The sequence below is a fragment of the Zingiber officinale genome, chromosome 6B, assembly GCF_018446385.1.
Source record: "Zingiber officinale cultivar Zhangliang chromosome 6B, Zo_v1.1, whole genome shotgun sequence".
In the NCBI taxonomy this organism is placed as follows: Eukaryota; Viridiplantae; Streptophyta; class Magnoliopsida; order Zingiberales; family Zingiberaceae; genus Zingiber; species Zingiber officinale.
This window is the reverse complement of record NC_055996.1, coordinates 20,777,584-20,849,672: the sequence shown is the minus strand read 5'-3', so window position 1 is coordinate 20,849,672 and position 72,089 is coordinate 20,777,584. Positions and strand designations below refer to the sequence as shown.

At 37.4% G+C, this 72,089-nt stretch overlaps 2 protein-coding genes across 3 annotated transcripts; both read left to right on the top strand.

Annotated features, from left to right (window-relative positions):
* Positions 1–36,960: 36,960 nt before the first annotated feature.
* LOC121992210 lies at positions 36,961–38,595 on the top strand. The gene is made up of 3 exons (XM_042546420.1): positions 36,961–37,701; positions 37,853–38,038; positions 38,152–38,595. The coding sequence occupies exons 1-3, from the start codon at positions 37,198–37,200 to the stop codon at positions 38,440–38,442; spliced, it is 981 nt and encodes a 326-aa protein (XP_042402354.1). The 5' UTR covers positions 36,961–37,197; the 3' UTR covers positions 38,443–38,595.
* A 461-nt stretch (positions 38,596–39,056) lies between these two features.
* LOC121992208 lies at positions 39,057–52,586 on the top strand. 2 transcript variants are annotated; one of them, XR_006114825.1, is made up of 2 exons: positions 39,057–39,145; positions 51,666–52,586. XR_006114825.1 is itself a non-coding variant. In XM_042546419.1 (2 exons), the coding sequence occupies exons 1-2, from the start codon at positions 50,533–50,535 to the stop codon at positions 51,681–51,683; spliced, it is 705 nt and encodes a 234-aa protein (XP_042402353.1). In that variant the 5' UTR covers positions 50,522–50,532; the 3' UTR covers positions 51,684–52,586. The 2 variants fall into 2 exon arrangements, 1 of the variants encoding a protein (XP_042402353.1); XM_042546419.1 differs by lacking the exon at positions 39,057–39,145 and adding an exon at positions 50,522–51,219.
* Positions 52,587–72,089: the final 19,503 nt, after the last annotated feature.

Sequence of the window (72,089 nt, the reverse complement as noted above, 5' to 3'; positions counted from 1 at the left end):
GGATTTTGGAAAGAAGGATTATAGTGCTTTGCCCATCGGTGCAGTCAAGGACCGTGGGCCTTCGAGTAGGAGTCGAGCTAGGCTCCCAACGAAGTAACCGAATTGTGTCTCTTTCTTATTTCCGCTGCATGACTTTGGTTTCAAAATACGAAAAGAATAGTTTTAAAAAGCGCGATATTCACCCCCCCTATCGCTTCAAACGATCTATCACTAACAACCGAACTCGTCAATCATGTAAAGAAATTGTACAAGAAGAAGAAAGGGTTCAACAAGAAGGACCTTAAGAAGGCAGTTCAGTCCAAGGAAGTTCAATCAAAGGTGAAGTTAGAGGTAACATGCTACGGATGCAATCAGAAGGGGCACATCAAGGCGAACTACCCAAATCAGAAAGATCCAAAGAAATCAAGGAAGAAAAAGGCCCTAAAGGTGACATGAGACGAATCTTCAGAAGAGGATACTGACGACGAGCTCGAACAGACGAGCTTTCTTGCACTGATGGCCTGTAACGACCCAAATTTCCTCATTCTGAGTTCTAATAGTGCTTAAAAATATTTAGAAATACTTTATAAAAATTCTAGAAATTTTTAGAAATTTTTAGAGTATTTTTATGTAATTTTTGGAGTTCGTTTGGTATTTTTACCAAAAGGAAGAAGTTGCAAAAATTAAAGAGGTTCGGCTGAGGTTCGAACCCGCGACCTCCGACCCGATCCAAGCCTTAAGCGAATCCGGCTAACCAAGTGCCCAAGCGGGCGATGCTAATCAAATAAGGGATGGAATTTATTTAAGCAGTAGTTAGAAAACAGAGAATAAATAGGAATAAAAAGGGATGCAGCCGAGATTCGAACCCGCGACCTCCGACCCGAACCTTAAGCAAATTCGGCTAACCTGTTGGTTGCTACTCGGAAAACCTAACGGTTCCACTGTACAAAATTTTGTACAAAGGTCTGAACCTTTTCCTAGCTACCATGTGTTCTTTTAAATTAAACTTGGATCGCCTGCGGAACTTAACACATTTGATCCTAAGTTTAATTTATTTGTTCTTTTAGGTTTAGACTTGGATCTCCTGCAGAACTTAACACGTTTGATCCAAATCACCTAGGTCACGAAGACAATTAAATATCTATTTCCAAAATCGGCTTCCAGTACTGCATGGTGAGTCACATGGCCTTCTTGGATATGGGAGCAACCACCACCGACTAGACAAAGCCTTTTAAGGAAATTAAATATTTAACCTTCCCATAGTAACCCTAGGTTAACCTCTAAGAACAATCAAATCACAAGGAAAAGAAAAAACAAAAGAACACAATTTCGAAAACTAATTCGAAAAACTAGAATCACATGCCTCCTGTATTTGGTATTTTACATGGAGATAAAACTAACATGATGCGGAAAACAATATTAGTTATACCTTTCTTAGTAGATAATGACCTCTTGATCTTCTACCGTATTCCTCTTCTAATCTCGGACGTTGTGTGGGCAACGATCTTTCGAGACGAGTACCACCTAGCACCTTCTTCTCCTTCCTTCAAGTTTCGGCCAAGCACAAAGCTTCCAAAGGATGAAGATCTTTTTCCACCAACCAAGCTCCAAGGGATGCAAGCTTTCTCTTCTTCTTCTCCAAGCTAAAATCCGCCCACCACTTGATCTCCAAGAAGGATGAGTGTAACAGCCACTCTCCTTACTACTACTATGAAGGCGACCGTTACTATACTACTTATACTACTAAACTGGATTTCCCTTAACTTAAAGAAAATAAACTTGTCATGATATCTGTTGTTGTTGTTTGTTTTTTTTTTTTTTTTTTTTTTAGCATGCTATATTACTACTAATTATTTATTAATCAGTACTGCCAACAACCAAGTCTATCAATCATACTAAAATGTATTAGCATGTTTCCATAATAGCATTTAAAACTTGTATGCATGTATATACTTGTGCATATTTCGGTCATGGCTGTACCTAAAAAAAAAAACTGCATGCATAACAATTTATTACCAGCTCAACCTTTAAATGTTAATACTCTACAGTGTGCATAAGGAGAACTTCTGAGCATTTTAAAACCAAGCATTTTATCAAGCATCATCTATGCATTTAACCTTCCGAATGGTTCCCGAACCTACCAGCAGAAGACATCTGCCGACCAGTGATACCAGCAAATTATACCAAGCAAAGTAATTCCAGCAGAAAGAATACATGCATTTCTTTCAACTCATATATTGCATTTCCAGTTTAACACATGAATACCCAGCAATGTAGAAAAAGGGAAACTAAACTATGTAATTCCCACGGCCTCACGAAAACTGACAGCAATATAGATACCAAGCAGGAAAATTTTGAGTATTTCACAACAGGTTAAATCTTCCAGCAGTATCAAAAAGGCAATGCAATCAAGCGAAAAAAAAGGAAAAGAACTCTATGGTTTTAACTCCCACGGCAACACTAGGAAATTTCCAGATTTAAGCAATGCACCAAAACCGAATTTCATATAACTCAAACAATTCATATTGTACTCAACAGAACCAACATAATTAATCAACTTCAAAACAGTAAAACAGGGAGAGCATAAAGAATCTAATTTTTATTAATTCTCCTAGTTATTTAAGAAGAAACCTAAATAATTTAACTTGCAGAAATTTAAAAAAAACAAGGTCCCCAAATCTTCCATCACCGCCATCCACACACACATCACCAGTGTCTCCTTGTCGCCTTCTTCTATGCCATTTTAGCCTTTCCTTTATTTTTATCCATATCTGCAGTAGGAGGAAAAGTAGCATCTATAAGCTAAAAGCTTAGTGAGTGCTTTCTACTCACAAAATCCGATAAGAAATGCATATACGTAAAAGAAAACAGGAGGTACATGCTCAACATGAAATAGAAGTGAAACTACATCATGCATCTCTAAAGGAAACAACAATTTATCTTGTTAGAATCTTTCAATTTAGATAAAAGAAACTTGTTCTATTTGTTTCCAAAATTTAATACTTTTATACTTTAAAATAATACTCAACTTTACTTGGGCCCGGTACCACTTTGCGCGCCTTTCTTAATGAGAATTGAGGTAGCTAATCCCAAAACCATTAAGACACTTCTAGACTTTATGTCTAGGGGCAACTTGGAGCCCATCCCTTGGACCTTGTGTCCGATACATGCCCTTTTTAAAAATAAAATACTTTTCTTTATATCTTACTTTAAATACTTCTTCTGATAAAATGCCTTGGCATATCTTTGAGCACTTGATATGCTACTAATCCCAATTCTTAAAAAGATTAGGGATTCTATTAAAAACTTTGGTCTCTTTTTTTTTTTTTTTAAACTTCTAACAGCAATACGGAAAACTAACTACAAACTCAAAATTTAATCAATCTATCTCATATTCATTGCTTATTAAAATCAAGCCAAAACTAATAAAACTTGTAAAGGAATATGAGCATTCTGATTAAGACTTTAATGTAGTTATCAACTAAAAGAATGCTGCTGTTATCATACTTTTAATCATGCACATTAAGCATATAAGGAACCAAAACCTAGCTCATTGCAAAATATTTCCTTAACTACTCTTCTAACTTCAAACTGTTCTAACATGGTTCTAAACTTAAGGAAATAAATTAAGCCATTAAAAGAAACCAACAGGACTCTCTCAAATAGGGTTGATCTACACCCATTGCATGGCACAAACTCAAATCTGACTTACTCAACCATAAAATGATCCCATAATCCACCTAGCATATTCGGATTTAACAATTATGGCAGCAACCATTATAAACCAACCCGAAACCACAGAAACTATAGTTGGTTCTTCATAGATTAGAGATCAAAAATCTTGTATTAAGCCTTTGTTAAGTCTAATCGAAGAATTCTTTACAGATCAAACTTCACAAAAGGATTTTGTCTAACTTCTTAGAGTACACGGCAGTAAAACAGCAACCCTAGCATGCTTCACAGACACTCAAACAACCAGAAAACGAAAACAAATCGGAACTACTCCTACTGCAGGTGAGAAGCAACTCACCTTGCTTCTTTAACTTACAACCGAAGAAGATGAAGTATTCTAGGGTTCGGATGATGTGAAGATCTCTGCGATCCCTTCCTATCCGCGTGTTCTCCTTGACGAGGAGACCACGAATCCGTGAACGGCTTCTGGAAAGAAGCCCTTGCCGGCCGCCGGAAACGAACCCTAGCGCCGTCGCCCCTTTTTCGCCCGAGAAAGAAAATCGCCCGAAAGAGTCGGCGCCGTCGCGAGAGAGAAGAGGAGTTTAGGTTTTTTTGTCCGAAAATCACTAAAGTCCTCTCTTTATAACCTAGGTAATTTGTTCTCTGTTAACCCTTAAATATTGTCCGTTCTCTCCTTAATTAACAATAGCCGCTGGCACAATTGGTTGGCTGCGTTCTGCTTAATACGCGGCTCGCGGGTTCGAGTCTCAGCTGCAACTATTTTTCTTCCTATTTATTCTCTATTCATTTACTACTGCTTAGATATTATTCGCTCCATATAAGGTTAACAAAAATCGTGTAGCTCAGTTGGTTGGTTGGGCCGATTACAACTTGGGCCCGAGAAGCTGGGTTCGAATCCTAGCTCTTGCACTTTTTTTTTTTTAAACTTTCTCCACTCGGTAATAATACCAAACGGACTCCAAAAATTGCATAAAAATACTCTAAAAATTTCTAAAAATCTCTAGAATATTTTAAAAGCATTTTCAAATATTTTTAAAGATATTCAGAATTCAAAATAGGGAAAATTGGGTCGTTACAATTCCCCATACCTTATAAAAAGTTCGTCCACGAACTTAGAATAATTCTGGATATTTTTGTCTCATGCTATCCTCTCGTTCCCAAGTGACTTCCTCGTGCTTCTGGTTCTGCCATACGACCTTCACTAGTGGCACTTCTTTGTTCCTTAGTCTCTTGACTGCTCTGTCCACTATCTGACTAAGATCCTCTTGGATCTGCACTGACTGAGGTTCAATCACTTGGCTAGGGTCATGAAGACACTTCTTTAACATGGAGACATGAAACACATTGTGTATTGCTGACATGTCTTGTGGTAAGTCCAGTCTGTAAGCTACACTCCCAATCCTCTCTATGATCAGGTAAGGTCCTACATAACGAGGACTTAATTTGCCCTTCTTGCCAAATCTCATCACTCCCTTCATAGGAGCAACTTTGAGAAAGACTAAATCTCCTACTTGGAATTCCAGTGGCCTTCGGCGTGTGTCAGCATAGCTTTTCTGTCTACTCTGGGCAGTCTCAATCCTCTGTCTGATCTTCTGAATAACCTGAGTGGTTTCTTCTATCATCTCAGTCTGAATGCCCAGCTCTACTTCCATTTCTCTTCTTTCTCCAGCTTCTTGCCAGCATATAGGTGATCTGCACTTCCTGCCATACAATGCTTCATATGGTGCCATCCTGATGGTGGCTTGGTAGCTGTTGTTGTAGGCAAACTCAGCTAAACACAGATACTTGCACCAACTGCCTTTAAAATCTAATGCACAAGCCCTAAGCATATCTTCTAGGATCTGATTTACTCGCTCTGTCTGTCCATCAGTCTGAGGATGGAAGGCTGTGCTGAACTTGAGCTTGGTGCCTAGTGCAGTCTGTACACACTCCCAAAAGTGAGAGGTGAAGCGCCCATCTCTATCAGAAATAATAGATTTGGGAACTCCGTGAAGTCTGATCACCTCTTTAACGTATAGCTGTGCTAACTGCTCTATAGAGTGTGACACCTTGATGGCTAGAAAATGAGCAGACTTGGTCAATCTGTCCACTATCACCCATATCGCATCGTATCCATTTGTGGTTCTTGGGAGACCTGTTATGAAATCCATGGATATGTCTTCCCACTTCCACTCTGGTATAGGAAGAGGCTGTAGAACTCCTCCTGGTCTCTGGTGTTCTGCTTTGACTCTCTGACATGTCAGGCAGGTACTGACATATTTAGCCACATCTCTTTTGAGTCCAGACCACCAGAATTTCTGTTTCACGTCTTGGTACATCTTGGTAGAACCAGGATGCATAGAGTATGGCGTACTATGGGCCTCTTCTAAAATTCTCTTTCTCAGCTCTTCATCATTGGGAACACAAAGGCGATTTCCCTGATAAAGAATTCCACTGTCTGATACTCGAAATTCTGAATTTCCTTCTTCTTGTATTCCTTGCTTGATCTTTTGGATATCTGGATCTTCACTTTGCTTTTTCTGTATATCCTCAAGCAGGGTTGACTCTAGGGTCAATGCAGAAAGTTGCCCATAAATAATTTCAAGTCCGAAATCTGACAACTCCTTCTGTAGTGGCAGGGCTAATGATGATAAGGACATCAAGGATGCACTGGACTTTCTGCTTAGTGCATCTGCCACTTTATTAGCTTTACCTGGGTGGTAGAGGATTTCACAGTCATAATCTTTGACCAACTCTAGCCACCTGCGCTGTCTCATGTTTAAGTCCTTCTGAGTGAAGAAGTACTTAAGACTCTGATGGTCTGTGAAGATTCTGCACTGGACTCCATACAAGTAGTGTCGCCAGAGTTTCAGTGCAAAGACTACAGCTGCCAGCTCTAGATCATGAGTGGGGTAATTCTTCTCGTAGTCTTTGAGTTGTCTGGAAGCATAAGCTATAACTTTTCCTTCCTGCATGAGTACAGCTCCTAATCCCATCTTGGAAGCATCACTATAAATGTCGAAACTCTTGTCGCCCTCTGGAACAGTCAGTATAGGAGCACTGGTCAGTCTCTTCTTGAGTTCTTGAAAACTCTGCTCACATTTATCTGACCATTCAAACTTCTTATCTTTCCTGGTGAGGGCTGTAAGTGGAGAGGCTATTCTGGAAAAGTCCTCCACAAATTTCCTGTAGTATCCAGCTAAACCAAGGAAGCTTCTGATCTCCCTGGCATTCTTGGGTCTCTTCCAGTTGCTGACCGCTTCTACTTTGGCTGGATCCACTTGAATGCCTTCTTTTGAAACAATGTGACCTAGAAATGCCACCTGTTCCAACCAAAATTCGCACTTTGAGAATTTAGCATAGAGCTGTCTCTGCTGGACTATTCTCAAATGCGCATCATGCTCCTCTGGGGTTCTGGAATAGATTAGAATGTCGTCGATGAACACAATGACAAACTTGTCAAGGTATTCACTGAACACTCTATTCATCAAGTCCATGAAGACTGCAGGTGCATTAGTCACACCAAAAGGCATGACCACGAATTCATAGTGTCCATATCTGGTCCTGAAAGCAGTTCTGGGTATATCACTCTCCTTTACTTTCAACTGATGGTACCCAGAGCGCAGATCTATCTTGGAGAACACTGTTGCCCCTTTCAATTGATCAAATAAATCATCGATCCTGGGCAGTGGATACCTGTTCTTGATGGTCACTTGATTCAGAGCTCTATAATCTATGCACATCCGCATAGATCCATCCTTCTTCTTGACAAACAACACAGGAGCTCCCCATGGTGAGTGACTAGGGCGGATGAAGCCTTTGTCAAGCAGCTCCTGAAGTTGTTCTTGTAGCTCTTTCAACTCTGCTGGGGACATACGGTATGGAGCTTTTGAAATTGGACCGGTACCAGGAACCAGTTCAATCTCAAACTCCACCTCTCTATTGGGAGGTAGTCCAGGTAGCTCTTCTGGGAATACCTCTGGATACTCACAGACTACCCGAACTTCCTCCTGCTTAGGTCTTTCTTCTTCCTCTGTACTCACAACGAATGCAAGAAAACCAGCACACCCTTTAGCTAACATCTGGTGAGCTGTGAGAGAAGAGAGGAATTTCTGGGTCTTCCTCCTTGGTACTCCTGTAAATTCAAAGGATGGTTCACCTTCTGAACTAAATATCACTTTTCTTCTGCGGCAAGCACTGTACTTGCCGAGGAAATCCATACCCAAAATGATATCGAAATCCTGCATAGCGAGGACTACCAGATTAACACATAACTCTCGGTCTGAAATTCTGTCGAAGCCACTGACTAGATTCCATGACTTCCCCAGAAGGTAGGGTTGTCAGGAACTTGGAATTCATGCTTTCTGTAGGTACCTGTAATTCTTTGGCAAAAGGTATGGATACAAAAGAATGGGTCGCCCCAGTATCAAATAGTGCAGTAGCTATATGCTGAAAAATAACTACTTGACCTGTTACGACCGTGGAGGCACTAGCAGCTTCCTCTTTGGTAAGGGAGAATACTCTGGCATTGTCAAAGGCTGAAACTGGTGGAGCTTCCAACCTTCCTTGGCTGATCTGAGGTCCTTCCAGAGTTGCAGGCATATAATGTAGTTGAGGCTTGGCTCCATATTGTATTGGCTGTGGCTGGGGTGCTTTGAACTTGTTAGGACACTGCTTGGCCATGTGTCCTTCTTGACCACAAGAATAACATCCAGTCTTGCCCAAGAGACAGGCTCCTGGATGTGTTCTCCCACATTTAGGGCAGGGAAGGAGCTTAGTCTGTTTGATTTCTGGTCCTCCCTTCTGGTTACTTCCTGAATTCCACTGCTTTCTTTTAGTGCCCTTGCCTTTCCAGTTCTGATTATTTGACTGGGGTTTCTGATTTCCCCCAGTCTTGGTCTCCATCTTGATTGGCTTGTGTTGCTCTCTTTGTGCCTTCATGCTGCTCAGGTAGTGCTCAGCTACTAAGGCTCTACTGACCAACTCTTCTCCAGTCAGGGGCTGATGGGTTCCACTGCTCACATTGAGTGATATCACAGGCTTCAGCATTCTGAGCATTAGTCTGACTCGCTCCTTCTCTGTACTCACTAGTTCTGGGCAGAGACGGGCTAGCCTGTTGAATCTCTTAACTGCTTCCTCCACTGTCAGATCCCCCTGTCTGAACTCCATAAACTCCTCGTAGTGCTTGTTGGTGATCTTTTGGCGAAAGAACTCGTCGTAGAATTCTGTCTCAAAATCAATCCATTTCATCTGATTGATTGCCCTCTTGCTCTTTACTCTCTCCCACCACATGCGTGCATCTCCAGTCAGGCAGAAGGAGGCACACTTGACTTTCTCGACTTCTGGCCAGTCAAGAAGCTCCATGGTGCTCTCCAGTGTTTTGAACCAAGCCTGGGCATCCCAGGGCTCAGTCGTGCCTGAGAAGCTCTCTGGTTTCAGTTTCAGCCACTGTATGAGGTAGGCTTCTTGTCTCTGGGGTGCTGTGACGACTCCTTGGGCAGCTGGTGGAACCTCAGTTACCACTGGAGTCTCCACAGTTACTGTTTGAGGAGTAGGAGGGACTGGTTGCTGATTTGCCATCAGATTGGCAATTACTTGCTGCTGTTCAGCTACTTGTTTATGAAGTTGGGCAACAACTTCAGAAAGATTGGGCTCAGTTGAGCCTGGCACCTCATTCTCCTGAACATGATCCTCAACACGAGCGGTACGGGGACGTCCTCTTCTCGACATCTAGTTAAACAAATAAGAAAATTTGATGATTTCTCTACCCTTTCTAAACATACCCATTTATATATTAAGAAAGGAAATAGCTAAAAAAATAAAATTCTTATCTTACTCATTCACTTATAACTATCCATCCATACTGCAAATAATAATGTAAATAAAGGAAAGCAATAAAGAAAGAACTTAAATACTTTCTTACTTGAAAGCGGCAAGGATGATGCTGATGTGTGTGTGCTGCGGGAAAATGGACCTGCTCTGATACCAACTGTAACGACCACTCTCCTTACTACTACTATGAAGGCGACCGTTACTATACTACTTATACTACTAAACTGGATTTCCCTTAACTTAAAGAAAATAAACTTGTCATGATATCTGTTGTTGTTGTTTGTTTTTTTTTTTTTTTTTTTTTAGCATGCTATATTACTACTAATTATTTATTAATCAGTACTGCCAACAACCAAGTCTATCAATCATACTAAAATGTATTAGCATGTTTCCATAATAGCATTTAAAACTTGTATGCATGTATATACTTGTGCATATTTCGGTCATGGCTGTACCTAAAAAAAAACTGCATGCATAACAATTTATTACCAGCTCAACCTTTAAATGTTAATACTCTACAGTGTGCATAAGGAGAACTTCTGAGCATTTTAAAACCAAGCATTTTATCAAGCATCATCTATGCATTTAACCTTCCGAATGGTTCCCGAACCTACCAGCAGAAGACATCTGCCGACCAGTGATACCAGCAAATTATACCAAGCAAAGTAATTCCAGCAGAAAGAATACATGCATTTCTTTCAACTCATATATTGCATTTCCAGTTTAACACATGAATACCCAGCAATGTAGAAAAAGGGAAACTAAACTATGTAATTCCCACGGCCTCACGAAAACTGACAGCAATATAGATACCAAGCAGGAAAATTTTGAGTATTTCACAACAGGTTAAATCTTCCAGCAGTATCAAAAAGGCAATGCAATCAAGCGAAAAAAAAGGAAAAGAACTCTATGGTTTTAACTCCCACGGCAACACTAGGAAATTTCCAGATTTAAGCAATGCACCAAAACCGAATTTCATATAACTCAAACAATTCATATTGTACTCAACAGAACCAACATAATTAATCAACTTCAAAACAGTAAAACAGGGAGAGCATAAAGAATCTAATTTTTATTAATTCTCCTAGTTATTTAAGAAGAAACCTAAATAATTTAACTTGCAGAAATTTAAAAACAAGGTCCCCAAATCTTCCATCACCGCCATCCACACACACATCACCAGTGTCTCCTTGTCGCCTTCTTCTATGCCATTTTAGCCTTTCCTTTATTTTTATCCATATCTGCAGTAGGAGGAAAAGTAGCATCTATAAGCTAAAAGCTTAGTGAGTGCTTTCTACTCACAAAATCCGATAAGAAATGCATATACGTAAAAGAAAACAGGAGGTACATGCTCAACATGAAATAGAAGTGAAACTACATCATGCATCTCTAAAGGAAACAACAATTTATCTTGTTAGAATCTTTCAATTTAGATAAAAGAAACTTGTTCTATTTGTTTCCAAAATTTAATACTTTTATACTTTAAAATAATACTCAACTTTACTTGGGCCCGGCATTGTACCACTTTGCGCGCCTTTCTTAATGAGAATTGAGGTAGCTAATCCCAAAACCATTAAGACACTTCTAGACTTTATGTCTAGGGGCAACTTGGAGCCCATCCCTTGGACCTTGTGTCCGGTACATGCCCTTTTTAAAAATAAAATACTTTTCTTTATATCTTACTTTAAATACTTCTTCTGATAAAATGCCTTGGCATATCTTTGAGCACTTGATATGCTACTAATCCCAATTCTTAAAAAGATTAGGGATTCTATTAAAAACTTTGGTCTCTTTTTTTTTTTTTTTAAACTTCTAACAGCAATACGGAAAACTAACTACAAACTCAAAATTTAATCAATCTATCTCATATTCATTGCTTATTAAAATCAAGCCAAAACTAATAAAACTTGTAAAGGAATATGAGCATTCTGATTAAGACTTTAATGTAGTTATCAACTAAAAGAATGCTGCTGTTATCATACTTTTAATCATGCACATTAAGCATATAAGGAACCAAAACCTAGCTCATTGCAAAATATTTCCTTAACTACTCTTCTAACTTCAAACTGTTCTAACATGGTTCTAAACTTAAGGAAATAAATTAAGCCATTAAAAGAAACCAACAGGACTCTCTCAAATAGGGTTGATCTACACCCATTGCATGGCACAAACTCAAATCTGACTTACTCAACCATAAAATGATCCCATAATCCACCTAGCATATTCGGATTTAACAATTATGGCAGCAACCATTATAAACCAACCCGAAACCACAGAAACTATAGTTGGTTCTTCATAGATTAGAGATCAAAAATCTTGTATTAAGCCTTTGTTAAGTCTAATCGAAGAATTCTTTACAGATCAAACTTCACAAAAGGATTTTGTCTAACTTCTTAGAGTACACGGCAGTAAAACAGCAACCCTAGCATGCTTCACAGAAACTCAAACAACCAGAAAACAAAAACAAATCGGAACTACTCCTACTGCAGGTGAGAAGCAACTCACCTTGTGTTCTTGAACTTACAACCGAAGGGGAAGTGCTCTACGGTTTGGATGAAGTGAAGATCTCGGCGATCCCTTCCTATCCGCGTGTTCTCCTTGACGAGGAGACCACGAATCCGCGAACAACTCCCGGAAAGAAGTCCTCGCCGGCCGCCGGAGACGAGCCCTAGCGCCGTCGCCCCTTTTTCGCCCGAGAAAGAAAATCGCCCGAAAGAGTCGGCGCCGTCGCGAGAGAGAAGAGGAGTTTAGGTTTTTGTCCGAAAATCACTAAAGTCCTCTCTTTATAACCTAGGTAATTTGTTCTCTGTTAACCCTTAAATATTGTCCGTTCTCTCCTTAATTAACAATAGCCGCTGGCACAATTGGTTGGCTGCGTTCTGCTTAATACGCGGCTCGCGGGTTCGAGTCTCAGCTGCAACTATTTTTCTTCCTATTTATTCTCTATTCATTTACTACTGCTTAGATATTATTCGCTCCATATAAGGTTAACAAAAATCGTGTAGCTCAGTTGGTTGGTTGGGCCGATTACAACTTGGGCCCGAGAAGCTGGGTTCGAATCCTAGCTCTTGCACTTTTTTTTTTTTAAACTTTCTCCACTCGGTAATAATACCAAACGGACTCCAAAAATTGCATAAAAATACTCTAAAAATTTCTAAAAATCTCTAGAATATTTTAAAAGCATTTTCAAATATTTTTAAAGATATTCAGAATTCAAAATAGGGAAAATTGGGTCGTTACAATGAGAGGTTCGGCCACACCAAGGAGAGAAGAGAATTTGAAGGGGCCGGCCACACCAAGGAAGAAAACAGGGAGAAAATAGAATAGAGGTTGTTCACCTTGAAGGCACCCAAACCCCCTCTTTTATAATCCTTAGCTTTGGCAAATAAGGAAATTTAATTACAATAAAATTTCCTTAAATTTCCTTGACATGAATTAATTAAGAAAAATTAAATAAAATTTCCTAATCATCCATGTCATGGCCGACCACCTCATGCAAGCAAACAAGGAAATTTTTCGCTAGAAAAATTAAAGCTTCCTAATTTGCTCCCAGAAAAATTTTAAAATAAAATTTCTCTTTAATAATCCCTTCATGATTGATGCTATAAAAGGAAATTTATATAATTTTAAAATTTAACTTTTCAACATGTGGATGATAAATAAGTAAAGTTTTTACCAAAATTAAATTCAACCTTTTAATCTACAAATAAGGAAAGAGATTTAACTCTTCTCTTAATCTTCTGTAGAATCTTATAAAAGGAAATATTTTAATTTTTAAACTCTCTTTTAAATCATGTATTCCACATAAGAGAAAATTTAAAATTAAAATTCCTTTTTGTATTTTTAATGGCCGGCCACCTAGACTTGGGTTCAAGCTAGGGCCGACCACCCATGGACCAAGGCTTGGCCGGCCCTAGCTTGGTCCCCAAGCTAGCTTGGCCGACCCCTATAACATGGGTATGAAGGTGGGTATAGGTGGGTATAGTACTCTATAAATAAGAGGCTACGATAGGGACCGAGAGGAGGAATTGGTTTTGGTCTCCCGATAAAATTAAAGATCCCGTGTTCGCCCCGAACACACAACTTAATTTTATCAATAATAATTCATTCCACTAGAGAACTATTATTGAACTACCGCACAAATCCCAAATTACATTTTGGGCTCCTTATTATGAGTGTGTTAGTCTCCATGTGTTTAAAATGTCGAATGTCCACTAATTAAGTGAGTTACTGATAACTCATTTAATTAATATCTTAGTCCAAGAGTAGTACCACTCAACCTTATCGTCATGTCGGACTAAGTCCACTTGCAGGGTTTAACATGACAATCCTTATGAGCTCCTCTTGGGGACATTATCAACCTAGATCACTAGGACACAGTTTCCTTCTATAATCAACAACACACACTATAAGTGATATCATTTCCCAACTTATCGGGCTTATTAATTTATCGAACTAAATCTCACCCATTGATAAATTAAAGAAATAAATATCAAATATATGTGCTTGTTATTATATTAGGATTAAGAGCACACACTTCCATAATAACTGAGGTCTTTGTTCCTTTATAAAGTCAGTATAAAAGAAACGACATCTGATGGTCCTACTCAATACACTCTAAGTGTACTAGTGTAATTATATAGTTAAGATAAACTAATACCTAATTACACTATGACCTTCCAATGGTTTGTTCCTTTCCATCTTGGTCGTGAGCTACTGTTTATAATTTATAAGGTACTGATAACATTATCTTCTGTATGTGACACAACATACTATGTTATCTACAATATAAATTAATTGAACAACTACAAATAAATGTAGATAATTTGACCAAATGTGATTCTTTATTCAAAATAAATGTCTACAAAAGCTTAGACTTTCAGTATACACTCTAACACATCTCTCCTGCAAAAATTAAAGAGGTTCGGCCGAGGTTCGAACCCGCGACCTCCGACCCGATCCAAGCCTTAAGCGAATCCGGCTGACCAAGTGCCCAAGCGGGCGATGCTAATCAAATAAGGGATGGATTTTATTTAAGCAATAGTTAGAAAACAGAGAATAAATAGGAATAAAAAGGGATGCAGCCGAGATTCGAACCCGCGACCTCTGACCCGAACCTTAAGCAAATTCGGCTAACCAAGTGCCCAAGCGGGCTGTGCTATTTAGAAAGGATAGCGAAATTTATTTAAGAAGTTAACAGAATATGTGAGTTATAAAGAGAGGAACTTAGGGCTTGATTTCTACCGTGACCTAAATCCTTTCTCCTTCTTCCTCTCGCGTCCGCGGCGTTTTCCTCTCGGGCGGAATTGAAGAACGAAGCTAGGGCTTCGTCTCAGTGGCCGGCCAAGGGTTCAATCCGAGAAGTTCTTCCCGTCTTCACGATTCCCTCGTTGAGGAGAGCACGGAGGTGCAAGGAGGCGCCGGAATTTGAGCTGTCCGAAACCCTAGAGGCTGATTTTGGGTGTAGGTCCAAGAACACCAAGGTAAGTGCTCTCACCTGCAGTAAGAATAGTTCCGAGATTTCCTTTACTTGCTGCCATGAATTGAGGTTTCAGATTCTTGCTTCCTTCTTGATTTCGTAGCATGTTGTAAGGGCAGTGCTCTTGATGTCTGCTGCCGAGAATCTCAAAGAAAGAAATGAATTGTTTAGTTAGGCATATGGTTTGGATTTCTACAGATTTCGGATTATGCTGTAAAGATTTGTTGATTGAGGTTTTGTTACCGTAGCAATTTCCTTAAATTGGGTTGTTGGAGGCTTAGTATTCCAATTTTTGATCATGTTGTAACATGCTTAAAGATTACGATTACCTTATAAAAGCTTAGCTGTGAATAAGTTTTGTATAGGTATTGTTTTAGTTTTCCAGTAAGTTTAAATTGGTTGTGTATTGTAGTAGAAATTCGGAATCTTTTGATGTAGATCTTCTTGTTTGGGATCTTAATGGGCATGATCAGTTTATATGGAGTTTTACAGGTTTCTTTGGATAGAACTGAAGAAAATGGAGAAATGCATGTGATGAGTAGTTGTGGTCCATTGTTTCCTTAGGATAATTTCAATATTGATGCATAGTTTGAAGTTCTAAAAAGGATACATTGCTTACTTATAATAAATTGCCAGTTTAGATGAGATGTATGATATGGTTAAATTTACAGTTATGGACAGCCTTAGTTTGTATTTAGTTAGATCTTCCAGCAGTTTATTTAGACTTGCAGATTTTGGTTTCTTTTGCAATTAACCGGACATGAACAACCTAGTCTTAGGAGAATTCGACCGAAAGTTGTTTAGCTTGAATGTAGCATCTAGATTTTTATTAAGCAGTATGCAAATTTTTGGTTAAGTTCATAGTGCAGTTTTAAAAGATTATAGTGCAGTTTGGTTGAGTATTATAGTGCAGAATTTATGTTTGCCTAGTATGCAGAAATTGTGTAGCATAGAATGCAGAATTTTGATTAGAATAGTATGCAGATTGTGCTAAGTTAGTATGCAGTTTTTATTAAGCTTACAAGTGCAGATTTTATTAAGCTTACAAGTGCAGATTTTTATTAAGTAGAGCAGTGCATATTTTTATTAAGAAGAGCAGTGCAGATTTTTATTAAGAAGAGCAGTGCATATTTTTGTTAAGTAGTGCAGTGCAGATTTTTAATATGCATGGCAGTGTAGATTTTTCATTAAGCATTTCAGTTCCAGATTTTGAGTTCCCTATCAGTATTTTGAGTTTAAGAAAAGTATAAGAAAGATAAAGAAAAGAAAGAAAAAGGCCAAGGCCTTAAGTAGATCCCAAAGTCAAGACTTTAGAGATTTTGGCACACAAGGTGCTTATTAAAATGCCAAGGCATTTAAAGAAGAAGTAATTAAGATAATAAGATATTTTACTTTGAAGAGGCTAGTACCCGACTTCCAAGGTTGTCGTTAAACAAATTCAGGTGTCCAATTCCAAGGTCTTGGCCCTGGTAGACCAAGGTCTTCTCTTTTAGGATTGGTGGCTCGCTACCCCAACCTATTAGGGAATGCGCATAAGATGGTACTACGCCTGAGCCCAAGAGAAGTTGATTATTATTTTGAAGTATTAAAGTATAAATTTTAAACAAGTGAAATAAAAGAATAAGTTTTAAACAAGTGAAATAAAAGAATAAGTTTAGAACAAATGAAATAAGTTTCACTTTGTTTTAAAATCAGCAAGTTTAGTTTTCTTTTATGTTAGCATGTTATTTAGATTAGCTTACTGTTATTTGCTATTAGAAGAGCATGAGCAGCTTTACAAGTTTAGCATTTCAGTATGTTTGATTCCTTTGCTATTAGAAGAGCATGAGCAGCTTTACATGTTTAGCATTTCAGCCTGTTTGATTCCTTTACTATTAGATGAGCATGAGTAGTTTTCAATAAGCATTCAGTTAGTTTATATTATAGATATATGTACATGCATATCGAGATTTTTGTGAGTTAGATAGCGCTTACTAAGCATTTTTCTTATAGATTGCATTTCCTCTTACTGCAGATAAAGGAAAGGAAAAAAAAAACTATAGTCAAGGAAGGCGACAAGGAGGTGCGGATGGATGTGTGATGTGTGGACTATAGAAGCCTTGGGACTTAGTTTAAAAATTTGTTTAGATTAATTCTTTATTTAGGTTGATAAGAAAATTTTGGAGTTAGAAATTGTATTTCATTATGTTTCCGCTATTCATTACTTGCATGATCTAATTTTATTAAACTGCGTGGTGATGTTATTTCTTTTGTGTATGTATGCTCCATATATTCACCGGTATAGAGGAGATGTTGTCGAAATTTTTCGGTAGGAACTTCTCTGGAGGCGTGACAAAGTTGAGTATTGCTAATATTAGCATAAGTAACACTAGTAAGTAGAGTTAATAGTTAAGTAACGATCACCTTAGAGAGTAGTAAGGAAGGTGGGTCGTTACATGGCTCGGGACTAGATCGACGTGTCCGAGAGCGAGTCGGAAGCAGAATCGGAAAGAAGCCACGAATCCGCATCCGTTTCTGAAGGGCCCGATCCCACTGTAAGTATCCCTCGACTAAACAATCTAGTCAATTACCTGTTACGAAAATTAGCTAAGTCTAATCTTAGAATTAAGTCACTTCTAAAGGAAGTAGTTGTCCTTAAAGAAGTGACTAACTCCGAATCTTTGACTGAACCAGTTCAGACTGGAAACTCGACTCAAGTCCAAAAACTTGAGGAAGAGAATTCTAGCCTGAAAACTCAGGTCAAGGATTTGGAGAAAACATTAGAACGATTCTCTTTGGGTTCCAAGAACCTTGATCTGATTCTTGGGACACAAAGGGCAATCTACAGTAGAACTGGACTATGATTCAAACCAAAAAAGAAATATAAATCATATTTGTCAATTATAAATAGATAAAATAATAAATCAGTCCAAGCATGGGTACCCAAGTCCAACCTGATTAATCAAGTTGGACTTGGTCAATATTGGGTCCCTAAGGATTAAATACATTACCTCGATAGACCATATCGAGGCTATGATCCAGGGGGAGCTAGAAGAAAAACAATAAAAATTAAATTAAATTAAAACTCCAATTAAATAAGATTAAAATTCAAATTAAATTAAAATTCAAATTAAATCAAATTAAGATCCAAATTAATTCAAATTAAAATCCAAAGGAAGGCTCCAGAATAGCTGGCACCTCCTAACTTAATCCACCCGATAAGGGTAACCAAGAGTAGACTACCCGGCAGGGTAATTAAGATTAGAGTAAAGTGGGCTAGATTTAACTTGACCTATGGTACTGGTGAAGTATTGGATGATAGTACGTTGGGGAAGCTTAGTCATCGCATGTCTAGGAAGATATGACTTTGACCTGGTGCGTTTGGCTAAGTGAAACTAACCGAAGCTACCCTCTATGGATCCTAACCAGTTAGACCAAGGTTTTGTATTAACTTCAATGGGTAGGACTATTTGGAAAACCTCGAAGGCATGGTTACTTTAGTGATGTCCTTGTGACTCACCATAGCCTAGAAGTTTATCCAAAAAATGTCTATTTGTTGAACCCAAAGCTAAACCTGAATCTAACGCAAAGTTAAACCAAAACCCTAAATTTGAATCTAATTCATCTCATAAAAATTATAGGATTCCCTGATTGAAAATTTAGATCGGGTGAGATGACTAAGGAATTAAAAATTAATTCAAACTCACAATTAATTCAAATTTAAAATTAAAATAAATTTAAAAGTAAATTCGTAATTAAAAATTAATTCAAACTCACAATTAATTCAAATTTAAAATTAAAATTAATTTAAAATTAAATTCGTAATTAAAATTAATTCAATTTCAAAGTAAATTCGTAATTAAAAATTAATTCAAACTCACAATTAATTCAGATTTAAAATTAAAATTAATTTAAAATTAAATTCATAATTAAAATTAATTCAATTTCAAAGTAAATTCGTAATTAAAATTAATTCAATTTAAAAATTAAATTCGTACTTAAAATATTTTTCAAAATTTAATTAACTTAAAACATCTTTCAAAATTAATTAACTTAAAATATCTTTCAAAATTTAATTAACTTAAAATATCTTTCAAAATTCAATTAATTTAAAATATATTTCAAAATTCAATTAACTTAAAATATCTTTCAAAATTCAATTAACTTAAAATATCTTTGAAAATTCAATTAACTTAAAATATCTTTCAAAATTCAATTAACTTAAAATATTTTTCAAAATTTAATTAACTTAAAATATTTTTCAAAATTCAATTAACTTAAAATATTTTTCAAAATTCAATTAACTTAAAATATCTTCAAAATATCTTTCAAAATTTAATTAACTTAAAATATCTTTCAAAATTCAATTAACTTAAAATATCTTTCCAAAATTCAATTAACTTAAAATATTTTTCAAAAATTAATTAACTTAAAATATTTTTCAAAATTCAATCAACTTAAAATATTTTTCAAAATTCAATCAACTTAAAATATTTTTCAAAATTTAATTAACTTAAAATATTTTTCAAAATTTAATTAACTTAAAATATTTTTCAAAATTTAATTAACTTAAAATATTTTTAAAAATTCAATGAACTTAAAATATTTTTCAAAAGTTAATTAACTTAAAATATTTTTCAAAATTCAATTAAATTAAAATATTTTTCAAAATTCAATTAACTTAAAATATTTTTCAAAATTCAATTAACTTAAAATATTTTTCAAAATTCAATTAACTTAAAATATTTTTCAAAATTCAATTAACTTAAAATATTTTTCAAAATTTAATTAACTAAAATATCTTTCAAAATTTAATTAACTTAAAATATCTTTCAAAATTTAATTAACTTAAAATATATTTCAAAAGTTAATTAACTTAAATTATTTTCCAAAATTCAATTAACTTAAAATATTTTTCAAAATTTAATTAATTTAGAATATTTTTTTCAAAATTAATTAACTTAAAATATTTTTAAAAATTAACTTAAAACCTTTAATATTAATGTCTTAATTATTCAAACCATCTAACAAACCCCCATAGGATTAACTGATAATTATCCTAGATTGGATGAGATTGAAAATTAGGGAGCTTACCTCAATTAAACTGTCTTTTGATCAAAGAGGAAAAATCCAATTCAACTACTTTATGTGTAGGAATTAGATCAATGGATACTGGACAGTGGATGCTCCAGACATATGACTGGAGATAGGTTGAAATTTATTAAGCTCAAACTAAAGAACCTAGGGTCGGTTGCATTCGGCAACGACAGTAAACTTAAGGTAATCAGAAAAGGTAATATCGAACTTAACTCCGATTTTATTATTCGAAAAATTTTATTAGTTGAAAATTTCAATTTTAATTTATTAAGTATAAGCCAATTATGCGATACTGGTTACTCAGTTAATTTTACCAAGTCCGAATGTATAGTCAAACATATTGATCATCCAAAAATCATACTTAAGGGCACTAGGAAAGATAATGTCTGCACCATTTATCTACCAACATCCTCAATAAAGTGTTTTCTAATACAACAAGAGGAAACTGAGTTGTGGCACAGGAGATTGGGTCACACTCACACTAGACTCTTTTCAAAAATGAGTCAAAATGGACTAGTTAGAGGGTTCAATCAAGTAGAAGGGTTAGACTATGATGAGACCTATGCCCTTGTAGCAAGACTTGAATCCATTAGGATGTTGCTGGCCTATCAGCACACAAGGGATTCAAGCTATTTCAAATGGACGTAAATCCATATTTTTAAACGGATTTATTAAAGAAGAAGTATATGTAGGTCAACCCCCAGGATTTGAGGACATAGAACAACCAAATTATGTCTTCAGACTAAAAAAGGCCCTATACGAACTAAAACAAGCACCTAGGGCTTGGTATGAACGTCTGTCCAATTATCTAACATCAAAAGGGTTTAAACAAGGTCAAATAGATCCAACCCTTTTCGTAAAAACCTTAGAAAATGACATTTTCATAGCCCAAATTTACGTCGACGATATTATTTTCGGTTCAACAAACTCTAAATTTCTAAAAGAATTCACCAAACTAATGGAAAATGAATTTGAAATGAGTCTGGTAGGAGAACTTAATTTCTTCTTAGGTTTACAGATTAAGCAAACTAAAGATGGAATTTATATTTATCAAACTAAATATGCTAAGGAATTAGTTAGAAAATTTGGCATGGAGAACTCAAAAATAATTAATACACCAATGGCTACAAATGCTAAAATTGACTCAGCCTTAGAAGGTAAACTAGTAGATTTGAAATACTATCGAAGTGCGATAGGAATTCTACTGTACCTAACTGCGAGTCGACCAGACATTATTTTCGCAGTAGGTATGTGTGTACGATACCAATCTTGTGCAAAAGAGTCTCACTTAACCATTGTCAAAAGAATCCTTAGGTATGTTAAGGGAACCCTAAATGTAGGACTATGGCACCCTAGATCTAGCACCCTTGACCTAACCGGCTACTCTGACTCAGACTATGCTGGATGCAAGCTAGATAGAAAAAGCACAAGTGGTAGCTGTCAATTTCTAGGACAATGCCTAGTAAGTTGGTCAAGTAGAAAGCAACACTGTGTTGCTTTATCTACCACTGAAGCGAAGCTGAATATATAGCCTTAGGTGAATGCACATCTCAGTTGCTATGGATGATGCATACCCTTAAAGACTATCAACTGGAATATCATAAAATAAAAATCTCAATTGATAATATAAGCTCAATAAATCTAACAAAAAACTCAATTCATCACTCAAGGACTAAACATATAGAAGTGAAGCACCATTTTGTAAGGGATCACGTAGCTAAGGGTGATATTAAACTCAATTATGTTGAGTCAAAATTAAACCTAGCTGGCATCTTCACAAAGCCCTTACTTGAACTTGAGTTCAGCTCACTTAGAAGGCAAATAGGAATGTGTTGGGTAGAGTAGGTATTGAGTTTCAAATCAGTTTCCTAGCTTCACTCTTAAATGTTCTACTTGTTTTCAAAATAAGGTTTTAAACATTCTAGGAAAATATTGTTTTTAAAATTCCAATTTTACTAGATTTTCAAAATATGGAATTAACTTAGGCTCTACCCTAGAAATCCTGCTCCCCTAAGTTTCAGCCAGAGCATCTCACAAACACCTAGGCTTACCTTGCTTGTGTTTGAAAAACATAGAACGGCGTGAGATGTATAGGGTACAACCTAGACTCAAGAATACTTATATCTGTGCATCAATATGAGTCTGGACGTTAAACACCAAGTCAACAGTAATCAAGTTAAGTCTTCCAGCACTAGTCAAATCTAACTGGATCTATTGACTTAACTTGACTAACCAAGTAAAAGTTGTTGCCCTCTAAATAATCAGCTAGTAGCTAAATGGTTAGACATGTGGCTGCAAAACAACGTGCTTGATATTTAAACCTTTTTGAGTTTACTCAGGCATGAACTTTAGGGCTATGATACCTCTCTAAAAGTAAATTGGATAATCTGAAACATATTTAACTTGACTCATGCTTGGACTTAAGGACCAACTGAATTTGAATGAATAACCTTACTTAAATTTGTATAAGTCTAACTACTCCCTCTTTCCAACTTTAGCTATATTTTTATATTAAAACACCTTATCAAATTTATAATATCCTGTTAGGATCCTTCAAAATTCAATATTTTCAACTAAAGTATTTGCAAAATGCTTAGCTACGTGATCTCTATAGCTGTCTACAAATATTTTAGCAAATACTTTTAAACTTAGTCAATTTTTGAGAAAATTTTATTTCAAATATATCAAAATTTTCAAACTTTCAAAGCAAAAATAATCTTTCAAATTTTATTCAAAATTGAGCTAAGTAAACTCTATTAAACTCTATTTTTCGCTTAGCAAAAATTATCCCCAAATTAAACTCTATTAATTATGAAAAGCCAAGTGTTTTCCAAACATTTTTATCCCTAAATTATCTCTCTGATTATCAAATCTTTTTGAAAAGTTGGTATTTTCTCAAACATATTTTTGATAAATGGCAAAGGGGGAGAATAGGAAAATTCAAAGAAAATTTAAAGATTGTTCAAAGAAAATTTTTGTTATGTTAAGGGGGAGATTCAATTAAGGGGGAGCTTTAATGTACTTACGTTTTATTTATGTGTATCCTTATTGCATTTCTTCTTAACTTTGAATTTCGGTTGCCATAATCAAAAAGGGGGAGATTGTTGGTGCGGGAAGCATCCGACGATCGAACCCAAGTTTTGATAATGGCAAATGGATTCAAAGTTAAGTTTAATTGTTATCTAATGTGTGTGATTGAGTGTTTCAGGAAAGTCCTAGCTGTGGTTAGGCAAGGGAAAAACCCTAGGGGGTGGTAACCCTAGGTCATAGGGGGTGGTAACCCTATGCGGAAAGTCTTAGCGGGTCGGGTGCTTCAGGCGAAAGTCCTAGGGGGTGGTAGCCCTAGGTGGAAAGTCCTGGTGTCATGAACCAGGTGGAAGACTGGACGGGTCGGGAAGTGGGCGTCCAGCAGAAAGTCCGGAGGCAACGAGTGTCGAGTAAAAGTCCAGTTGATATGGAGGATCGCACTGGCAACAGGTAAATCTCCTGAGTGGAGTAGGTGAGGACGCGTTCCCCATAGAGGGAACAGTAGGTGTCGGGTCGACCTAGGGTTTCTGGTCGAAAACCCGAAGTCAGACTCGGACAGTCCGAAGGCTGTCAGTTTATTCGTTTATATATTCCATTGTGTTCTAACTCTGTTTTGCAGGTAACTAACATTTTTATGCAGAGTTAGAAGTGACCGGGATCGGTCGACCGAACCTTGGGATCAGTTGACCGAACCCACAAATCAGCAGATCAGATCTCCAGAGGTTGGACCGGGCTCGACCAGGGGATCGGTAGACCGAACCTTGGGATCGGTCGACCGAACCTAGGTTGGGTGTCGACTGGATCAGGCTGACTGGGCTGAGTCAGAAGAGCTTATCGGTCGACCGGACCATTTTATCGATCGACCGAACCTCGGATGGAGTTTTGACTGGATCAAAGCGGAGCGAGAAGATCGGGCGGATTAGATAGGAGGGATCGCCTGATCGATCGACCGAACCTTGGGATCGGTCGACCGATCCGCCTTGGGTCAAACCTGATCCTGAGACTTGGGGATCTGGATCAGCGTCTGCAGAGCTATAAAAGGGAGCCTTGGGGTGCAGCTTCGATCAACTATTTCAGAAGCGAACTTTCTACTTCCTGCTGCTAACAAGTCGATCCCGAAGTGCTGCAACATCATCCTGACGACCCGGAGCTCAGTTCTTTCACCTTTCCATTGTCGTTGGTATATCTTATTGTTATTAATTGTCGTACTTCAAATTGTAAATATTTAACGAGCTTATAGTTGTTGCCCACCGAAAGTGATCAAAGATCGCGGGCCTTGGAGTAGGAGTCGCCACAGGCTCCGAACCAAGTAACCACTTGCGTCTCTGTGTGTTTTCATTTACTTTCCGCTGCGTATTTTACTCCGATAGTTTTTCGACTCAGTTAAAATAGCCATGAGCGCTATTCACCCCCCCTCTAACGCGATCTCGATCCAACATATGGTTTTCCATCACATGGATCTTCAGGCGAGGATCTAGGTAATTTTTCACTGTGTTTTCTGTGTGTTTAGCGCACTAGATCCTTGCAGTAGTATCAGAGCCACTTGCGAAAGCATATACTAAGTTGTTAGATTTTTATATGTGATATATAAATTGCATGAGATATTTACTATGATTTGCATGATTATGAGTTACAAAGTTGCTTTGGACAAAATGGTCTAAGACAAACTAGGTTTCAGCCAAACTAGGTCTCGGCCATGCAAAGTTTTAGCCAAACTAGGTCTCAGCCATACAAAGGTTTTAGCCAAACTAAGTCTCGGCCAAAGATGTTGTGAACAATAAGATCTCGGCCAAAACTGTTGTCAACAGCAAGATTTTATGGGCAGCAGGGTCTCGGGCATGGCAGCAACTCATATAGATTTTATGTCATAAAATATTGTAAATATTATATGACATGGTGCATGGTTATAGCCTTTAACCCCAATGTGATTGGATGTGTGTGTATGTTGTAATTCATAATACAACCTGTGTGTCGTGCCTTTCTTCTTTTTCATTCCTATTGTACATTTAGACTATCTTTGAATATAACTTAAGGTTTCTTTAGGTTTTGTAATGTACAAATTAGAGAAAGAACTAGTCTACTAGACAATGGTGAAAAAAGGAGGACAACAACAAACGACGACCAAGGAAGCACTTGGAGAAACTACTTTGACCTAAGTTAACCTTTCGCTCTTCTCATTAGGTTGAGAAGATCGTAGTTGATGGAGCCATAACCATGTCACATTTAATTTAGCATATATGTTGATGTGTGCTATGATTGTATGTGATGCATGCATAGTTTAATCGAAATTAGGTTCGTTTTATATGTCTACCAAAGTTTAGTACTCACTACTACCTTGATCATTTGTAGTCAAGTTTTGCCAAAGCAAAGTGATTCGTTTTATCTTGGTAGAGTGTGATAGGATAATTGTGATGTCCAACTATTGAACTCTGGGTGTGACTTAACTAAGTTACCTCAATTAGATTGAGAACTTAAAGGCATATCCCGTACGATGTAATTCAAATTATACTAGTCTTGGGCGATTAGCCAAAGCAAACTCAAGGTGAGTTATAATATGGATTTCATAAGATAGGCAAATGAACAAATAGTCTTGTTCATCGAATGATACAAGAGTTACATAGGATGTAATTGATAAACATTGCCTACCTACATTATACTAAGTCTTGGACGATTAGCCAAATCTAACTCAAGATGAGGTATAATATGGATCTTATCCCACATGAATGTCATCACGATTGGATTTGGAGCTACTAGTGTGGGTAAAACCACATCCATGACTTACTCCGACCAAGCTTTTAAATTCTGGAGAATAATTTAGTTAAAGTCATAATTAAATGATCTAAATATGATACTTATTTCTACATTTTATTGTTGTAGATCACCATATCGTCTAGTACGTTGAATACACTCTCACTATAATCTGTCCTTGATAAGGACAAGCTCAATGGAGCTAACTTCCTAGATTGGTACTGAAACGTGAGAATATTTCTCAAGCAAGAGAGAAAACTATACGCCCTAGAACAGCCCATTCTTGAACCACCCTCCACTATTGCCACTAGAGTTGATAAGGATGTTTATAATAAGCATCAAGATGATGCATTAGATGTATCATATCTTATGTTTGTCACCAAGAACTCTGAGCTTCAGAAGCAACAAGAGAACATGGATGCTTAAGATATGGTTGCACATCTTAGACAACTATATCAAGGATAGACAAGGCATGAGAGATTTGAGATCTCTAAGGCTCTATTTCAATGCAAAATATAAGAAGAAAGTCTCGTAGGGCCTTATGTGCTCAAAATGATTGGGTATGTGGAGAATCTACAAAGGTTGGGATTTTCACTAGGCCAAAAATTGGCCACTAACCTTATTTTGCAATTATTGCCTGAGAGTTATAGTTAATTTATCATGAATTATAACATGAATGAAATTGACAAACCATTGCCTAAGATGTTGAGTATGTTGAGAACTGCTGAACTCAACCTTAAGAAGATAAAACTTAGTACATTTTTGATGGTGCCAAAGGGCAAAGGTAAATGGAAGCCCAAAGATAAGGGTAGGACCCAAGCCAAAGGCAAAGGTAAGACTCATGCATTGAAATCTAAAGGTGGTGTTGCTAAGGAAGGAACCTACTTCCACTGTGGTGAGACCGAATATTGGAAGAGAAACTACAAGATGTACCAAGAGGAATTGAAAAGAAAGAGAAGTGAGACTTCTCCCTCAGGTATATATGTTATAGAGATCAATCTATCTATTTTTCTTCATGGGTATTATATATTAGGTGTGCATCTCATATTTGTACTAATGTGCAGGGGTTGATAAATAGTAGATCTTTGACAAAGGGCAAAGTGGACCTACAAGTAGGTAATGATGTAAGAGTTGCTGCTATCACTGTAGGAACATATTATTTATCTTTGCCCACTGGACTTGTTTTAGAACTAGAAGAGTGTTGTTACATGTCTGCCTTGACTAAGAACATTATCTCTATTTCTTGTTTGGACAAGAAAGATTTTTTATTTATAATAAAGGACAAATGTTATTCTATTTATTTCAATGAAATGTTCTATTGTAGTGTACATCTTATGAATGGACTCTATATTCTAGACTTTGACAACCCAATCTATAACATAAATGTTGGTGCAACCTTAGGTCAAGGTTGACCTGGATGATCCGACTCGAGTTGACCTGACTCGAGGTATATTTTGATGTTTGACAAGAATAGAGAAGTTGTATTTTGATGTTTGACAAGAATAGGAACTTGGGGGATTGTGGGTGCAACCTTTGGTCAAGGTTGATCTGGTTGACCCGACTTGAATTGACCTGATTCGGGAAAAGTCCAAGTATGGAGACTTGACACGGAAAAGTCCAAGCAGGGAGCTTGGCATGGGAAAAGTCCAAGTATGGAGACTTGGCACGGAAAAGTCCAAGCAGGGAGCTTGGCACGGGAAAAGTCCAAGCAGGGAGCTTGGCACGGGAAAAGTCCAAGTATGGAGACTTGGCACGGAAAAGTCCAAGCAGGGAGCTTGGCATGGGAAAAGTCCAAGCAGGGAGCTTGGCACGGGGAAAATTCCAAGTATGGAAGCTTGGCATGGGAGGTCGGAGAGGGCTCGGTAGCTCGTTCTCTGAACTGGATGGAGTCGGAGAGGGCTCGGTAGCTCGTTCTCTGGACTAGGTCAGAGAGGGCTCGGTAGCTCGTTCTCTGGACCGGACGAAGTTGGAGAGGGCTCGGTAGCTCGTTCTCTGGACTAGGTCAGAGAGGGCTCGGTAGCTCGTTCTCTGTACCGAACGAAGTTGGAGAGGGCTCGGTAGCTCGTTCTCCGGACTAGGTCAGAGAGGGCTCGGTAGCTCGTTCTCTGGACCGGACGTGTAAGTCGGAGAGGGCTCGGTAGCTCGTTCTCCGGACTAGGTCAGAGAGGGCTCGGTAGCTCGTTCTCTGGACCGGACGTGGAAGTCGGAGAGGGCTCGGTAGCTCGTTCTCCGGACTAGGTCAGAGAGGGCTCGGTAGCTCGTTCTCTAGATCAGGAAGGTTTTAGGTTTAAGGCTGGGTAAGTGGATCAGTCTGCTGACCGATCCAGTGAAACACTGGGTTATCTGATCGGTCTGTGGACCGATCAGTAACCACACAGAAACCTTCTGTGAGTTATCTGATCGGTCTGGTGACCGATCAGTAAGAAGGCTGATCGGTCCACAGACCGATCAGGGATCGCAACCAACTCTCTGTGAGAGTTGGGATCGGTCTGGGGACCGATCAGCGTAGGACCTGATCAGTCCCCTGACCGATCAGATCCACCCTGGACCGATCAGGGTGGAGCCTGATCGGTCCAGGTCTAGCCGTTGAGTCACAACGGCTAGATTTCTTCTTTGTCTTCTTCGCAGGTTGATATAAGGTGGAGGGCCACTACTGTTGGGAGTTCTTCTTGACTCTTCCTCCTTGCGATCTGAGCTTTGCTGAGCTCTTCATCCCTGAAGCTTCGTGTGAGCTTCCCTCGGCTGAGTTTCCAACTGAGCAGTTGCTGCTGTGCTGTGGTTGGCATCCGTGAAGTTGTTGCTTCATCAACAGTCGACAAGAAGGCAAGCAAACTAGTGTTTTTACATTCATATTGTTCTTGGCTTCTTGCTGTATTTCTTGTACTCTGATCTTGCTGTTGCAAGAGAGATTGTGGCGAGGTTTCTCCACCCAGAAGGAGTTTTTATTAGCCGGTTTTCCGGGGTCTCATCCACCGACGGATTGATAGGATTCGTCCACCTTACGAACACGCCGAGGAGTAGGAGTATCATCTCCGAACCTCGTTATATCATCGCGTTTGAGGTTTGATCTTCTCCATTTTCGTTTCTACTCTTTATTTCCGCTGCGCTAACTCAAATTGTAGGAAGAAACGAGAATTTGGGTCGGCTATTCACACCCCCCCTCTCTAGCCGCTATCCGAAGGTCCTAACAATAAATACCAAATGATTAAAGTCTAATGATTTGAACCAAATATATCTCTGGCATTGTCGCTTCAGTCACATAAATGAGAGTCGCATATCCCAACTTCATAAGAATGAACTTTTAGACTCATTTGATTTTGAATCATATAAGATATACAAATCTTGCCTTCAAGGCAAGATGACAAGGACTCTATTTAGTGGACACAACGAAAGAGCTAATGACTTATTAGGACTCATATATACTGATTTATGCGACCCTTTCAGAATAACAGCTAGAGGAGGATATCATTACTTCATAACATTTACTGATGACTTTAGTCGGTACGACCACATGTTCTTATGAGACATAAGTCAGAATCCTTTGAAAAGTTTAAAGAATTCAAGAATGAAGTACAAAACCAACTTGGTAAGCGTATTATGATGCTTCGATCAGATCAAGGTGAGGAATACTTTAACCAAGAGTTTCTTGACCGTCTCGTTAAGTGTGGGATCATATCTCACACTAGAACACCATAATGAAATGGTGTATCAGAAAAGATAAATCATACTTTATTAGATATGATACGATCAATGATGAATCAAACATATCTTCTTATTTACTTCTGGAGACATGCTCTAGAGATGACCACTTTCACACTTAACCGCGTTCCATCTAAGGCTGTCATAAAGGCACCATATACGATATGGACTGGGAAGAATCCCAAGATGTCTTTCATGAAGATTTGGGGATGTGAGGCTTATGTTCAAGATAAGTCTCAGATAAGCTAGCACCCAAATCAGATAAGTGTTATTTTGTAGGATATCCTAAAGAAATAAAGGGATATTACTTTTATAATCTCACACAAAAATAATGTGTTTGTTGCCAGAAATGGAGTCTTTCTAAAAAAAGAGTTTATTTCTAGAAAAAATAGTGGGAGTAAAGTCGATCTTGAAGAAATTCAAGATATAGAATCAAGTACCTAAGCCTTGATGGAAATTGAACAGACACCACAATGTGGAACCGCCACATCAGTATCCCCCTTGAGTCAGTCAACATGAGTCAACTTAGTTCAATGTAATCTGTGCCCTAAAATGAATAATATAAATTTGAACAAGCGCCACAAGATGTTGTGGATCATGATTTTGTTACACTACAAGAAGTTGTGGAGCAACAATATGTTCAAGTAGCACAAGCTCTACGCAGATCTGATAGGACCCGTTGTCAACCTGAGAGATATTCTTTTCTTTTATCTGACCATGGTGATGTAGAACTTATTTGTCTCAATGAGCATATATCTTATCAGAAAGTTATATAGGGCCTAAATTCTGAGAAATGGCCAGAAGTCATAAGATACAAAATGGAATCCATGTACACTAACCAAGTATGAACTTTAGTTGATCCTCCAGAAGAGATCAAACCTATTGGGTGTAAGTGGGTCTTCAAACTGAAGACCGACATGGATGGTCTTTTGCATACCTATAAAGGTAGATTGGTGGCTAAAGGATTCAAGCAGATTCATGGTATAGATTATGATGAAACCTTTTCATCAGTTGCGATGCTCAAGTCTATTCGGATCATACTTGCTATTGCAGCTTACTATGATTATAAAATCTGGTAGATGAATGTCAAAACTATATTTTTTAATGAAAATCTATTCGAGGGTGTGTATGTGACACAACCTGAGGGTTTTGTATATCCAGAGCATGCTGAAAAGATATGTAAGTTGTAACGATCCATTTATTGATTAAAGCAACCTTCTAGAAGCTGGAATCTTCAATTTGATGATGCAATTAAAGTGTTTGGTTTCATCAAGAATGAAGATAAACCTTGTGTCTACAAGAGGGTTAGTGGGAGCAAAATCATCTTTCTCATATTGTATGTAGATGACATATTTCTCATTAGAAATGATATCCCTACTCTTCAGTCAGTGAAGACTTGGCTTGGGAATTATTTTTCTATGAAAGACTTAGGAGAAACAACCTACATTTTATGCATAAAGATCTATAGAGATAGACTTAAGAGATTGTTTGGTCTAAGTCAAAGTACATACATTGACAAGGTGCTTCATTGTTTCGTCATGCAGAATTTCAAGAAGGAATTTTTGCCGATGTCACATGGTGTGAGTTTTTCGAAGACTCAATGCCCCTCTTCTAAGGAAGAAAGAGACCACATGGATCAGATTCCTTATACATCTGTTATAGGGTCTATCATGTATTTCATGCTTTGTACTCACCCAGATGTCTCATATGCATTAAACATGACGAGTAGATACCAGTCAGATCCAGGTGAACGTCACTGGACAGTATTCAAGAATATTCTTAAGTACTTGAACTCAAGATTATTTCTTGATATTTGGAGGTGATGAAGAGCTCACTGTAAAGGGTTACATCGATGCTAGCTTTCAAACTGATAAGGATGATTCTAGATCATAGTCAGGGTATGTTTTTTTACTTAAATGGTGGTGTTGGGTATTAGATACTACAGAAGTTCCATCTCATTCAAGAGATCATTGATACATGAGATGTGAGGATATGCAGAATACCAACCAATGCTAACATTATGGATCCTTTGACCATGACTTTGACATAGAGGAAACATGATGGGCACACTAAGTCAATGGATATTAGATATTTCAGTGATTGACACTAGTAACATAAAAAGATTCTTAGTGTAAGCCCTAAAAACCAATCAAGAGTTGCTTGACTTAGGATATATTGTATCATATTTTATTAATAAATGGTAAAGTTATATTATATTTATTATAGTTTAGTACCGAATAAATAAGTATAATAATGTCCTAGGATAGCAGGTTCTAATCTACAACATATCAATTGGTTGAATTGACTATGAGATATTGTAGATTTATATAAAACACTACTCTTAACTATTCCTAGTCAAGCATTAATATGCAAGAACAATATTAATGCGTTGAGACTAGCATGTAGATCAACGGATGAATTAATTTCACAAGTCATAGATATGAGATATCAGGTTGACACATGAGTATATATTAGAGAATATGTACTGGATGACCCGCCATGAGAATATTTCATAGATCATTATATGAGTGTTATAAATATTCTTATCTGACTATTAGTATAAATAGTTCTTAGACCCGAAGTCACTACGGTTCCCTACATAAGGAGTTGTGTGCTTTGGTATCGGCAAACATCACTTGTAACAAGGTGGACTATAAAGTCGATCACTGGTATACAATAAGTTATGCGGAGGGATGTGAGTGATGTAGATAGGATCTATCCCTTCCATATGACGGAAGCGATATCCGTGGGCCCCTTGATTAGTAGGACATAAGAATTATGACCATGCTCAAATGAGTCAATATGAGATATTGAGCTTATTTGTATGAGTGTGTCTCCTTAGAGATCAAAAAACATAAAGATTTATAAGATGATAACACGATCTATGCCTCATTGATCAATCTAGATATCAAAGATAGAAATATTGAGTCATACAGGATAATAGACATAGGCAGGTTAAGTCAGATCTCGACTTTCTCGTCACTTGGGTAGCAATGATGCATTGCTAGATCTCACTCACTGCTTATGTATCACAAATATTGATTTGAATACATTGCCAATATTACGAGAACTTATTGGGTCATACATAAAGAACAAGTTGAATTGAAGATAAGTTTATATTTAATTTGACTAAACTATGATGAAACATGAGACTATTGGGTTAGACTCAACCTTGATATCTCAATGATTGGTACTAGCGCTAGTGGGAGATTGTTAGTGTTAGCCCTAAGAGTCAACCATGCAATGAATTAGATTCATGGAATCAATTTGGATTGATGAGGTTCAATGAGTTAGACTCATTAGGTGAACTTGAATTCACCATGGAAGATGAAAGATCAATTTCAAAAATGATCATCAAATGTTGATTTTAATTCTAGAAGGAAGACCAAAAGACTCTTCATGAAAGATGACTAAGAGTCAATTTATGAAGGAGATCAAGAGGCTCTTCATGAATTGAATTCATGAAGGAAGATCAAAAGGCACAAGGACCTTTGGTATTCCATGAGAATACAAAAGGTGTGTTGATGATTTTCGGCCATAACTTGAAGGGTTCATATTGTCTTCTTTTCTTCCTCCCTATCTTGGTCGAACCTCCTAGAAAGGGTTACTAGCACAACCTTAGGTAGTTTCCTTCTCCACTTCGTGAGTTTGTGAGACAAACAAAGGCTTGTTCGTGTAGATACCGTAGAGGTGCGACATCTTGATCGCGCTGAGATCTACATCTAAAGAAACATTGCTGCTGGTATTGCGAAGGGCACACAGCAAAGGTATAACTCTCCACAAATACTTACTATATGGTTTTCCTTCGCATGGATCTTCTGAAGAGGATCTAGATAATTTTTCGCTATATTTTTTGTATGTTTAGCGTAATAGATCCTTACAATGTCGACTACAAGACTTCAGGGAAGATGGATGACAGATAATTTTGGAACAGGTTAACACATTTTGTGAATTGAATATGATTCCAATACTTGATATAGAGGACAATATGTTAACTCGTGGTCATGTTAGGCGTAGAGGGCAACTCATCGCCAATTTTCATCATTATCGTGTGGAGACTTTTTGTCAGGTATTATTTCTAATTTTTTTTTGTTAAAGAAATTTCATTGATTATTAATGTTATCATGGTTGCAAATTTGAATGCTAGGTTGTTGATTTAATTATACAAGAAATGAATTATTGCTTTTCAAAAGTTAGTACGAAATTGCTTGGTTGCATATAATGTCTTTATCCAAGAAATTTTTTCTCTCAATTTGATGTTTCCAAACTCATCCATCTTGTTGATTTTTATCTCGAGGACGTCTTTGATACTGATTATTTATTTTAGAACAACAACTTATGAGTTTCTTTTATAATCCGTGGGATGATCCTCACTTTTCTTCAATTGGCGACTTCGGAATTCTTGCTAAGAAATTGGTTGAGACCGAAAAATATTTAGTTTTTCCATTGATTTATCGTATGATAGAGTTGACATTAGTTTTACTTGCAACTGCTTCCGTTGAACGAGTTTTTTCTACAATGAAGACTGATTTACATAATAGAATGGGAGATGAATGGATGAATGACAGTCTAGTTGTTTACATTAAAAAGGATATTTTTTTACAATTAAAAATGAGCAAATATTACAATATTTTCAACAAATGCATTCTCGTAGAATCCAATTGTCTCCTCTTGTACCAACTCGTCGGCTGTCGTAGACTTCTGTATCAATCCAGAAATAAAGCTCACCTATGGAAGAAAGGTAGACTTTTGTAATCCTTGAGATATCAAGGCCTAAAAGTTTAGTGGGGAGAAACTTAATAGAAATTCAAACATCATGTGACGTATGATGATTATCTTCTTTTTTTTTGGCTCTGTTTTGCTAATAGGAATGATGATTAACATCTTGTATTATCTATGGAACTATTATCTTGGTAGTGATTAACCTATAGAAAATTTTCAATAAATTTTATGCTAATGTTAATATTTCAATTTAATTATATGTATTTTCTATAAGTTATGATACTTTATTAGTTATTTTTCGTGTGTTCATACTTTTTAAAGAAATCTATATTGTACAACTTACCATTCAAAATAAAAAGTATGTCCCTGATCATGACTATGATTTTTTTTTTTTGTTTTTCTCCTTCCCCTCCCCTTTCCTTCCTGCTCCTTCTCTTCGCTACAGATAAGTTTCTTTTCTTTTTCTCCGCCCTAGAGAATTTTTTTTCCTTTTGAAATCTTTTTCTTTTCTTTTGATCATTTAGAGTTAACAAAACCTAAAGAGAAGTAAAGGAAGAAAAACACGGGACACAATGGAGGGATGGTGTTTCCTTGAAGTGACGGGGATTAAATGTATATGGTAAAAGATGATAATATTCCTTCTAGACAGTTTAATATCGTCAATTTCTTGATTAGATATAGGTAAGTAAATTATAAAAGACTTCATCGAACAACAGTAATATATACAGAAGGATTATATGTGATAACACTACGACATGAACTATTTGCAGGGTGGTAAAGATTAGATATTATTTATATGGGGATAGATTCAATCAAATTTAACGGATCAAGGTAAGAATAAACTCATGTCTTCGCCTGATCACTAGGTAGGTAAGAATCGTCTCCGGGGTAAGGTTGAGTTAGTTAATATGAGCAGAGTTGCTATCATAGGGCAAGGGTTCAAATCTTTGCAAAGTCGAGAAAAAAAACCCTCCTCCGTACTGACCAACTATAACTTCCTGATTTACCTCCTCACATATAGTCATGAGGCCGACTATGTGGGGCCACTGGGATGACAGATTCTACCTTTTTACTACTCCTAGATAGGTAAGAATCAACTCATGTCTTCGTCTAACAATGACTAAGGATATATTTTGTTTTGGGTAAAAATTCAAAGATTTTTTTATTAAAATCGTTTGTTTTTTAATTAAAATAATATTTCATTCTATCTTAATTTATTTTTATTTTTAAAAATATATTTTTAAAAAAAATATATTAGTAACTATAAAATCATAATTGTAGGTAAGGATTATAATTTCATAAATACTATTACTCTACAATTATAACGGCATAAATAGTAACTGATATAATATAATATTAATTATAAATAAATTATCTATATTATAACAATTATGATTAATAATCAAAATTGAAATAGTATGTATATTATAATACTTATAATCCCTATCTGTTAGTATTATAAATTTAAAAAAAGATAAAATATATTGAAGTGAAATGAGAAAAAAAAATATTTTTATAATTATAATAAAAAAAGATGCTCATTTTGATTTTTATTCCCCCTCTCCCTCATTTATGCTGAGTAATTTTTTTAAAAAATAAATATATTTATTTGCCATAAACATCATCTTTAATTGTTTTCTTTTTGTCAGCTATCTTAAGCTAGGGAAGCGTTGAATTAACAAATGTATTTCTATGTTTTTATTTTTGATTTTTTTCATTTTAACCGATTTGAGTTTATTTATAAGTATTCAAATTTAAAAATGAATTATCTATTTTAATATGTATGGAGTCATTATATAAAAATATTTTTAGTATTCAAGTCTTAGAGAATTATTTATAAGTTTTAAACAGAATTAACAAATGAAATAGAGTTTAACTAAACATGTAAAATTTAAGAGAAATATTTATAAGTTTTATTTGGATTGCCTATCTGACGTTTAGGTAGGTAGGTAGTGTTCAAACGTTTAGATGATAAGATAATCGAGTCGAGCCGAACTTAAAATGAACCAAGCTTTTGAAATGAGTGTTCAAGCTTGGCTTAATTTATTTTTTATGAGCTTGAGCTTGTTTGAAGCATCCCGGTGCACGAAGCTCTCGCCATGCGAAGTCCCCGGGAAGGATTCATTGTACGTAGTCTTACCTTGCTTTTTGCAAGAGACTGTTTTCAGGATTCGAACCCGTGACCTTTTGATCATATGATAACAACTTTACCGTTGCGCCAAAGCTCCCCTTCTATTTATCATATTGAAAAGAATTTTATTAATAATTATGGTTTTTGAATATTGTTTACGAACGTTGTTCACGAACGTTGTTCACGAATGTTAATAAGCTGAACACATATGTGTTTAAGCTTGTTTGTTTAGCTTAACGAGCTGTTCAAACTTATTTGTTTAATTAATCTTATGTATAGTGAACGAACATAAACAAGCTCTTACCAAGTCGAATACCGAACTTATTTATGAACGCTTGATTCATTTACAGCCCTATAGGTAGGAAGTATCTTTGAGAAAATTCGTTTGGGATTTAAAATATTGGCATTTAGTTAGCGAAGCCGAACCGAAAATATATTTTTAAAATTGTTATTAAATTATAAGGTTTTGGATCAAATTATTATTTTAAAAAATGGCATGTTGTTATTATTTTTTTTTTTTTTATTTGTCGGTGGAAAAGCTCCACAAAAAACTTAAAGTCCCTGATGTCGAACAATCGTGACCGACTCCCAACGCGTTCATGGTTGCCTCGGCGTCCCTCGTCATCCCCAAGAAAACGCCAAGTTACAGAGCAAACGGCGTCGTTGACCTGTCACACGAATGACATCAGTCTCTCACATGGCTACATCGCTGTACTCAACATGCATTGCGTGTACAATTCAATCACACAATTCACCGCTTCTTCTTCTTCATCTTCTTCCATAAGATACATCCCAGCCAGATCCCGATCCAATCAAGCCACCGACGATCGAGATGCACGCGAAGACGGACTCCGAGGTGACTAGCCTCGCCCTCTCGTCGCCGCCGCGCTCGCCGCGGCGGCCGGTCTACTACGTCCAGAGCCCATCGCGCGACTCCCACGACGGCGAGAAGACCGCCACATCCTTCCACTCCACCCCGGCGCTCAGCCCCACCGCGTCGCCGCCGCGCCACTCCCACTCCTCGGTCGGCCCCCACTCGCGCGACTCCTCCTCCAGCCGCTTCTCCGGATCTATCAAGCCCGGACGCGGGCGGAAGATCGCGGCGGCCGGAGCGGTCGTCGCGGATGAGAAAGGGGCGGGGCAGGGGCGGATCAAGATCAAGGAGTTCGCCACGATCGAGGAGGAGGGGCTGCTGGAGGAGGAAGACGAGCAGCTTGGGCTGCCGCGGCGGTGCTACTACTTGGCCTTCGTCCTCGGATTCGCGGTGCTCTTCTCCTTCTTCGCCCTCATTCTCTGGGGCGCCAGCAGATCGCAGAAGCCTCGAGTCACCATGAAGGTTCCCTTTCCCTTTCCCTTTCCCTTTCCCTTTCGATCCTCTTTTTGGTATCATTTTTCCATTTTTTTAAATACATCATATACATATAATTCAGAGAAATGCATTTGGTTATGATCTCTGCTAATTCATCGCGTGCATCAATTAATCGTAGAGCATTACGTTTGAAAACTTCATAATCCAAGCCGGCACCGACGCGTCGCTGGTCCCCACCGACATGTCTACCCTCAACTCCACCGTCAGCTTCGCCTTCCGCAACACCGGAACCTTTTTCGGCGTCCACGTCAGCGCCACGTCCCTCCAGCTCGACTACAGCCAGCTCACTGTCGCCACCGGAGACGTAATAATTCACAACCTTTCCATTTTTATCTCTTGCTTTTTTTGAAAAAATAAAAGCATATTTAATTTATCATAAATCCCCAAAACAAAAATATTTATAAACAAAAATTGCAGATGAAGAATTTTTACCAGTCGAGGAAGAGCCAGCGAAACGTGGTGACGGTGGTGGAAGGGACGAAGGTGCCTTTGTACGGAGGCGGGCCGATCCTCTCCGGCGCATCTGGAAAGCCCAATCAGCCGAACCGGATCCCTTTAACTCTCAGCTTCGTGATCAAGGCCAAGGCTTATGTGCTGGGCCAGCTGGTAAAGCCCAGGTTCCACGTGGGCGTTGAGTGCCAGGTCAGCCTGGACCCCGCGAAGCTCGGCTCCCCTGTCTCCTTGAAGAACTCCTGTCAGTACAACTGAAAAAGCAGAAGCAATATATTTATAATTTTGTATTTTTTTTATTTTAGTAGTAGCGACAATATATTATTAATGCACTGCTTTATTATTTATTTTTGTAAGCCAACCAATTTATTTAATATTGGTCTATGATAAATTTTTGTTTGTCTGATCAAAGTTTATAAAGGCGTATTATCCCGGGATTATAATACAGCGGTAGGTTATTTAGGTTATTACCGAAGTACTCATGTTTTGAGTTTCAACTTATAGTGAATTTGTAAATGGGACACGTAATTAAAGAATATTAGACTCTTAGGTTGTCCTAATTTTTTTACCTTTTTTTTTTAAAAATATTTATTTATTTCCCTCCAATGGGAAAAAAAATCAAAAAAGAAAAAAAAAAAAAGTGTGGGAGAGATAACAAGTGAGAGAGATGAATCAGAGCAAGGATGGAATACACAGAGAAGAGGAAGCCACGCTCCGCTTCGATCGAGCGAACAAGCAAGCAATCGCTGTGTCTCTCTGCTTCCTCTCTTTGATTCGTTCCCAAGCATGCGTTCTTCTCTTTCCTTCCTTCTCGCTGTAATAATCGTTTAGCATAAAACTACTTGTGTAACGGTTCCGACCTTCTTCCTCCTGGCAGAATAAGAAGACGTCGACGACGGAGACATGGATCACTGGCATACCAAACTCCTCCTCAGGCTTCTTACCTTTCTCTTCTTGTCAGGTATCGGATTCGATTATTAGATTTGGGATTGATTACTAACTTTTTTTTTTCTTTTTGATTCTTTTTTTAGATCTGTTCCTTTTTCATATATCAGGTATGATTTATGCTCTATAATCTCGATTTGAGATGGATTTCAAAATCCTTTTTTTTAGTCTTTTTTCTAATAAGTACCGCAAGGAACAACCTTCTGGAAAACTAAGGTTGAGAATATCAAATCATAATTTTTTTTTTTTTTATTCCAATAATCTCTACTTTGATTGTTCTACGTATAAATACGAATAATTAAAATTAGTTTGATTGTTCTCTCAAACTCAAATGGAGATTATTGTGTGTGGTCATAACTTTCTATGAACTACTTTATTTATAAAATAGCCTAGAAAGATGAGATAATTCTAAACTGAGATATGTAATTATTTCTTTTTCATAAATTAATAGATTATCCAATCGTATCATATCTTATCATATCATCATGATTCTGATATAACTTTTCATAAATAATAACACAATTATCTAATTAATTTATTCCTACAAATTCTATAAATTATGACTCATACAATTTATCTGTGTTTATATTCGAACCACCAAAGAGACTTAATTAAACCCAATTAAATTAAGCTCCAATAACTTAATTTATCTAATTAACTCAGGATTAATCAAGATAATTTATTAATTTTATTGTACTTCACTAAAAGAATAAGATTGCACTATCAATTTAATTGAAATCGCTGAAGCCTAAAATTAATAAGCATATCCTCTGATTGATCGACCCAACATATCACCCTGATCAATTAGAACATCTAAAACAATTCCCCTATTAGATATTCATAACTATTCAGTTCTCATCTTCTCTTTGACAGTTTCATGTGGTCGCATCATATAATAAATTTAATAAGAATGTTGAAATACTGAGCTCAAATTTTACTGTCGTTTAAAAGAACTTGTGAGTTCATGATCATACATATTGACAAGGTGACAGATTCCATATTGCGAATATATGTTATTTGTTATTTCACTTTAGTTCCTAAAATATCGAGATATTGACCAATAGTCTGATCTCGCCCATTGATGTATCAAATTAAAGAATTTCAAGTTAGTAATCAAAGTTTATTATCAGCTCAAGATTGAGGTGGTACATATGATAATCAAGTGAATTTGAATTAGTATGGTCAAATCAAATTCAAATTACACGTGGTCCAGTCTAATACAACCAAATGTATCCCTAATTTTATTACCAAGCCAAAGATAGACTTCAATAAAATTGAGACGATCTTGTCAAAATAATTTATCCTTATTTATTTATTGATCATGGACAATAATTTTTTTTTGAACTGAATTACAAATTGAATCTTTCTGTGTTTAACGACTTAAACACTCAATTTATGATAATACAACAATCCAATGGGCATATGCAATGCTCAAAACAAGTTTATTTAAATAAATAAAAATTATTTTAATTTCAAAATGTCATAACAAAAGTACTCGATGGGCACTATATTATCGAACATTATTCTCTCACTCGCCCTAAAGTAAATGAGACATGTCTAGTACACCCCTATTTTGAATATGATCCTCAAAAACTCTAGCATTTAAGCTTTTAGTGAAAAGATCAACCAGATTTTCAACAGATGCTATCTTGCACACTATCACATCTCCTCGTTGAACAATATCCCTCACTAGGTGATACTTTCGTTTAATGTACTTTCTACGTGTTGGTGTAATCGACCTATGCTTGATCGGTACGATCACGGTTTTGATGTGTGTGTCAAAGAGTTTAAGTTAGACTTTCATATGTGTTTGATATGTGTATTTAAGTCTTGCAGGACTTGGTGAAACACACATGAGAAGCTTGGTGCAGCTAAGCTTGGGAAGCTCATCCTAGGGCTCGGATCCTTGAGTCGGTGAAGGATGGTGTGAAAGACATCTGAGGGATCGCCAGACAAGGAGCAACGGAGTGGAGCCAAGGGAAGCAGACTTCAAGGCAACGTGAAGGATGACACGGAGAGCAGTCATGTGCTCGGGTGCATCTGAGGGACGAAGACCAAGGAAGAGGACTTCAAGGGCAACTCCAGAGAGGATAAGTGTGTGTATGTAACCAGATGCAGTCTTAGCAGTCGACTGCTAGTTTTAGCAGTCAACTGACAGCGAACAGAAACATTCTGTTTGCTCAGCCAGCAGCTACCGGTAGAGTGGTGCAGTCGACTGTAGTTTTATCAGTCGACTGGTAAATGACTGTTGGCAAACCGTTGGTGTTGTAAAGTAGTCGTTGGCTACCTCCAACGGTAACACCAGTCGAATGATGGTTTTGCTAGTCGACTGGTGCCGAGATGAGTTGATATGATGATCAACTCTCTCCTCTTATTTATAGAAAGCTTTGGGGCTTGAAGGAGGTTACTCATGCTTGTTGAATAACTCCTAATCTTTGCCCAAAGCTTCCAAGTCTACTCTCTTCCTCCCAAACCTAAACTTCATCATTGTAAAGAGGAAGAGATCCTTTGTGAGAGGTTTGTGTTGGATCGAGACCGCGCTAGAGGGGGTGAATAGTGCTCGTGGCTTTCACACATTTCGTATTCGGAAAACTATCGAGTAAAGTAGCGGAATAAAAGAGACACAAAAGAACTTAATGTATTTGGATGAATAAAGAGACGCATAGGAATAGAAGTTTGATTTTAAGAAATTATCTTTATGTACCCAGTTTTGGAAAGAATTTAATTTCAGTTTCTAAACTGTATTTGGATGGATATTCTGTTTCCTTTAGTAACAATGTGGTTATAAAGAGAAATAAGGATATTATCTGTTCTGGTGCATTGGTTGGCAATTTATATACTTTAAATCCAATTTCTCCCACAATGCAAAATATGAAAATTAATAGCACATCTTCTAACTCTAATAAGAGAAAAGAACCTTCGGAAATGAACCAAATGTATCTTTAGCATCTAAGGCTTGGTCATATTAACTTAAGTATGATTCAAAGGCTCATAGCCGATGGACTCTTGGGTTCATTAGAGTTGGAAAACTTTCCAACCTATGAATCTTGCTTGGAAGGTAAAATGACCAAGAGACCTTTTAAGGCCAAGGGGTATAGAGTCAAAGAAGTGTTAGAACTGGTTTATTCTGATTTGTGTGGTCCTATTTCTATCCAGGTAAGAGGTGGTTATGAATACTTTGTCTCCTTTATAGACGATTATTCAAGATACAGATACATCTACCTGATGCGCCGCAAGTCTGAATGCTTTGATAAGTTCAAAGAATATAGGGCTGATATGGAGAAACATCTTGGTAAAAGTATCAAGATACTTCGGTCTGACCGTGGTGGCGAATACCTCTTTGGAGAGTTTAGGAATTATTTATCAGAAGCCGGGATTCAATCCCAATTATCTGCACCTGGTACACCCCAACAGAATGGTGTGACAGAACGAAGGAATATGACTCTTATGGAAATGGTTAAATCGATGATGAGTTATTCAGAATTACCAAATTCATTTTGGGGATATGTTTTAGAAACAACAGTGTACATTTTGAATATGATACCTTCTAAAACAGTTCCTTCTACTCCCATGGAATTATGAAATGGGCGTAAGCCTAGTGTGAATCATATCCGGATATGGGGTAGTCCAGCACATGTGCTGAAGGGAGATACTGACAAGTTGGAATCACGTACAAAAGTTTGTCTGTTTGTGGGATATCCTAAGGGAATGAAAGGTGATTTATTTTATAATCCTAAAAAGCATAAGATCATTATTAGTACCAATTCTCGATTTTTAGAAGATGATTATGTAATGAACCATAAGTCCATGAGTAAAATTATTCTAGAAGAAATAAGAGAGGACACGTCTACTTTAGTACCAACAGTACAAGATGAAGTATCACAAGAGACTGCAACACGTGTCACAGATGATGCATAGTTACAGACAGTGTCTCGTCGTAGTGGGAGGGTTGTGAGGCAACCTAAGAGATTCATGTTTTTGGGAGAATCTTCGGATTTGATCCCGGGTAAACATGAACCTGATCCCCGGTCATATGACAAAGCACTCCAAGATAAAGATGCAGTATCTTGGCAAAAGGCAATGAATTATGAAATAGAATCTATGTATTCTAATAAGGTCTGAGAGCTTGTAGAACCACCAGATGGTGTAAAAGCCGTTGGATGCAAGTGGATCTACAAAATAAAAAGAGGGACAGACGGGAAGGTAGAAACCTTCAAGGCAAGACTTGTTGCGAAAGGGTACACTCAGAAAGAGGGAATCGACTATGAGGAGACCTTTTCATCGGTAGCTATGTTAAAGTCTATCCGGATACTCTTATCCATTGCTGCTCATATGGATTATGAGATTTGGTAAATGGATGTCAAGATAGTTTTCCTTAATGGAAGTCTTGAAGAAAACATCCATATGAAGTAACCAGAGGGGTTCATTGAAAAGGGCAAAGAGCATCTAGTGTGTAAGCTCAATCGGTCCATTTATGGACTGAAGCAAGCTTCAAGATCTTGGAACATCCGGTTTAATGAAGTAATCCAGTCATATGGATTTATTTAGTATCCGGATGAGTCTTGTGTATAAAAAAAGTGTAACGGAAACGTGGTGGTATTTCTTGTACTATACGTAGATGATATTTTGTTAATTAGCAACAATGTCAAAGTGTTATCGGACGTAAGGGTATGGTTGTCCAAACAATTCGATATGAAGGACTTAAGAGAATGTGCACACATCCTTGGGATCAAAGTCATAAGGGATCGCAAGAAAAGGATGTTGTGTCTATCTCAAGCTTCATATATAGATACAATCCTTGCTCGTTTTAGCATGTAGAACTCCAAGAAAGGTTTCTTACCTTTTAGGCATAGAGTAGTTTTATCTAAAGAGATGTGTCTGAAGACATCAAAGGAGATAGAGGACATGAAGGCAGTTCCTTATGCTTCGGCTGTGGGAAGCCTAATGTATGCAATACTGTGTACGAGACCTGATATCTATTTTGTCGTGGCCATAGTTAGCAGATATCAGAGTAACCCTGAATAAGGATATTGGAGTGCTGTAAAGCATATATTGAAGTACCTGAGAAAGACTAAAGATTATATGCTAGTTTACCAAGTAAATGATTTGCTCCCTGTGGGTTACACGGATTCAGACTTCTAATCAGATAGGGACTACAGTAAGTCTACATCAGACTATGTGTTTACTTTAGGAGGTGGAGCCATTGCATGGAGGAGTGTTAAGCAGAAATGCGTTTCAGACTCAACCATGGAAGCTGAGTATGTGGCAGCCTCTGAGGCAGCCAAAGAAGCTGTATGGCTAAGGAACTTCCTAATGGACTTAGATGTGATTCCTGATTTGCCCAAAATCATCACAATTTATTGTGATAATAGCGGTGTAGTTGCAAACTTGAAGGAACCACGAGCCCATAAGGCGAGTAAACATATAGAGCGCAAGTACCACCTGATACGAGACATCGTCAAGTGAGGAGAAGTCGTCGTCGCCAAGATTGCATCAACAGATAACCTGGCAGATCCTTTCACTAAGGCCCTTCCGGCGAAAGCTTTTGATCGGCATGTGGAGGGGATGAGAATCAGATGTATGGCAGCAGATATGACAGCTTAGTCTTTTAGTATAAGTGGGAGATTATTAGAGTGTATACTAAAAGTCTAGCTTTTGTAAACATTTATTTATGAAATAAAATAATCACATTGGTTAATCTATATTTTATTTGTTAAGTGTAGTTGTTCAATTAATTTATAATGTAGATAACATGGTGAGTGGTGTCACACATAGAAGATCATGTTATCAGTTCTTTATAAATTATAAACAGTTGCTCACGACTAAGATGGAAAGGAGCAAACCATTGGAATAGTCATAGTGTAATTAGGTATTAGTTTATCTTGACTAATAAATTATACTAGTACACTCTAAGTGTATTCAGTAGGACCATTTTAGGTAAGTTCTTTTTATACTGACTTAATAAAAGAACTAGAGCTTAGTTATTATGGAAGTGTGTGCTCTTAATCCTAATATAATAATAAGCACATATATTTAGTATTTATTTCTTTAACTTATCAAAGGGTGAGATTTAGCATGATAAATTAATATGCCCGATAAGTTGGGAAATGATATTACTTATAGTGTGCGTTGTTGATTATAGAAAGAAACTGTGTCCTAGTAAACTTAGGTTGAGAATGTCCCCAAGAGGAGTTCATAAGGATTATCATGTTAAACCCTGCAGGTGGACTTAGTCCGAAATGATAATGAGGTTGAGTGGTACTACTCTTGGACTTAGATATTAATTAAGTGAGTTGTCAGTAACTTACTTAATTAGTGGACATTCGTTATCTTAAACATAGGGAGACTAACACACTCATGATAAGAAGGAGTCCATTAATGTAATTTGGGATTGGTGCGGTAGTGCAACAATAACTCTCTAGTGGAATGAGTTATTGTTGATGAACTTGAGTTGTGTGTTCGAGGCGAACACGGGATACTCAAGCTCGTTGGAAGGCCAAAACCAATTTCTCCTCTAGGTCCCTGTCGTAGCCTCATTAAAACCTCAAGTCCATCCAAATATAAGTCCATCTTAGTGTCCAAGAAGGGGGCCGATCCAATGCTTGGTGACCAAGCAAGGGCCGACCACATCCTCCTCTATGGGGGTCGGCCCTTTTGCTTGGTGACCAAGCAAGTAGGGGCCGACCATGATTAATTCAAATATGAGAGGTGTTTTAAATTTTTAAAATCTTCTCTTTGTAGAAAACTATAAGTTTTAAAAGAGAGTTTTTAAAATATAAAACTTTTCTTATTTGAATTAGGCCACATGGTTTAATAGAGAGTTTTAAAAGTTTTAAAACTTTCCTTTTTAATCATCTTTATGGTTTTAGAAAAAAAGGAAGAGAAGTTTTAAAATTAAAATTTTCTATTTTTGTAAGCATGTTAAAAAAGGAAATTTTTTGAAGAGAAGTTTTAAATTTTAAAACATGGTTTTAATTTTTGAAACTTTCCTTTTTTAACATCCACTTTTACAAAGAGAGCTTGTAAAATTTTATAAGAGATTTTCTTCTTTTATAAAATTTTATAAAAAAAATATTTTTTCCTCTTTAAGGGGCCGGCTACCCTTGCTTGGTGCCCAAGCAAAGGGTCAGCCAAATAAAATCAAACCAATCAATGATTTGGTGATTGATTCAATCAAGAGGAAAGAAAAGGAAAAATAAAAAGGGAAAAGGAAAAAAACAAGAGGAAGATTTTAATTTTTGTAAAAATTCTTCCCTTATTTGCCTTGGGCAAGTAATATAAAAGTGTTGAGATTTTTGGGCCGCAAAAATCGTATTTTCGCGTTGCGGAAACCCCGAATCTCCCATGCCACCGGATCCGTGCGAAGTTTATAAAACAAATTTCATGTACGAGTTTACTAAAGCCTAGATCTATACTAGGAGAAAGGAATTTTACCCTCGATGCAATGCCCTTCGCAATCCTGCTCGTCCAAGTGATGCCGGATCTCGAGGTTGTCAAGTGTACAACCCTCTAGAAGTATCTACACGAATAAATAGGTGGAGAAAACTAAACAAAGGTGTGCTAGCACCCTTGATCAGTCACGACAAGGAGGAGGAGAGGGAGAGAAGAAACCTTGAGAGGAAGAAGAAGGAAGTTACTCACCAAATGAAAACTCCCAAGAAGAATTAAGTGGCCGGCCACATTGAAAAGAAAGCTTTTAAACCTCCATGGGATACCAAGAGTCACAACTCTTGGTCTCCCGCATGAGGTGGCATACACATATGCTAGCCTTGATGATGTGGCACATCATTATTGGCCCACTCTTTGCCAACTCACCAATGAGGTGGCAAATGGTCAAGTCAAACTTGACCCTTCATCTTCCTCTCAAGTCAAGTCAAACTTGACTTCATTACTCCCATGGTTGATTAAATCCAACCATTGGATTCAAGCCAATTTAATATAATGAATCTAATTCATTTAATTAAATTGATTCAATGAGTCATAATCTAAATTAGACTCATTGAATACATGAATCAAATTGAGTCCAACTCAATTAGTGCAATTAGGATTATTCTTAATCCAATTTGATTCATCACATGAATCTAATCCTCTTGGTTCATCATATGAACCTAATCTCCATCTAATTGTCCTTTGTGTGTGACCCTATAGGTTCTTATAACGTTGGCAATGCTCCTAAACTCATTTAGTAGCATAAGTAATGAGTGGTATCTAGCAACACATCATTACTACCCAAGTTACAAGAATGTTGAGATCCAACATCACCTTGTGACTACTAATTGTGACTCCTCACAATATATGACATTGTCCTTCTATCCTAGACATCTAGATTGATCAATGTGAGGCATAGACCGTGTCATCCTCTAATCAATCTAAATCTTGAACTCCATGTAGACTCACTCAATCAAATGAGCTCAATATCTCATATTAACTCATTTGGGCATGGCCATGCACTTCGTGGTCTCACTCTATCAAGAATATCAATGCCGCACCCGTCAAATAGGAGGGATAGATCCCATCTACATCACTCACATCCCTTTGCATAATTCGTTACATACCCAGTAATCGCCTTTATAGTCCACCCAGTTACGGGTGACGTTTGACGAAGTCAAAGTACGTAACTCCTTATGTAGGGATCCATGGTGACTTCAGGTCCAAGGACTAGTAGTCATACTAATAGCTACATGAGAAAGTATATGACACTCATATAACGATCCATGATACTTTCTCATGGCGGGTCATTCAGTATACATTCTCCAATGCATACCCATGTGTCAACTTGATATCTTCATATCCATGACTTGTGAGATCAAGTCATCGAGTTGACCTACATGCTAGTCTCGTCGCATTAACATTGTCCCTGAATGTTAATACTCGACTAGGAATGATTAAGAGTAGTGTTCCCTATATCATCTCACTATCGGTTCAACTAACCGATTGATATAGGTAAGAACTCTCTACTCAAGGACGCTATTATACTTAGTTTATTTGGCACCAATACAAGTAAGCATAATAACCAAAAAACAAATGCCTTTATATATAAGAATATGATATAATGAGTTCATACAACAATCATCAAATGATTGGCTCTAGGGCTCTAACTAACAAAAAGAAGGGGTGAGGAGGCCTCATGAGAACACAACTCTTATTCTCTTGCTTGGTAATCCTCAAGTGGCCGACCCTCTCTCCCTCTCTTCTCCCTTTACTCTCTTTTTCTCTTTAGTGGTGGTGGCCGAATACTACAAGGAGGAGAAGCTCTTTTGGGTAGTATTCATCTTGGAGGATCATCGCCCATACGACGTCCAAGGCGAGGCGAGGAATACGACAGAAGATCTTGAGGTCATTAGCTTGCAAAGAAAAGGTATAACTAGTAATTTTCTTCTGCATCATGCTAGTTATTTTTCTTTGCTAGAATTCCAAACACAAGAGGCATTAGATTCTAGTTTTTCGGATTTGCTATTCGAATTTGTGTTTTTGTTTTTAGAATTTGTGATTCGATTATTTCTTTTGGTTAAACCTGGAGTTATATAAGGAAATTAAATATTAGCTTTCCTTAAAAGACTTTGTCTAGGAAGTGGTGGTTGCTCCCATATCCAAGAAGGCCTTGTGCCTCGCCATGTTTAACCTGGAAATCAATTTTGGAAATTAATATTTAATTGAATTTATAACGTAGGTGGATTTGGATAAATAGTGTTAAGTTCTGCTTGCGATCCAAGTCTAAACCATTAAGAATACATAAGTTAAATTTGGAATAAAAAATGTTAAGTTCCGTTTGTGATTCCTAATTTAACTTCTAAAGAACACAATAAGTTATTTAGGAAAGGTTCGACACTTGTACAAAATTTTTGTACAGTGGAACCGGTACGATCTTCCTAGGACTAACCAACAGCCTCCAAGCCCGCTGCGCAGCTAGCCCACCTTTGCACCCGAGGCGCCTCTAAGCTCCATGGAGGGTGACTCGGGTACTGTTCATTCGAGGCAAACTTTGTGGTTTAGTCCCTGCAAAATATGTTAGTCCCAAAAATATCTTACAGCACAAAGTTAGTACATAATACACATAACAAAGTATTTGACAGTCACCGGACTGTCCGATTTTGACTTCGGATTTCCAATCGGAAACCCTAGGTCAAACTGACGCCTACCGTTCCCTCTTCCGGGGAATGCGTCCTCACCTACTCCACTCAAGAGAGCATACCTGATGTCAACCCGGTCCTCCAGACTGACTAGACTTTCCGCCTAGGGTTATCACCTCCTAGGACCTAGAGTTACCACCCCTAGGGTTTTTCGCCACCTAGGGTTACCTCCCCCTAGGACCTAAGGTTACCACCCCTTAGGGTTTTTCGGTACCTAGGGTTACCTCCCCCTAGGACCTAAGGTTACCGCCCCTTAGGGTTTTCCTCCATCTAGGGTTATCACCCCCTAGGACCTAAGGTTATCGCCCCTTAAGATTTTCCACCTGCCTAACCGTAGTTAGAACTTTCCTGAAACCTCATTTAAGCTCGTTAGATAATAATTAACCTTAACTTTAAATCCCTTTTGCCATTATCAAAACTACGGTTCGATCGTCGGATGCTTCCCGCACCAACAGTTTGCTCCACCGAGAAGGAGAAAGCTCTAGCTGAAGATTGTCGGGGATTGATCCACCGAAGGATCAAGGGTTCCTCCACCACAAGGACACGTCGTGGAGTAGGAGCAAGCAATCTCCGAACCATGTTACATTGAGCTTGTTAGTGTTTGTATTCTTGCTTATCTTTATTGCTTTAGTTTTTGTATTTCCGCTTGCGTAAACTAACCTTGTAGAAAAGAATCAAAAGTTGGGGGTGACCTAGCTATCCAACCCCCCTTCAAGCCGACCATCGATCCGTTACAAGTGGTATCAGAGTGAGGACGTCCTTCAACGGACTAATCACCGAGGAGAGCACTTCATCAAAATGGTCGGTTCAAGCATCCATCCATCCAAGTTCGAAGGAGAATTCTCTTGGTGGAAGAAAAGAATGGAGGTATTTTTCGAAACCGATTTTGACATTATGCTAATCATGGAAAATTGTTTCGAAATGCCTAGGGATCAAAACAATGAGATATTAGAGAAAATAAGATAGAACAAGAAGTAAAGGGAAGAGCATCTAGCAAACTCAAAGGCCTTACATCATTTACTAAATGTCCTTTCCCAACAAGAAAACAAGGGTTGGAAACTACTCAAGCGCCAAAGAATTATGGAAAAAGCTAGTGGAGCTTCATGAAGGGACATCGGAAGCAAAACTAGCAAGAAGGGATCTTCTCCGAACTCAACTCAACAACATCAAACTCGAAAAAGGAGAAAAGGTATCAATACTTCATGTTAGGATTAAAAAAATTTTGAATGGACTAACAAGTGTAGGTGAGAAACTTTCAAACCGAGATATCTTGATGAAAGCCATCAATGTCTTCCCAAGAACCTCGACATGGAGCTCCATTGTAGACTCATTCTACATTTCAAAGGACCTAGAGAAGAGCTCTCTAGATGAATTCTTTTCAACTATGGAGCTTCATAAGACACGAGTTGAAGGGTTAGATGGAGAAAGATCAAGAGGAGTAGCCCTTGTGGCAAACAAGGAAAAGGGGAAGAAGAATAAAGCTCCATCTCAATCATCTTCCGATTCTAAGGAGTCAAGTGCCTCAATGGATAGCGATCAAGAGGCATATATGGTAAGGAAGATGAGAAAATCATTTAAATCCTTTTCTACTAACAAATCTCATGCTAAGAAAAATTCAAGAAGCAAAAGTAGGACAAGGAAAATCATTTGCTACAATTTTCAAAGAGAAGGACACATAAGAGATGATTGTCCACTCTTGAAGAAGAAGGAAGGAAAGAAGGAGGAGAAGAAGACAAAAGAAAAGGGGAAGAAGGCTCACAATCTAAAAGCAACATGGGATGCTCCATCGTCATCGGAGGAAGAAGAGCATCATGTGCCCCATTTTTCTCTAATAGGAATTGATGATGTAGCCTCCACCTCATCCAAACAAGAAGATGGAAGGAACTCAAGTGAAGATGAAGAAGGGAGCTCAAGTGAAGGGGGAGGTCAAACATCGGATTCAGACTTCTTGGTAAGTGAGGTACATAATCTTCCTCCCCATATTTTAATTAAAATTATTACAAGTACAAATGATGATTTGTTTAAGGCAAAAAGAAAGAACAAATATTTGAAAAATGATATTTGCATGCTTAAGGAAAAATTAGAATCCATGTGTTCTAAGGACAATGATTCATATTTAGAAGAAGAAAATAAGGCCTTAAGGGAAAAGGTAGAATACCTTACAAATCCCCTTAGGAAATTTGAAATTGGATCCAAAACCCTAAACATGATAATTAGGAGCCTGATACTTAGTATTTTTTGTGCATAAATTTGGCTCTTTAATTGAGTATTTTGCATCTCCTCATATGATGAATTCTTGTTTTATCTTATATCTTATGAGTTGAGAATTATTTAGAGCTTTGTTGCATTTTCTATATATTTCTTGTGGAATCCTATCTAATAATGGTATTTTATTTGTTTTGCAAGGACCATTCATTGGACTAAACGGATATGGATTGGGCCTGATCCATTAAATTGAGCTTTCCTCTTGAGCTAACTCATGTCAAACCTTCTCATCAAATCCCTAATTCCTCCCTAAAACAAAACCTAAACCAAATGCAAATCCCGGTTCAAACCATGATATAAAACCCAAAAAAAATCGTGCATGAATAGTGGTTGCGCCTACTGTTCATCGTGCCAATGGCGATTTCCTCTCCGTGAGCGCGCGCACATGCCCCCATTCCAGTGATAATCTCATCTTGAGCTACAGATCCATAGAGGAAGATGCAAGGAAGCTGCTAACCTAATTTCCTGAAGCTAGAGGTTTGCCAAAGAGTTCTCGATGGCAAGCTTTGCTGGGATTCTGATCTTCATTCTCCACCCCTATTTGAACGGTGTTGACAGCAGGAGTTCATCATCCATCATGGGGAAGCATCAAAGAGGTCTCTCTGGTGGTTCTTGACTTGAATCCAGTCGCCATCAATGCCCCATCAACAAGCCATTACTGAGCACAGAATCGAATTGCAGATCCAGGTTTCGACAATTCCGCGCAGATATGAACTTGTGCTCTTTCAGAGAGGTTTCTTTGGTCAAGATCAGCGGGTTTCAGATCTGAACTCAGATCAGCTGCATTCCCTTTTCTGCTTTTTTGGATTTCGCATTTGAGGTTTCAAGTGAGGACTCTTGTGTGATGACAAGAGTTGTGATTCAAGAATTGGTTGTGATTGGAATTGGTTTAGTTTTAGTCCTGCATTTCATTTCTATTTTTAGCTAGATCTAGAACTTGTTTGTAGCACAGTTTAGTGCATAGATTAGTTTCTTTTCAGAATTGTGCTTTCAATCCCTGTTCTATAATGCAGAATTTCCAGCAAGTTTCTAATAGTGTAATCAGTTTTCAAACTTTGAATTTGATGCAGTAATTCGTAGAATCTGTTTAGTGTAATGAGTTACTGATTTTATATTTGTTGTAGATTTCATTATTGTTCTTTGATGCAGAATTTCCAGCAAGTTTCTTTTAATGAAAGTAGTTTATAATCCTGGTTTTCGATGCAGTAATTTCAGTAGTTTATGTTTGGATTAGTTAGTTTCTGTTCTTGTTCGTTGATATAAAAATTTCAGCAGAATTTTTTAGTGTAATTAGTTTCCAACTTTGTTTCAGAGAAGAATGTTATTGTTTTAGCATTAAAGAGTAGTTGTTGTTTGATTGCAATTGTCAATGCCTACTTAGATTTACTTAAATTGTTTCCCTTTTGAGTAGTTGATAAATGTTGAAGTTGCTCTGTTCTTTCTTGAATTCAGATTTTGTTTACTAGTGTGTAATCTAATTCAGCAAATCTAGTTTTAAAATAAATGAATACTGTAACAATCATTCCTATTAAGAAAACTCCAAAAATAATCCTAAGTCTTAAATGAATATTCGTCTACTAGTTTCCTTGAGAGACTCGACCTTGGCTATATACTGCAACAATCTAGAGTAGTTGAGACTTTTCAAGATTAATTAATTTGGAGTTCATTCGTGACAACCAATTCGAACTTACCAGAGCCAAAGGGCAAATTTTAAGAAAAATGGGTTAGGATACAATGAACCCAACAATGAAAAGACCTACCATTGTCTACTTGCTAGGAGTAATCAAAAACCAAGACCATAGATAGAAGATGGATCCCCAAAGAATATTTGATTAACCCAATTAGAAAGAATTTCTATTGGGTGCTAAAATCAATTCTCAAGGGTTAGAGGAGTTTAGGTCAAGTCAACCATGGAAATCATAATTCAAATCCTTGAAAAATAGTTGACTTGAGACCTTAAGGGGGAGCACTTAGCCTTGATAGAAATTCATGATCAAAAGGGCTACGTAGAGGTTACCTTTATCTCACAATGATTTGCATTATTTTCTAACCATAAATGTGAGATATTAGGATGATACAAATAATTCACATATGCTTATGGCATTTTGATGAGTTATGAAATGTATCAATTTTTAGTGATCATATGCCAACTATGAGGAAAGAAAATGTTTAATTAATGGACATCTTGCCCATAGATCATAGTTGGATATTTTAAAATATTTTGAAAACAATTCTATGTTCTATTTACTGTAGTATAGTTATGTTGAAACATATGATTGCAAAACTAAGGTTCAAATTAATACAAACTTGAGTGATTTTCAAGGTGTTTGAGTTTTTATCAAAACTTCAAAAATATGATGAATTTTCATGGAAATATATTTTTCCTTGTTAAAGAACATTATAAGAAATATGTGTTCAAAATTTCATGATTTTTCAAAATTTTCATAATTTTTTATGTATTTCTGAAGTTGGATTCAGAATGCTGAAATTCAGATTGGGTTTGTGCCAGTCACTGCAACAGTTAGCAGTCGATTGGTACCTATTTTCCAGCACCTTCAAAAGCTGGGTTTTGATATTTTTAAGTCCACATTGATACCATGATATGTGTACTTGTTTGGTACAATTTTTTATGGTGTCAAAGGGGGAGAAATGAGAAGGTTTAAGTTAGAAACCTATTTGTGTGCAAACTTGAAAATTAAGATTGAGAGCATATGTTAAGGGGGAGCTTGGGTATTATGCTTCATGTTTACATATGCTTTTAATTTTCTTGTTGTTATTTATGTCTAACTTAAACATATTGCCACACATCAAAAAGGGGGAGATTGTTGGTGCAATTGACCTATGCTTGATCGGTACGATCACGATTTTGATGTGTGTGTCAAAGAGTTTAAGTTAGGCTTTCATATGTGTTTGATATGTGTGTTTGAGTCTTGCAGGACTTGGTGAAACACACATGAGAAGCTTGATGCATCTAAGTTTGGGAAGCTTATCCTAGGGCTCGGATCCTTGAGTCGGTGAAGGATGGTGTGGAAGACATCCGAGGGACCGCCGGACGAGGAGCTACGGAATGGAGCCGAGGGAAGCGGACTTCAGGGCAATGTGAAGGATGACATAGAGAGGAGCCGTGGGCTCGGGTGCATCTGAGGGACGAAGGCAAAGGAAGAGGACTTCAAGGGCTAGAGAGGATAACTGTGTGTATGTAACCAGGTGCAGTCTTAGCAGTCGACTGCTAGTTTTAGCAGTCGACTGGCAGCGAACAGAAACATTCTGTTCGCTCAGCCAATAGCTACCAGTCGATTGGTGCAGTCGACTTCTAGTTTTATCAGTCAACTAGTAAATGATCGTTGGCAAACCATTGGTGCTGTAAAGTAGCCGTTGGCTACCTCCAACGGTAACACCAGTCGATTGATGATGTTGCCAAATTGGTGTCAAGATGAGTTGATATGATGATTAACTCTCTCCTCTTATTTATAGGAAGCTTTAGGGCTTGAAGGAGGTTACTCATGCTTGTTGAATAACTCCTAATCTTTGACCAAAGCTTCCAATTCTACTCTCTTCCTCCCAAACCTAAACTTCATCATTGTAAAGAGGAAGAGATCCTTTGTGAGAGGTTTGCTCCACCGAGAAGGAGAAAGCTCTAGCCGGAGATTGCTGAGGATTGATCTACTGAAGGATCAATGGTTCGTCCACCTCAAGGGCACGTCGTGGAGTAGGAGCAAGCAATCTCCGAACCACGTTACATCGAGCTTGTTAGAGTTCGCATTCTTACTTATCTTTATTGCTTTAGTTTTTGTATTTCCGCTTGCGTAAACTAACCTTGTAGAAAAGAATCGAAAGTTAGGGGTGACCTAGCTATCCAACCCCCCCTTCAAGCTGGCCACCGATCCCTTACACTACGTTGATGGTTTCTGTGCTCTTTTGCATTTGTGACTGCACCACTATTATCACAGTATAAAGTAATGGACCTCAAGACTCTGCAAAAACTTTTTAGTCAAATGGCTTCTTTCGCCGCTTCACAACCTCCCACATACTCTGCTTCCATTGTGGAATCAACAATGCAAGATTGCTTGATACTCCAAACAATAGCATTATCACTCAATGTGAACACAGATCCTGATATAGAATTACGAGAGTCTCTATCAGCTTGAAAATCAAAATCAGTATAACCCACAGGTGCCAACTCTGAAGCTGAATAAACCAACATATATCCTCTATTTCTGCGAAGATACTTGAGAATATATTTATAGCAATCCGGTGCTCTGGTCCTGGGGTTGACTGATATCTACTAGCAATCCCAACAACATAACAAATATCTGGTCGAGTGCATAGCATAACATATATGAGACTTCCTACAGCCGAAGCATAGGGAACTCGTTTCATGTATTCCACTTCACTTGGATTCTTGGGATTATACTCCCGTGACAAGTGAATTCCATGCCTAAAAGGTGTTTGAACTTTCTTGGAATTTTTCATGGCATACCTTACCAATATTTTATTAATATATGAAGATTGAGATAAAGCAATTCGCTTGTTCTTTCTACCCCAAAGAATTTGGATACATAGAACATAATTTGCTTCTCCCAAGTTCTTCATGTCAAATTGTTGATCCAATCATTTCTTAGCAAATGTCATCACCCCTACATTATTCCCAATTAGTAGAATGTCATCCACATATAACATGAGAAAAATCACCTTGTCATCTAAAATTTTCTTGTAGACACAAGGCTCATCAAGATTTTGATTGAAACCATAATCTTTTACAGCTTGATCAAATCTAATGTTCCAAGACCTAGACGGCTACTTAAGTCCATAAATAGAATTTTTTCAGTTTGCATACTTTATGCTCTTGATCGTTTTGGATAAAACCATATGGTTGCACCATATAAATGCTTTCGTCAAGATTTCCATTAAGAAATGTTGTCTTGGCGCCCATTTGCCATACTTTATAATCAGTTGACGTCCTCGCACCAACTATCCGGTCCCGCGAACCTAGTTGGATTTTTGCCTGGTGTCTAGTCCTTCATACCATCAATTCCTGCACACTTGGTAAAGTAATCAGATCACAAAAACACCTAACTTAACTCACTTGTCATTCATCAAACCTGAGTTAGACCGTTAGTGCAAACTGCACCAACAGATTGCACCTATAATCTTCATATATTATTAAATATTAAAACTCAAGCATCAAGACTCAAGCTTGATCCAACTCAAGCTTAGTCAAACTGGTTAATCTTGACCTAGAGAAATTGTACCAACAATCTTCCCCTTTTTGATATTTGACAATACATTTTAAGTTAGGATAATCCAATAGCCTCAACTTCTTCATGCCAAAGAATGAATGAGAGTTTCCTTCATTCTCCCTCTTATCATAAGGGTTTCACAATCTCCCCTTATGAACCTGGAGAAATTCTTAATTTAAACCCTACTTTCTTCTCCTTTGCACACATCGAAAATTCTTCTCCTTAAGAGTTATCCAAATGTTGTTCACAACCTCACTTATTGTTCACAACATCATAATGAAAGTCGCATATCCTTCATTGTCTCCAAATGCTCATCCTAGAGCATACTTCCATTATACAATGCTCATCCTAGAGCATTCACATGCCACAATGAAGATTTTCAATCTTCCATTGTTCTCCAATGCTTAATCTTGAGCATTCACAATAATGAAGGTATACAACCTTCCATTGTTTCATTAAAAATAAATTCATGTCTTTAAGAAGTAGTTCCCCCTTAAAATATGCTCTAACCTTCTATCATTGTACCAACAATGACTTAGAGGTCCTAAACCTTTAAGAAACCTAAAATTTATGCTTTGAGGTTCAAGGATTAAAAATGAATGCAAACTTGATTATAAACTTCAACTTAGTCTTTCTTAACTATTCCTTTCTTATTTTCATTAAGAAAACTAACCTTAAATATTTATAAATGAATTTTATAGGGTTAGGAGCTGTTAACACGACTAAAAATGACTTAATGAACTAAAATCAGACCAAACTGGCCAAAAGCAGCTTTTCCAATCAATTGAAGTTAGGACTCAATCGATCAAAGTCACTCAATCGATTAACTGATCTATTTTGTGAGACTCTGTTCACGAAAAAAGCACTTGAATCGATCAACTGATCGATCCAGTCAGGGTCAATTGAACAACTGATCGATTCCGCGAGGCCCTTCTCATGAAAACCTTAGTTCAATCGATCGACTGATCAATTGAGCATGCCCAATCGATCGCTTGGATTTCTGAAATTTCTGATTTCAAAATCAGACCAAATTTCAGAAATTTCTAACTAATTCTACATTTATTAAAAATTTATGAATTTTTGTGTAGATATTAATTTGTTATATACTATCAAGGAAAAATAGTTTTTTTATGAAAATACATCTCATTTTCAAACATTGACACAAACTTGGAAAGACTTGAAAATTTTAATGTTTTGCTCTAATTTGTGTCTAATTATACAATGGTGATTCCTATCAAAGATAGCCTTCACCAAGGTTTTTCAAAAGCATTTTGAAATGATTTTCAAAATCAATTTCCAACCATGTTCCTTGGGCTAAATGCACATGACTTGTACATAAGCTTTTCCAATGATTGGATAACACATAATCTATGTATTTTGATGAAATTAAAACTCAAAAAGATATATTAAATCAATATCTTGAGTTTTGTTTACCCTCCTAACAATTCACTTGTATTTAATGTGTACTCAAACTCATATAAGTCAACTTATAGTTCTTTTTTTCATGGGATGTAAATATTGGTTTTTCCTAATCTATGGGATCATGCATATCTTTATAGGCTTTTTAAAATTTATCATCCACCTAGGATGTCACTTGTTAATTAATGTCATTATCCTTAATTATAAGGAATTTAAAATAATGCATGATAATTTATGACATACATCAAAATGAGTATTTTCAAAAGAAAATCTACTATAGCTACATGACGTATGTATGACATAACATGATATATTTATTTTATTTATCATAATAAAATGAATGCAAAATATAATGTCATGACATAGGATGAGCAAACAGTTATGGTAATTTAGCATAAAGAATATACCTAGATTATTTATCTAAGTATCCATAATTATTTGCTAAATTAAAAATAATTCTAGATTGCCCTTATCCCCCTAAGAAAATGTCAAAATCCTAACTTAACATTTCTTTGACCTTTTCTACTTGTACCAATCTTAATTAAGCCAAATTCCTCAAATTTTGACACATTTTACTCTTCCAAAGAGTAAACATCTAAACTTTCATTTTTAAGAAGTATAACTACCTTGAAAATACCCTTCAAGTGTCAACTTCTTCAAGGTTAGGTTAACTACCCTTCCAATTTGTGTTGACACTCTCTATACCCATCTAGGGTATAGAGAACATACTCTTAGGAACTCAAAATCTATTAGTGCTCCTTGGGTGTGTTAGGTATTCACTAGGGATAACTTCCCTAGTTACCTTCATAATGATCTTTCTAGGCTTCTTTGAAACCTTGGTCAAACTAGATTCCTCTAGGTTAATTTTAGGGATAGCTTCCCTTGTGACCTTCCTAGTGACTTTCTTAGGCTTCTTTGAACCCTTAGTCACATTGGTCTTTGCAAGGTTAAGTTTAGGGATGACCTCCCTTGTAACCTTGACTTTACTGTTGGTTGCTACTCGGAAAACCTAGAGGTTCCACTGTACAAAAATTTTGTACAAAGGTCTGAACCTTTTCCTAGCTACCATGTGTTCTTTTAAATTAAATTTTGGATCGCCTGCGGAACTTAACACGTTTGATCCAAAACTTAATATATTTGTTCTTTAAGGTTTAGACTTGGATTTCCTGCGGAACTTAACACGTTTGATCCAAATCACCTAAGTTATTAATTCCATTAAATATTAATTTCCATAATTGGTTCCCAGTACTGACGTGGCGAGGCACATGGCCTTCTTGGATATGGGAACAACCACCACCGACTAGACAAAACCTTTTATGGAAAGCTAATATTTAATTTCCTAAAATAACTTTAGGTCAACCAAAAAGAACAATCAAATCACAAGGAAAAGAAAAATAAAAGAACACAACTTCGAAAAACATATTCGAAATACTAGAATCGTAAGCCTCTTGTATTTGGTATTATTTCCATAAATAACTAGCATGATGCGGAAAGGAAAATTACTAGTTATACCTTCTAAAAGACCTCTTGATCTTCTACCGTATTCCTCTTCTAACCTCGGACGTTGTGTGGGCAACGATCTTCCGAGATGAGAACCACCAAGCACCTTCTTCTTCCTTGCAAGTTTCGGCCACCACAATTCTCCAAGAGAAGTAGAGGTCCGGCCACCACCACCAAGCTCCAAGGGTGCAAGAAACAAAACCACCTTTCTCTCCTTCTTCTCCTAGCTAGAACCGGCCACCATCAAGAGCTCCAAGAGAGGTTGCCGCCGGCCATAAGAAGAAGAGAAGAGGAAGAAGTTAGGGCCGGCCACCAAGGAGGAAAAGAGAGGAGAAGAATAATAGAGTTGATCACCCGTGAAGGCACCTCTACCCCCTCTTTTATAATCCTTGGTCTTGACAAATAAGGAAATTTTAATAAAAAATTCCTTAATTCTTTTGTCATAAAAAAGAAAAATTATTTTAATTAAAAAACAATTTTCTTCTTTTAATAATAATGGTCGGCCACTTCTAATTCCCCAAAACAAGGAAAATTTAATTCACACAAGAATTAAAACTTCCTAATTTGTTTCTAGAAATTTATAAAAATTTCTCCAATAATTTTTATCCCTTCATGATTGGTTAATAAAAAGAAAGTTTTATAAATTAAAATTCTTCTTCTAAACATGTGGATAATTTCCAAAAGGAAAGTTATCTCTAAAAATTAAAATCTCTTTTCAATCTACAAATAAGGAAAGATATCAAATCTTTTCTTAATCTTTTGTAGAAACTAATAAAAGAGAATATTTAATTTTTAAACTTCTCTTTTAAATTATTATCATGGTCAAAAAGGAAAGTTTTTCTTAAAAATAAAATCTCCTTTCAATCTACAAATAAGGAAAGATTCCAAATCTTTTCTTAATCTTTTGTAGAAAGCTTTAAAAGGAAAGATTTAATTTTTAAACTCTCTTTTAAAACTATGATATCCACATAAGAAATAATTTTAATAAAAAATTCTTTTTAATATGTTGTGGCCGGCCACCTAAACTTGGGCTCCAAGCTATTGGTCGACCACCTTTAGGCTTGAGCGTCAAGCTTAGCTTGGCCGGCCCCTATTGGTTGGGTAAGAAGGTGGGTATGTGGTGGGTATAAATCTCTATATACAAGAGGCTACGATAGGGACCGAGAGGAGGAATTGGTTTTGGTCTCCCGATGAAATTAAGCTTCCCGTGTTCGCCCCGAACACACAACTTAATTCCATCAATAATAATTCATTCCACTAAAGAACTATTATTGAACTACCGCACCAATCCCAAATTATATTTTGGGCTCCTTCTTATTATGAGTGTGTTAGTCTCCCTGTGTTTAAGATGTCAAATGTCCACTAATTAAGCGAGTTACTGACAACTCATTTAATTAATATCTTAGTCCAAGAGTAGTACCACTCAACCTTATCGTCATGTCGGACTAAGTCCACCTGCAGGGTTTAACATGACAATCCTTATGAGCTCCTCTTGAGGACATTCTCAACCTAGATCACTAGGACACGCTTCCTTCTATAATCAACAATACACACTATAAGTGATATCATTTCCCAACTTATCGGGCTTATTGATTCATCGAACTAAATCTCACCCATTGATAAATTAAAGAAATAAATATCAAATATATGTGCTTGTTATTATATTAGGATTAAGAGCACACACTTCCATAATAACTGAGGTCTTTGTTTCTTTATAAAGTCAGTATAAAAGAAACGACCTCTAATGGTCCTACTCAATACACTCTAAGTGTACTAGTGTAATTATATAGTTAAGATAAACTAATACCTAATTACACTACGACCTTCCAATGATTTGTTCCTTTCTATTATGGTCGTGAGTTACTGTTTATAATTTATAAGGTACTGATAACATGATCCTCTGTGTGTGACACCACACACCATGTTATCTACAATATAAATTAATTGAACAACTACATTTATCATAAATGTAGACATTTGACCAATGTGATTCTTATTTCTAGATAAATGTTTATATCAAAAGCTAGGCTTTTAGTATACACTCTAACATTTACCACTAAACTTAGGGTTAGTTCTATAACTATATGGAACCCTATGATATAAAGTCACATCATTCTTGGCTTTAGGTTTGTATCCTAAACTTCTATGACCATTGGATGACTCTTGCTTTCCTAAACCTAGGGTATGCTTATTTTGCCTCTTAAAGATATTTTCTATTCTTTTTAGGGTCTTTTCTAATTTATCAAGTTATGACCTCAAAGCTTGGTTTTCAATCCTTAAATCCTTAGATTTGAATTTTTCTTGATTTCCTTGAGCATTTTTATTTTTAGGCCTATATCTAAAATCCTTAGAGTTATTGCCTAAGTTATCTACCTTCCTAGTCATAGGTACGATAGTTTTCACATGATGAGCTACATATTTTTCTTTAACCCTATCATGCTTCATGTTTTCATGCTAAATTACATTAAAATGATATAAATTTGATTTAACATGCTTTTTACCATGATTTAAAGGAATTTCTTTAATAAATGATACCTTAGGTTTACTCTTGAGAGCTCCCCCTTGATTTGAACTTCCTTCTTTGTTCTTGGCCGGATTCTTCCCCTTTGGACATTGACTTCGATAATGTCCATTTTGTTTGCACACGAAGTACACAATATGCTCCTTTCCCTTCCGTATTAAGGGGCCGACCTCCTTTGGCTTCTCCTTAACTTTGGGTGTCACCTGACCCTTCTTCTTGGTCAACGTGTGACACTTACTCTTGTAGTGTCCTTTTTCCTTACACTCAAAACAAATGATATTATCTTTATTCTTAACAATTGAAATTGTTATACCTTTGCTTGTAGGAGTGACATTTGATTCTTTTGATCCGGATATAGAGCCTTCTTCTTGATCCAGCATTGATGATCCACGCTCCCCCTCAATCCTTGAGGTGGATACTTCTTCCTCTTTACCCTCAGATGTTGAGCATCTCTCAACCTCCGAATTCTCATGTACATGAAACAAAGAGTAGGCTCCTTTATTTTTATCATTGCACTCTCTAGAGGATGGATCTTCTTTTTCTTCTTCGGATATTAAGCACCTCTCAACCTCGGAGTCCTATTTTTCTTGATTCAATGAGTCTCCCTCTTTGGATTGTTCTTGATTTGGTGTAGTGGAGGGGTCTTTATAAATCTTTGACAATTTACTTCAAAGCTCCTTGGTATCTTCATAGTCTCCAATTTTACATATGATGTTTCTCGGTAATAAATTGACCAACAATTTGGTTACTTTATCGTTAGCCTCGCTTCATAGCATTTACTCCTTGTTCCAATTGCTCCTCTTGATGAGTTTGCCTTTTGAATCTATTGGAGCTTCAAAGCCCTCCATTAGAGCAAACCATTGCTCTATCTTCATCATGAAAAATTTTTCGATCTTTGATTTTCAAAGATTGAAGCTTAATGTTATAAATGGTGGAGGTGCCCATGTGTCATATCCGAGTCCATCTCGGGAATCCATTTTGAAGTTGAACCTTTTGATGAAGTCTTTGACTTGATGAAATTGGGGCTTCAACTTCTTCTTCCTTTAGCTCGTTGCCCTTTCCGGTGATGAATCAGGCGAAGAGCGGCCTCGCTCTGATACCACTTGTTACTTGTTGGTATACTCTGAGCTAGAGGTGGGGTGGGGGGGGGGGGTGAATAACTCGTCTCGCTCACTAGCTCGCTTCGTAGATGTTGTTGTAGCGGATAGACTCGAAACAAAACTTCTCAATGCTAAAATAAAGGATTTACTTAATATTCACCTTAAGATGAGGTGACTAATCCAAGGATCTAGAGATGAGAGCACTCTCCACTATCAAAAATACTCTTTCTCGGAATAATTCAGAGGTGGAGAAACCTCGTATAACATAAGAACAAGAATACAACTCTAAACAAGAAATAAATGTAAGAATATAACTCAAAACCTCTTCTTGCTTGATCTCTTGTTACTTGTGAATGCCTCTTGTAAGCTTAGAAGTGTAGCAACACTTCAACCCTAAGCTTCCAAAAACTGGCGGTGAAGATTTGTGAGCTTGATGATTAGTTGCAGAGAAGAGATGTGACATTTTAACTCGCCAACGACTTTATCTCTAGCTTTTAGGGGTTCCAATCGATTGGGCTAGCTCCCAATCGATTGCCACGTTAGTTCCACGCAATCCTAGCCATCCAAAGCTCGCAACCTGTTCAACGATCATATCCCAATCGATTGGGGAGACTTTAATCTATCAACTGATCGATTCAGAGTGTCTTTGTGCTCTTACAAATAACCCTATAATCGATTGACCAATCGATTCCAGTTGCCTTACAAAATTACGAGAAAATCTTCCCCAATCGATTGGTTAATCAATTGGAGTGCCCCAATCGATCGACTAATCGATTGAAATACCCTCTATGTGTTCGCGATAACCTCCCAATTGATCGACCGATTATTGGGCTTCGGGCTGATCGATTACCTAACCCTATCTCGCCAAACGCAAGTTTAGGGTTCCACATCCAACATCTGGTCAACCGTGACCTGTTAGAACTCTTCAATGCCTATTATTTGGTCAACTTTGACCTGCTGGGGCTTAGTTACCAAGTGTACGATCAATCCTTTGAGCCATTTGGACTTTTCTCTTTGTGCTAAGTGTTTGGTCAACCTTAACCCACTTGGATTTACTGTCTCGTGCCAAGTGTCTGATCCTCCATGATACACTTGGGCTTCCAAACATAGGTGTCTGGTCAACCTTGACCCACCTAGATTTCCATTGCTTAATTTCACTTACCAGGACTTCCTTTATGCCTAGTTTCACTCATTAGGATTTTTCACCTAACTTCACTCACCAAGATTTTTCTTTTGTCTAATATTACTTACTAAGGGTTTTCATCTGCTCAACTTCACTCACTGGGACTTCCCAACTACCTGACTTCACTCATCAAGATTTTTCTTCTACCGAGCTTTACTCACTAGGATTTTTCCTCTGCCTGACTTCACTCATTGGGACTTCCTGTTACTACCCCCAAGGTAGTTTTAATGTGATCAACCAAGTCAGGTTAGGTCCTATTAGTTTTTAACCCTGTGTCTAAGTGTGCAGGAACGTAGGAGTACAGAAAGTCAAGCGAAAGATGCAGCTAGCGAGAAGGACAATACGGGAGAGAGCCAACGGGCTCGGTGCATCCGTGGGATAAGGTGCTGTGGAAGAGTACGCGGACCGACGAGAAGAAGGCATTCAGTGTTTCCAAATGATGAGAAGCCAAAGTGGAAGATTGCTCGAGGAGACGAGCAAAAGACGCAGCTAGTGAGAAGGATAGCACGGGAGAGAGCCGATGAGTTCGGTGCGTCCGAGGGACAAGGCGTTGCGGAAGAGTATGTCGACGGACGAGAAGGAAGCGCGTGGCAATTCTGAGGGATGAGAAGTCAGGAGCGGAAGATTGCTTGAAGGCCGAAAGTTGGGTTCGGGTAAGCCCTATTCCGGATGGCCAAGATCACTCAAGCGAGCGGAGCCGGAGCGGAAGACCCGGACCAAGGCGAGCGGAACCAGAGCGGAAGATTGAGATCAAAAGTCAACAAGATGTTGACTTTCTTGGTCTGGGCGCCCGGACCCAGTCCGGGTGCCCAGACTCACCTGACTCCGGGTACCCAGTGTTGGTGCGGAAAGCATCCGATAATCAAACCGTTGTTTTGATAATGACAAAGGAATTCAGAGTTAAGCTTATTTGTGATCTAACAATTTGATTGAGTGTTTCAGGAAAGACCTAGCTGAGGTTAGGCAGATTGAAAACCCTATGGGACGGTAACCCTAGGTCATAGGGGGCGGTAACCCTATGCGGAAAGTCTTGGCGGGTCGAGTGCTTCAGGCAAAAATCCTAGGGGGTGGTAACCCTAGGTGGAAAGTCCTGGTGTCGCGAACCAGGTGGAAGACTGGACGGGTCGGGAAGCGGACGTCCAGCAGAAAGTCCAGAGGCATCGAGCGCCGAGCAAAAGTCCAATCGATCTGGAGGATTGCACTGGCAACAGATAAATCTCCTGAGTGGAGTAGGCGAGGACGCGTTCCCTGTAGAGGGAACAGTAGGCGTCGGGTCGACCTAGGATTTCCGGTTGGAAACCCGAAGTCAGACCCGGACAGTCCGAAGGCTGCCAATTTATTTGTTTATATATTATCTATTATGTTCTAACTCTGTTTTGCAGGAGACTAACGTTTTTGTGCAGAGTTAGAAGCGATCGGAATCAGTCGACCGAACCTTGGGATCAGTCGACCGACCCCACAAGCCAGCAGATCAGATCTCCAGAGGTTGGACCGGGCTCGACCAGGGGATCGGTTGACCGAACCTTGGGATCGGTCGACCAAACCTGTTTATCGGTCGACCGAACCTCGGATGAAGTTTGACCAGAATAAAGCAGAGTGAGAGGATCGGGTGGATCAGCTAGGAAGAGATCGCCTGATCGGTCGATCAAACAGGGGATCGGTCGACCGATCCGCCTCGAGTCAAACTTGATCCCGAAGCTTGGGGATCTGGATCAGACCTTGCAGAACTATAAAAGGAGGCCTAGAGGTGCAACTTCGAAGATCAACATTCAAACAGAACAACCTGTGCTCCTGTGTGCTGCCCTGTGCTCTTCAACAACGCCCTGCTGCTCCAACGAATTAAAGCTCCAAAAGTTCATTATTTTCCTTTTCATCGGTATAGTTTCTTTTATTACACTTAATTGTAATTCATATTGTAATCACCTTTTTCGATATTATAGTTGTTGCCCAACGTAAACACTCAACGAGCATGGGCCTTGGAGTAGGAGTCACCACAGACTCCGAACCAAGTAAACGACTGTGTCTTCTGTGTTTGTGTTATTTCCTTTCTTTTCTGCTGCATTTACACGAGCGATTTCCGAAAATGAATAGTGAAAGCCACGAGCGCTATTCACCCCCCTCTAGCGCTTTCGATCCTACAATTGGTATCAGAGCGGGGTCGTTTTGAATTGGTGCAACCACTATTCAAAGCAATTTTTACATGATCTTTTTAATCTTCTCGGAGTCAATTAGAATTAGCTTTGTAGCTACATTATAATTCTTTTTACGAATCGATTTTACTCGAATCAGGTGCAACACCAATCGAGTTCGTAATATTTTTTTCTTTTCTCTCGCACTACTAATCCAAGACTTAGTCTTAGAACAGATTTTCTTTGTTTTTGCCACGCAAGGTTTCAATGGTCCAACAAGAGGGTTATAGCACCGTTCGTCCCTCACTTTTCACCGGAGATGATTTCGGATACTGGAAGGGACGGATGGAGAATTTTCTGAAAATCCAATTCGAAACTTGGATGATCGTCAAGACCGGACTTCAACTACCAACCAATGAAGATGGTGAGCCAACACCCTGCGAAAAATAGGAACCGACCCTAATCAAGAAGGTGGAAGCTAATGCAAGAGCTACCTGCACCCTCCAGTGTGGACTGACCAAGGAGGAACTCAATAGAGTTGGTCCGTTCTCAACTGCAAAGGAGCTGTGGGAGAAATTAATTGAACTGCACGAAGGCTCCTCCGAAACTAAAGTAAGTAAGCGTGATCTATTGTTTAACAAACTGTATAATCTAAAAATGCAGGAAGACGAGACGGCCAGCCAACTTCACGCTCGTATACAAGACATCCTAAACTCCCTCCACGCGATCGGGCAAAAGGTCGAGAACAGGGACATCATAAGGTACGCACTTAATGCTTTTCCGAGGAGCACATTGTGGGCATCAATGGTAGATGCTTACAAAGTCTCCAAGGATTTATCTTCCATTAGATTAGATGAACTATTTTCTGAATTTGAACTTCATGAGCAGACTAATACACAACCACCCGAGAAAGGTGTAACTTTGCTTGCAGGTACCAGTAGAACACGCGAATCAAGATCACGACGAAGAAATGAGCCAGATTCGGAACCAGAACCAGACTCAGATGATGAAGACGACGAACTAACAACCGAACTCGTGAACTTGGTGAAGAAGTTCTACAAGAAGAAGAAGGGCTTCAACAAGAAAAACCTAAAGAAGGCAGTCCAATCCAAGGAGGGTCAACTGAGCTCAAAGGTCAAGTTTGAGGTAATCTGCTACGGGTGTAACCAAAAGGGGCACATCAAGGTGAACTGCCCAAATCAGAAAGATCCGAAGAAACAAAGGAAGAAAAAGGCCCTGAAGGCGACATGGGACGAATCTTCAGAAGAGGATACCGACGACGAGCTCGAACAGACGAGTCTTCTTGCACTGATGGCCCGGGACCAGATCGATGTGTCTGAGAGCGAGTCGAAAGCAGAATCGGAAAGAATCCATGGATCCGCATCCGTTTCCGAAGGGTCTGATCCCACTGTAAGTATCCCTCGACTAAACAATCTAGTCAATTACCTGTTACGAAAATTAGCTAAGTCTAATCTTAGAATTAAGTCACTTCTAAAGGAAGTATCTGTCTTTAAAGAAGCGACTAACTCCGAATCTTTAACTGAACCAGTTCAGACTGGAAACTCAACTCAAGTCCAAAAACTTGAGGAAGAGAACTCCAGCCTGAAAACTCAGGTCAAGGATCTGGAGAAAACATTAGAATGATTCTCCTTGGGTTCCAAGAACCTTGACCTGATTCTTGGGACACAAAGGGCAATCTACAATAGAACTGGACTAGGATTCAAACCAAAAAAGAAATATAAATCATATTTATCACTTATACAAAGACCAAATAGAAAATGGTCCAAGCATGGGTCCCCAAGTCCAACCTGATCAATCAAGTTGGACTTGGTCAATATTGGGTTCCCAAGGATCAAATACATTACCTCGATAGACCATATCGAGGCTATGATCCAGGGGGAGTAAACACAAAAATAATTAAAATAAGAATCAAATTCGGAATTAAAATTAAAAATTCCAAGGGAAGGCTCCAGAATAACTGACACCTCCAAACTTAATTCACCCGACAAGGGTAATCAAGAGTAGACTACTCGGCAAGGGTAATTAAGGTTAGAATAAAAATGGGTTATGTTTAACTTGAATCACGATACTGGTGAAGTATTGGATGATAGTACGTTGGGGAAGCTTAGTCATCGCATGTCTAGGAAGATATGGCTTCGACCTGGTGCGTTTGGCTAATTGAAACTAACCGAAGCTATCCTTTATGGATCCTAGCCAGTTAGACCAAGGTTTTGTACTAAGTCCAATGGGTAGGACTATTTGGAAAACCTCGAAGGCATGGTTACTTTAATGATGTCCTTGTGACTCACCATAGCCCAGAAGTTTATCCAAAGAATGCCTACTTGTTGAACCCAAAGCTAAACATGAATATAACACAAAGTTAAACCAAACCCTAAAATCGAACCATAATTCATCTCATAAAAATTATAGGATTCCCTGATTGAAAATTTAGATCAGGTGAGATGACTAAGGAATAGAAATTAATTAATTCAAATTCACGTTTAATTCAAATTCTCATTTAATTCAAATTCAAGTTCAAATTAAATTCGTAATTAAAATTAATTCAAGTTCAAATTAAATTCGTAATTTAAATTAAAATTAACTTAAATATTTTTCAAAATTAAAATTAACTTAAATATTTTTCAAAATTAAAATTAACTTAAATATATTTCAAAATTAAAATAAATTAACTTAAATATTTTTCAAAATTAAAATTAACTTAAATATTTTTCAAAATTAACTTAAATATTTTTCAAAATCAACTTAAATATTTTTCAAAATTAAAATAAATTAACTTAAATAGTTTTCAAAATTAACTTAAATATTTTTCAAAATTAAAATAAATTAACTTAAATATTTTTCAAAATTAAAATTAAGTTAAATATTTTTCAAAATTAAAATTAACTTAAATATTTTTCAAAATTAAAATTAACTTAAATATTTTTCAAAATTAAAATTAATTTAAATATTTTTCAAAATTAAAATTAACTTAAATATTTTTCAAAATTAAAATAAATTAACTTAAATATTTTTCAAAATTAAAATTAACTTAAATATTTTTCAAAATTAAAATTAACTTGAATATTTTTCAAAATTAACTTAAATATTTTTCAAAATTAAAATTAATTAACTTAAATATTTTTCAAAATTAAAATTAACTTAAATATTTTTCAAAATTAAAATTAACTTAAATATTTTTCAAAATTAAAATTAACTTAAATATTTTAAAATTAACTTAAATATTTTTTAAAATTAAAAATAACTTAAATATTTTTCAAAAATTCTTCAATTAACATCAAACCACCTTACAAACACTCATAGGATTAACCAGTTGTTAACTTAGATTGGGTGAGATGGAAAATTAAGGACTTACTTCAATCAAACTGTCTTTTGATCCATCGAAAAAAAAAACCAATTCAACTACTTTATGTGTAGGAATTGGATCAATGGATGTTGGACAGTGGATGCTCCAGACATATGACTGGATATAGGTTGAAGTTCACTAAGCTAAAACTAAAGAACCTAGGATCATTTGCATTCGGCAACGATCGAAAACTGAAAGTAATCGGAAAAGGTAATATCGAACTTAGTTTCGATTTCATTATTCGAAAAGTTTTATTGGTTGAAAATTTCAATTTTAATATATTAAGTATAAGTCAATTGTGTGATAGTGGATACTTAGTTACCTTTGATAATTCTGGATGCTTGGTTAAAAATATTGAAAACCCTGAAATCACACTTAAGGGACTTAGAAAAAATAATATCTACACCATTGACCTACCCACTGTTGAATTTTGTTTTAAAAATTATTTTCTTTTGAAAATTCAAATTATTTCTTGGTTTTTTTTGTAATGCATATGTGTATGCATTTAGTCCCACATTGCTAAGCAAAGAAGGTTGGAATGACCTTATATATGGAGCCATTCCATTCTTGCTTAGCAAAGTTGGGTGGACCTACACGCATGCGCGGGTCAAGCCCAAATCAAGTGGGTTCGGGGGGTTCGAGCCAGAAATCCATAAACCGGGCGCGACGCACCCGATTATCGCGCGCAGGGGGAGTGCAAATCCCCAGCTCGTGGGCCTCGCACTTGCAGGCGGCCCGATCCATTTTTTCCAGTCTCTGGTATGACTCAGAAGGTGAAGCGACACTCCTGCGTGAGGAAAGGACGCAGGAGGCGAAACAACGACGCGTTTGTTCGCTGGCGAAGCAATGCTTCGAGTCTCTTCATAGTGAATAAAAGGGGAGGCGCCTCAAGCTATTCCTGCTTTCTTCTCCTCTCTTCTCTACGATCTGAGATCTTTTTCTGATTCCCGAGTTTTATAGTCCTGAGGCTTGGTCTGTGCGATCTGAGGTTGGGTTCGAGTGTGACGATCGTCTTGGAGTGCACCTACGATCGTCATGAGTGGTTGTCGGATCTTGGGAGGATTTTGCCAGAGAGCCTTTGCACCGTGAGGCGGCGATAAATTCTCTAAAGATAGTCGGCACGCCGACGCTTCAACCCCGGATAACTATTTTCTAACCCGGCTCTTTTATTTATCTGTTTATTGCATGCTAGCTATTTTTGTGCAAATACATTACTGTATTATTGCTTATAGAATACAACATTTTTAGAGAATTTATCGCCTAGCATCGATAGACATGATGAATGATAGGGTAACGGGACCTGATGAGGCTAGTGCCAGACCCGAGAGATTTTTCGGGCAAAACTTCATACGTTGGCAACAACGGATGAAATTTTGGCTTACTACGCTAGGGCTATTCTCCGTTATAGAAACAAACCCTCCTTCACCTAATGAAGAGGAACCTGCCCATAGTGCTACCTTAGAGAGGTTTAAGCAAAGGGATTATCTCTGCCATAGGAGAATCCTGTCTGCCCTCTCAGACGCACTATTTGATGTGTACTACTCAACATCTTCGAGTTGTGGAAATCTTTGGATAAAAAATACAACTCCGAAGATTCTGGATTAGAAAAGTACACTATGGCAAAATTCCTAAACTTCAAAATGGTTGAAGGCAAATCAGTGGTCGAGCAAACACATGAATTCCAAGTTCAAATTCATGGTCTTGCTGAAGGAGATATGCCATTACCCGAAAAATTTCAGGTCTTGTCTATCATCGAAAAATTGCCTCCGAGTTGGGAAGATTTTGGCATGACTCTTAAACATCGGAGAGGTAAAATCTCTCTAGAAGATTTGATGATTGCCTTAAATATCGAAGAAGAACATCGGAAGCAACATAAAAATGATGATACAAGAATGCCTATGGACTTTATTCCAAAGGCAAATGTAGTAGTCTCATCTGACAAGAAGAAATTCAAAAATCAGAAAATGAAGAACAAGATAAAACTCAAGCCAAAGGTTCAAAAGAAAAATGGAACCAAGCCATGCTAGGCATATGGGTAAATTGGACATTATGCCAAATTCTGCCCTAAGAAGAAAAACCAAAGCAATACGTCCAACACCAAGGCACAAG

Bases quoted from the DNA above. Each gene is read 5' to 3' on its own strand.
- LOC121992208 (XM_042546419.1), top strand. From the start codon at position 50,533: ATGAAAGCCATCAATGTCTTCCCAAGAACCTCGACATGGAGCTCCATT.
- LOC121992210 (XM_042546420.1), top strand. From the start codon at position 37,198: ATGCACGCGAAGACGGACTCCGAGGTGACTAGCCTCGCCCTCTCGTCG. The intron at 37,702-37,852 runs GTTCCCTTTCCC...AATTAATCGTAG, and splicing joins AGCCTCGAGTCACCATGAAG to AGCATTACGTTTGAAAACTT. The intron at 38,039-38,151 runs GTAATAATTCAC...CAAAAATTGCAG, and splicing joins TCACTGTCGCCACCGGAGAC to ATGAAGAATTTTTACCAGTC.